Source organism: Sycon ciliatum, chromosome 13 (genome assembly GCF_964019385.1).
Source record: "Sycon ciliatum chromosome 13, ocSycCili1.1, whole genome shotgun sequence".
In the NCBI taxonomy this organism is placed as follows: Eukaryota; Metazoa; Porifera; class Calcarea; order Leucosolenida; family Sycettidae; genus Sycon; species Sycon ciliatum.
The window spans coordinates 15,567,523-15,627,249 of record NC_088655.1 but is presented as its reverse complement, the minus strand read 5'-3'; the positions used below and the strand labels follow the sequence as shown (position 1 = coordinate 15,627,249).

The 59,727-nt window shown below is 45.8% G+C and overlaps 2 protein-coding genes across 5 annotated transcripts; both read left to right on the top strand.

The window, feature by feature from the left end:
- The first annotated feature begins 5,376 nt into the window (after positions 1–5,376).
- Positions 5,377–7,098, top strand: LOC135829208 (uncharacterized). Its single transcript, XM_065341614.1, has one exon. It carries the CDS (start codon positions 5,377–5,379, stop codon positions 7,096–7,098), a length of 1,722 nt encoding a protein of 573 aa, XP_065197686.1.
- An 11,953-nt stretch (positions 7,099–19,051) lies between these two features.
- Positions 19,052–59,419, top strand: LOC135829820 (cortactin-binding protein 2-like). 4 transcript variants are annotated; one of them, XM_065342208.1, is made up of 25 exons: positions 29,194–31,355; positions 32,750–32,797; positions 37,743–38,492; positions 39,927–41,066; positions 42,010–42,109; positions 42,968–43,118; positions 43,573–43,767; positions 44,141–44,207; positions 45,547–45,612; positions 45,993–46,168; positions 46,642–46,878; positions 47,120–47,234; positions 47,825–47,904; positions 48,550–48,636; positions 49,122–49,224; positions 49,743–49,998; positions 51,488–51,640; positions 52,178–52,311; positions 53,193–53,250; positions 54,109–54,278; positions 54,988–55,070; positions 55,620–55,888; positions 56,842–57,001; positions 57,459–57,927; positions 58,680–59,419. In XM_065342208.1, exons 3-25 carry the CDS (start codon positions 37,877–37,879, stop codon positions 58,961–58,963), a joined length of 5,169 nt encoding a protein of 1,722 aa, XP_065198280.1. In that variant the 5' UTR covers positions 29,194–31,355; positions 32,750–32,797; positions 37,743–37,876; the 3' UTR covers positions 58,964–59,419. The 4 variants fall into 4 exon arrangements, with proteins under 4 accessions (XP_065198281.1, XP_065198280.1, XP_065198282.1 ...); XM_065342209.1 differs by lacking the exons at positions 29,194–31,355; positions 32,750–32,797 and adding an exon at positions 19,052–19,751; XM_065342210.1 differs by lacking the exon at positions 32,750–32,797.
- Positions 59,420–59,727: the final 308 nt, after the last annotated feature.

Here is a 59,727-nt window from a genome sequence, read left to right as displayed (position 1 = left end):
GCTCTGCCAGTTTGTCCACGCTGAAAATATACTTCCCGACAACCAGTTCGCCTTCCGTCCTCATCACTCGACGGAGGACGCCATCAGGGGCCCATCGCAGTTGCCGTCGATAGCCTTCTCACTGCCAAAAACCACAGCCAGCATTGTGGCCTTGTCTTAGTGGACATGAGCAAGGCCTTTGACAAGGTTAACCACCAAGCGATGGTGAAGGAGCTCCATGATATTGGTATCGGCTCAGTTGCCCTCGATTGGGTCGTGGACTACCTCAGTGGTAGACACCAGAGAGTAGCCTCAGCCGACGGGGAAGTCTCTGATACGACTAGCTGCACGTGCGATGTTCCACACGGCAGTGTCTTGGGGCCTGTACTCTGCTCCCTTTGCACAAGGAGCGTAGTGCAGTGTGCGTCACCAGCGCTGGTTCTGATGTTTGCTGACGATATCATGATCTACACCAGCAGTTCTGATGTAGCTATTAGCTACCATCAACCGTGTCCTCTCCATTGCAGTGTCCGGAGTTGCAAAATTTCTGGCAGACAAGGGGTTAATCCTCAACGCGCAGACAACCCAGGTTCTTCTGGGCATCTCCGCCCGAAGGCGGAATGGACTAGAGCTTGAAGTTACATGTCGTGGCATTCCTCTGGCTCAAACCAGCACAGCCAAATACCTTGGTATTTGTCTGGACGAGCGCTTGAGCTGGGCAAGTCAAGTGGCTGCTGTAGTGAAGAAGGTGTCCTACAAACTCCGAGTCTTGCGCCACATCAGAGCAGACATCACCCGTGCGCAGTCCCTCCTTTACTACACAGCTCTTATCCTACCTGACCTACTCTACGCCTCGAACGCCTACTTCGCCAGCCTTTCAGCAAGCCTCAAACAGAGCCTCATCAGCCTGGATACGCGCTGCATCCGCTGTATCACAACCCAGCCCTCACGTGCCCACACAATGCAGCTGTATGCCTAACTCGGCATCTGTCCGGCTCTCGAGCGAGTGGATTGCAAGTTGCGGCTTCTCCTACACCATATTCTTCACGGCAAAGTCAGTTCGCTGCTCAAATCCCGCCTGGAATACAGTTCGCTGCCCCGTGCCACCAGAGGTCAGGATGCCTGCAATCTGCCCCTTCCCAATATCCGCAGTACTTCGGGATCTCACAGACCAGCATTTGCTGCTGCTAAGTTGTGGAATTGTTTGCCCTCGTCCTTAAAGTCATGCCCTACCACATGCCGATTCAAGCGTCTATTGATAGTTTACTTTCATGGCTAATGCTAGGATGTTCCCTATCCCGAGAGTTCTCCAGACTCACTGTTTTCTTTACTCCACCTATCCTGGTTATATGTTATCCATTTGGGGATGATTGTCCTTGGATTTGCAATGCATTACATAAAACAAACACAAAATAGATGAAAGGAATTCGGGTGGACACACCCATTCCCGTAGCGCTGCACATCCGAACCAGTTCCGTTATTTTTACAACGTTTCGGCACTTGGCCATCGTCAGGTAATAACAACGAATACCGGGAAAGCCACACAAGAGCAGTATTATACGCAGAGTGTAGCGCCAAAAAAGGCATGTGCACGCGGTCTACTCATTGATTATACTTCGGCAGTTCCCCACCATATCGAATTGGCGGTTGCTTCTTCACAATTCCTAAGAGCTCAGAGGCTCTCATCGAATACCAGAATGCGTGCAGAAAGTGAGGCGAGGGTTCATGAACAAATTTAAAAGATTGAACAATTACCCAGAGAGAATCATTGAAGAGTCACGGACTGCCTCCATGAGGTAGGGCTTGGCGGATAATGCCGGCAGAAAAATTGGCAGAATTCGGTACTTTTTCTGGTAAGTTTCATGCATGTTTGGTATGTGGATAAAGAAATGGAGCAGAACTCGAGGAATTGCCCGCCATAAGGTTTGTATGGTTCTGCCAATTTCGGTGCAAAAAAAGCATAATCTGCCACCTTTTCGAGCATTATCCGCCAAGGCCTACCATGAGGCCAAAGCATCGTCGCCGTGCCAACCCATGCTGCGCATTTCTAAAGCTTCCATATAAGTCAGATAAAGTACATCAAGCAGTGAATAAAGCAATCAGAAAGTATGAAATTCCGGTTAGAGTCGTATATGAGCACACTGGTAGCCTGAGGCGCACATTGTGTCGCTCCGCCTTCGTTCCTCCTCTATGTATCAAGGCTGCAAATCCGCTCCAACCGAAAAAGAGAGGTCGCCCAAAGGGGCCGTGTATCTCTTGAATATCCGGGGGACAGGATGTATGTATGCAGAAGAATGTTGTATATCCGCTGAAGTGCAAAGAATGTCCGGAACAATATGTTGGTGAGACTGGCCGCTTTCTGGAAACTGGCCTGGAAGAACATAATGGTGAGGCAAGACGACAGGAACTCGACAAGCCATGGGGCCAACATTTTCGCACCACTCGCCCTGGATGCAAGCTCAACTATGGGCAAAGTGCATTCTCTGCAGTTGAAGTAATGGGGAGAGAGCCTGATCGAGCCCTTCGCAAACTGCGCGAGGCGATTGAGATTCGTGATGCTAAACCCCATGTCAACATAAGCACCGGATGGGATTTACATTACATTACATTTAGACTTTATTTGAAGGATTCTCCAAAGGTAAATGGATACTTATCGGGGGAGTTTCCTGGAAGGGTGGATGAGACGAAAGGGAAGTGAAAAGGGAGAAGGGAAAATAGTACTTAGCAGAAACACTGCTCAGGGAAAACTACAGGTAAAACCACCAGGGAGAAACAGAATACATGACGAGAGCTACTTCGAAGTAGATACGAAAATCAGGAATTCCAGTGGTGGAAAATTTGTACGTTAAATAATGGTCCTTCAAGAGAAACCGAGCCTTAGCAGAAGATCGCTCCCTGCGTAGGCTCTCAGGAAGCTTGTTCCAGACAACTGATAAACCGAAAAGAGGAGATTTAAAGAAATGAGTTCCAGAACGAGGCAAAACGATAGAGGAAGGGTGGTGGCAGCTGATTTATTGTGAGTTTTCTCAGCTTCCCCTGCTGCTACTCCCTTTTTTTTCAATAACACTGAATTTAACATTACACCAAATTTCCGGGCCTGGCATGATCTGTATTCCAGATGTGGCTCGCAGACACTGTCGGAGCTTGTTGCCAAGCGACGCCTTAGCCTCACTGGCCATGTGCTGAGGATGAGTGAGCAGTCACCCCCTAGCCTTGCGAGGTCCTGCTATTTTCGTTCACGTGGACGAAGGGGCCGTCCCGCAGCTACTCTCCCTACCACCATCATTAAGGACCTGGCAGCGCACGACATCCCTTTGAAGAATGCCAGCGACCTAGAAGGAGCACGAGCATTTGCTGCAGACAAGTCGAACTGGAGATCAGACATTGTTTATGGATGACTTTTTGTTCACTGGAGACAGAAGCGGACTTGGCTTTTAATTTCAGTATATTTTCATGCCTTGTTCTTTGGCCTTTGTACGCGTGCTGTGGTATTATTATTATTATTCCCGTAGCTATGCCGAAGACGTTACTTCAGCAACGTCTGGCGCTAGCCAGGGTCCACACAGCTTTAATTTGGTGTTTGTTTGTGTGTTTTTTGTTTGTGTCACGCCAGGCGCTATCCGTATCTGACGGCAAAAAAGCAAAGGATTTTATATTCTCGCTCCACATATACTGGCATACACAGAGACATAGACAGCAATAGCGACAACACACAAAGTGAAGGGTAGTTGGCCGCAGCCAGATGTGACTGGGTAGTTGGCCGCAGCCAGATGTGAACCGGATAACGAGTGAGGTATGGAAGCAAGCAAGGACTGAGAACAGAGTGTCTCAGAAAGAATAGTCGTGCCAGTAGATAGCAGAAATAGGCCATGATGCAGAACCACTTGGGACCGTCAGATTAATTTTCCTGGACCGAGCCAGCCGGGAAAAAACCCTCGCGCCGACGGACGCATTTGTGAGGGAAAAAACCGGGTGTATATCCCCAATGGCGATTAGGCATCATGTAGGCAAACAGTGATAAAAAGCATTGATAATATGCACAGAAATAAAGGGTGGGAGGGCAGGGACACTGGTGAGACTCAAAACTGACTGAAGAAGTCAGGAAAAGAAGCGACAACAAAGAACACACCAGATGCCATATTTGCAACTGAAAAATATTTCGCGATAAATCATTTCTCGCCTATCTCGCTACGCTCGGCCGGCGAGAAATACAACATTTTTTCAATTCTCCTATTTTTTTTCAGGCATATCCTGGGATTCGAACCCGCACTATCGCCCTACATGCATTCCCCCATACACTTCGCATTCATACCCATTCTTCCAAGTTGCTTCACGTTATTATCTTGGGTCTGCACTGAGACGGTTGAGAGCGGTAGCCTTTTTTGGAGCTCCCGGAAAGTACCCCCTTTTTTTCGTGATTCCCTGGGCCTTTGGCCCTCGGAATACTTTTTGCCTTGTATCCAGTATGGCTGACAAGTCCACTGACAAAGTGGACATTGCGATCCTGATCGACTCAGAGCTGAGGGACCTCATCCGACACCGTGGTCTGGACGTCCCGCGGAAAGCCACGAGGACCGAACTTGTTGCTGCACTGAGGGCATCGCAGGACGCCACCTACAATGGTGTAAGTCTCTCTGGTAGCGATCATGCTGTTTCGAGCCTGTGCTCAGCCCTGTCAGACCTCACAGATGTAGTAAGGGAGTTGAAGGCGGAAATAACCGCCATGAAGGGAATGGAGGACAAATTACACGAGACGAATAGAGAAGTCGTGGATTTGAAAAAGAACGTACGGGAGTTGAGAGTTGATCTTGTTGCCGTACAGACCGAGCTAGCCGTCCTAAAAAGCGGGGAGGCTGCCTTGCATGCTACGGGAGGCACGCACCTCTCAAAAGGTCAAACACATGCACATACGCCACTTGATGAAACGGGGACAAGCACGGGCTATGGTGCGCAATCCTATGCTGCTACCCTGCAATCTTCCGGACCCCCCTCTAGCTCAAGTGTACACCCACGTCGTACAAGCCCTAGCCCAGCCCAGCCAGTCCCACAGAAAACCAGAGTGGTATCATATTACCACAAGCCGCCCAAACAACCTTCTGGCACGTCTGACCGTCTCGTTGCAGGTCGCCGTGTGAAATGCAGTGCAATCCATGTGGGAAACATTGATCCCAGCTGCTCAGCTGACGCTATCGCGAAATGGTGTCAGAAGAAGCAAGTGGAAGTTATCAAGTGCTCCATTTCCGCAACAAAGTACTTCGGACTTTCGTACGCACATCTGGTGGTCCCTGAAACGTACACGGCGAAAGTGTTGGACAAGGAGTTCTGGCCCGAGGATTTCACTGTGCGGAAGTAGTATTGGGAGACTGATCGAGTCGCCCACGGTACCAATCAGTAAACATGTCTCCTCTAAATCCACTCGCACCACCGTTCACCCCCAGATCACATCCTCCACCACCAATATCTCTACCCAGTCATCATACTAATCATAACATCAATATCGGTCATTTAAATGTGCGTAGCCTCAGACATAAACTCCATGAAATTCAATCCCTCATCTCCGACCATTCCCTGGATGTTCTCGCTATTACTGAAACCTGGCTTGACAATACAGTTGCTCACTCAGAACTAGCTATTGACGGGTACACGCTGTTCCGACGCGACCGAGAGTGTCCACGAAGCTGCCCTTGCCTTAGTGGTCTTTCAGTCCCCTGCCGCAAGGCGGGAGGTGTCTGTGTGTACACCAGCACTAGACTTGGCTTTACCTGGCACTTGCTACGAAGCTCAAATAATTTTGAAATGCTCTGGCTTACATCTCGCCGGCGACGCAATGCTGCTCCCTTCCATCTTGGTTGCCTCTACAGACCCCCGAATTCCCCAGCATCGTTTTGGACTTCCCTGGCGCAGGAACTGACAGAACTCCAGGGTAACTCATTGGTGCTCATGGGTGACCTGAACGTGGATTCTCTCCAACCTACATCCCAGCTCTACTTGTCTCTCCTTACCAACTTTCTTTTGCCCTTTAACTTTCTAAACTGTATTCACGACCCAACTCGTGTTTGTCCGAAGTCGTCATGGTCAATTGACTACATTCTAAGTAATACAGATGCTGTCTCAGGCGGTATTGTTCATGACTTTGAGCACTCCGATCACTGTTTGGTATGTGCAACCTTGACAACCCCCGACCCCTACTCTTTCCCGACTGACTGCAACCAGCGCCTGCCCAGTCGGGACTTTTCCAACACCGATATCAAGCAATTGGAGACCCTCTTAGAGTCCGCAAACCTCTGTACTTTCTCTCTCTCTTCCAGCGTGAATAGTATGGTTGACGAATGGACAAGTAAAGTTGACTCAGTGCTGGATTTGGTAGCGCCATATAAACCGTCTAAGCATTACCGACATGCTCCTCGTCGAAAGTGCCCCTTTGTTACGTCAGAGCTACAAGCACTAATTCGGAGGCGTAAAGCGGCCTTTCGCACGTGGCGCAAGGGAGGTTCCACAGACACCAAGCTTTACAACAGCTTTCAGCGCCTTCGCACCCAATGTAACAATCTCTATCGTCGTCTGCGGAACCAGCACTATCAGAGAATTTGTGCCGAATACAGAAAATCTCCGCGTCGCTTATGGGCTACAATCAACTATGTGACAAAGCGTAAACCAAAGTCGTCTCCCATTCTTGCACCTAACCTGAATGACCACTTCCATGCTATAGTCCACGACCCCACAAGCACGTACGACCTGCCGTCTGGACCGGTCCTTGAAGATGCATTGACCTCTTTCGATCGGGTCAGCACTACAGAGGTAGAGCGTGCTCTTCGCTCCCTTATACCGTGCAAGGCACCGGGTCCAGATGGCCTTCTGCCTGGTTTCCTCAAGGCCATGGCGTCCTCCTTGGCGCCTTCTTTGGCACAAATCTTCAGCGCGTCTCTTAGCAGTGGAGTGTTTCCTTCTGCCTTTAAGCGAGCCAACATCACCCCGATCCCAAAAATCCGCTCAGACCGACGTCTACAACGCAACGAGCTACCGCCCAGTTTCGCTGACGTCGATCCTGTCCAAAGTGTTGGAATCCGTGGTAATGTCGCAACTATTCTGTCACCTGGACTCGACTGCATTCCTACATGATCACCAATTTGGGTTCCGCCCAAATCGCTCCGTCCATCAACTGCTCTCTTTGGCAATTAATGACTGGTGTCTTGCTCGGGACCAGAGCCTGACCTCTGCTGTCGCGTTTGTTGACCTTAGTAAAGCGTTCGATCGTGTGCAGCATCAGCAGCTACTCTTGGCTTTGCACGAGATTGGTATCAGCGGATCAGCACTTTCATGGTTTAAATCCTACCTTTCTGGCAGAGCCCAGCGGGTCCTCAGGTGCGGTGAGGTCTCTCCATTTCTACCTGTCACTCGTGGGGTTCCGCAAGGCAGTGTCTTGGGCCCAACTCTGTTTAACATCTATGTTCGCCGCCTTCCTGCAACTGCTGACACATCCGGGACGAAATTGCTCGCTTTTGCGGACGACAAAACGGTGTACGCATCCTGTCCGACGGCAAAGGAGGCTGCAGATTTAGTTTCCCACACGTTATCAGCACTCGCTACTGATCTTCAGCAACTTGGCCTGACTATCAATGATAATAAGACTGTTGTATGTTCATCGCTCCCAAGCGCTCGCCGGTCTGTCCCACGCCCACTATCTGTATCGATGGTAAAGTGCTGACAGAAGTGTCCAGTGCTCGCTGTCTGGGGGTTGTAATTGACAACAAGCTCTCGTTCACACCTCATTGTGATAAGCTTGTTGCCAAGGTGTCACGCAAAATTGGTGCTCTACGGCGTTCTTTTCGTCAACTGTCCCCGTGCGCTTGTCGCCTTTATGTAAGTAAAAAAAAGTAAATTATCGTATCCGTTCCCGAAGGGAACTCACGACGGCCGCTAACACCCGATAAACCCTAGCGGCAGATGCAGCGCCTAACGGTGGGGGTGAGTGGGTAAGTCTCACAACCACTGGCACAAGTGCCGAAAACGACCCCATTAGCTGCATCCATGTACCCCTTGTGCCTGGCCACAAGTTCCCAGTTGACTGTGGGTAGCAGCACGGCTGGAAAAACCGCTCCCAGGCAGGACTTGAACCAGGTACCTCTCGTATCTCAATCGTGGGTTGGTCAAAGACCATGATTGAGATACGCCTTTATGTGCTATGCGTAATTCAATCTGATCTAGAATTTGCATTTCAATCGTTCTTACCCTGCTTATCTGCAAAAGACCGTGGGCGCCTATTTGCTGTTCACCGTCGCGCGATCCGAGCTGCCTGTGGTGCCCATTACTGTGCTGACGTGGACCCCCTTTACCACTCTCTTAAGCTATGTCCTCTGGACCACCGTTTCTTACAGTTGTTCATTAAATTTATCTTTCAGTGTAAAGTAGCTCACCCGGTTGCCAGTTTAGATTCTCTATTTTGTAGGCACAGTACACCTGCTTACACCACTCGCGGCTCTTCTGCAAATAATCTTTCGTTATGCCGATAGAAGACCGCATGCGGGTATCGCTCATTGTCTAGTAGGATTGCTTTACTTTGGAATGCTCTGCCCTTCGAAATGAAGTCTTGCAATACGTCTTCTGCATTTAACGCCCATCTTGCCTGCCTTCTTAATGACGGGCCACAATGTACCCGGCTAAAACAGCTCCTTTTTGAAAATGTTTTCGATGAGTGATGTGTCGCTTTGTTTTGCTCTATGTCGTGCTTTTCTCCAATGTCATGCAGTCGTATTTATTCAGCTTTTATTTCTTGTGTACTTGCATACTGGTATTAGTTTAGTCCCACAATCTGCGATAAAATGATCCGCTGTAGCACCTACTCCACTTTTATGTTTATGTATCTATGTCATTCGGATCTTCCCAAGTTGTACAATGTACTGTTGAGATACCGAATTCAAATAAATCAATACCATACCATACATCTTGCGTTTGAAAGCCCTATTTGAATATTGCGGGCAGCTGTATGTGGCCAGCTGTGTTTGATGGTACGGTACGGTACGGGAGACGGTGTCGTATTACCCTCGATCGTACCTGTCCCGTACCTATCCCCTACCGTACCGTGCCATCAAAGACGGCTGGCCACAATGCATATAGGGCTTTCAAATGCAAGATCACAATGTGAAACAACTTGGAAGAATTAGTATGTATGCGAAGTGTATCGGGGGATGCATGCAGGGCGCGCGATAGTGCGGGTTCGAATCCCAGGTTATGTCTTTTAAAAAAAGGAATTTTTTAAAGAATTTATAACATCCCTATGCTTTTTTTTTGTCTAGGTCATCAAGGCAAAAAAGCATAGCGTAGGGCCCTGAGCTTCCAAGCTCTCTCGTTATTATTATTATTCCCGTAGCTATGCAGAAGACGTTACTTCAGTAACGTCTGGCGCTAGCCAGGGTCCACACAGCTTTAATTTGGTATTTTGTTTGTGTCACGCCTGGCGCTATCCCGTAGTAGTAGTAGTAGTAGTAGTAGTAGTAGTAGTAGTAGTAGTAGTAGTAGTAGTAGTAGTAGTAGTAGTAGTAGTAGTAGTAGTAGTAGTAGTAGTAGTAGTAGTAGTAGTAGTAGTAGTAGTAGTAGTAGTAGTAGTAGTAGTAGTAGTAGTAGTAGTAGTAGTAGTAGTAGTAGTAGTAGTAGTAGTAGTAGTAGTAGTAGTAGTAGTAGTAGTAGTAGTAGTAGTAGTAGTAGTAGTAGTAGTAGTAGTAGTAGTAGTAGTAGTAGTAGTAGTAGTAGTAGTAGTAGTAGTAGTAGTAGTAGTAGTAGTAGTAGTAGTAGTAGTAGTAGTAGTAGTAGTAGTAGTAGTAGTAGTAGTAGTAGTAGTAGTAGTAGTAGTAGTAGTAGTAGTAGTAGTAGTAGTAGTAGTAGTAGTAGTAGTAGTAGTAGTAGTAGTAGTAGTAGTAGTAGTAGTAGTAGTAGTAGTAGTAGTAGTAGTAGTAGTAGTAGTAGTAGTAGTAGTAGTAGTAGTAGTAGTAGTAGTAGTAGTAGTAGTAGTAGTAGTAGTAGTAGTAGTAGTAGTAGTAGTAGTAGTAGTAGTAGTAGTAGTAGTAGTAGTAGTAGTAGTAGTAGTAGTAGTAGTAGTAGTAGTAGTAGTAGTAGTAGTAGTAGTAGTAGTAGTAGTAGTAGTAGTAGTAGTAGTAGTAGTAGTAGTAGTAGTAGTAGTAGTAGTAGTAGTAGTAGTAGTAGTAGTAGTAGTAGTAGTAGTAGTAGTAGTAGTAGTAGTAGTAGTAGTAGTAGTAGTAGTAGTAGTAGTAGTAGTAGTAGTAGTAGTAGTAGTAGTAGTAGTAGTAGTAGTAGTAGTAGTAGTAGTAGTAGTAGTAGTAGTAGTAGTAGTAGTAGTAGTAGTAGTAGTAGTAGTAGTAGTAGTAGTAGTAGTAGTAGTAGTAGTAGTAGTAGTAGTAGTAGTAGTAGTAGTAGTAGTAGTAGTAGTAGTAGTAGTAGTAGTAGTAGTAGTAGTAGTAGTAGTAGTAGTAGTAGTAGTAGTAGTAGTAGTAGTAGTAGTAGTAGTAGTAGTAGTAGTAGTAGTAGTAGTAGTAGTAGTAGTAGTAGTAGTAGTAGTAGTAGTAGTAGTAGTAGTAGTAGTAGTAGTAGTAGTAGTAGTAGTAGTAGTAGTAGTAGTAGTAGTAGTAGTAGTAGTAGTAGTAGTAGTAGTAGTAGTAGTAGTAGTAGTAGTAGTAGTAGTAGTAGTAGTAGTAGTAGTAGTAGTAGTAGTAGTAGTAGTAGTAGTAGTAGTAGTAGTAGTAGTAGTAGTAGTAGTAGTAGTAGTAGTAGTAGTAGTAGTAGTAGTAGTAGTAGTAGTAGTAGTAGTAGTAGTAGTAGTAGTAGTAGTAGTAGTAGTAGTAGTAGTAGTAGTAGTAGTAGTAGTAGTAGTAGTAGTAGTAGTAGTAGTAGTAGTAGTAGTAGTAGTAGTAGTAGTAGTAGTAGTAGTAGTAGTAGTAGTAGTAGTAGTAGTAGTAGTAGTAGTAGTAGTAGTAGTAGTAGTAGTAGTAGTAGTAGTAGTAGTAGTAGTAGTAGTAGTAGTAGTAGTAGTAGTAGTAGTAGTAGTAGTAGTAGTAGTAGTAGTAGTAGTAGTAGTAGTAGTAGTAGTAGTAGTAGTAGTAGTAGTAGTAGTAGTAGTAGTAGTAGTAGTAGTAGTAGTAGTAGTAGTAGTAGTAGTAGTAGTAGTAGTAGTAGTAGTAGTAGTAGTAGTAGTAGTAGTAGTAGTAGTAGTAGTAGTAGTAGTAGTAGTAGTAGTAGTAGTAGTAGTAGTAGTAGTAGTAGTAGTAGTAGTAGTAGTAGTAGTAGTAGTAGTAGTAGTAGTAGTAGTAGTAGTAGTAGTAGTAGTAGTAGTAGTAGTAGTAGTAGTAGTAGTAGTAGTAGTAGTAGTAGTAGTAGTAGTAGTAGTAGTAGTAGTAGTAGTAGTAGTAGTAGTAGTAGTAGTAGTAGTAGTAGTAGTAGTAGTAGTAGTAGTAGTAGTAGTAGTAGTAGTAGTAGTAGTAGTAGTAGTAGTAGTAGTAGTAGTAGTAGTAGTAGTAGTAGTAGTAGTAGTAGTAGTAGTAGTAGTAGTAGTAGTAGTAGTAGTAGTAGTAGTAGTAGTAGTAGTAGTAGTAGTAGTAGTAGTAGTAGTAGTAGTAGTAGTAGTAGTAGTAGTAGTAGTAGTAGTAGTAGTAGTAGTAGTAGTAGTAGTAGTAGTAGTAGTAGTAGTAGTAGTAGTAGTAGTAGTAGTAGTAGTAGTAGTAGTAGTAGTAGTAGTAGTAGTAGTAGTAGTAGTAGTAGTAGTAGTAGTAGTAGTAGTAGTAGTAGTAGTAGTAGTAGTAGTAGTAGTAGTAGTAGTAGTAGTAGTAGTAGTAGTAGTAGTAGTAGTAGTAGTAGTAGTAGTAGTAGTAGTAGTAGTAGTAGTAGTAGTAGTAGTAGTAGTAGTAGTAGTAGTAGTAGTAGTAGTAGTAGTAGTAGTAGTAGTAGTAGTAGTAGTAGTAGTAGTAGTAGTAGTAGTAGTAGTAGTAGTAGTAGTAGTAGTAGTAGTAGTAGTAGTAGTAGTAGTAGTAGTAGTAGTAGTAGTAGTAGTAGTAGTAGTAGTAGTAGTAGTAGTAGTAGTAGTAGTAGTAGTAGTAGTAGTAGTAGTAGTAGTAGTAGTAGTAGTAGTAGTAGTAGTAGTAGTAGTAGTAGTAGTAGTAGTAGTAGTAGTAGTAGTAGTAGTAGTAGTAGTAGTAGTAGTAGTAGTAGTAGTAGTAGTAGTAGTAGTAGTAGTAGTAGTAGTAGTAGTAGTAGTAGTAGTAGTAGTAGTAGTAGTAGTAGTAGTAGTAGTAGTAGTAGTAGTAGTAGTAGTAGTAGTAGTAGTAGTAGTAGTAGTAGTAGTAGTAGTAGTAGTAGTAGTAGTAGTAGTAGTAGTAGTAGTAGTAGTAGTAGTAGTAGTAGTAGTAGTAGTAGTAGTAGTAGTAGTAGTAGTAGTAGTAGTAGTAGTAGTAGTAGTAGTAGTAGTAGTAGTAGTAGTAGTAGTAGTAGTAGTAGTAGTAGTAGTAGTAGTAGTAGTAGTAGTAGTAGTAGTAGTAGTAGTAGTAGTAGTAGTAGTAGTAGTAGTAGTAGTAGTAGTAGTAGTAGTAGTAGTAGTAGTAGTAGTAGTAGTAGTAGTAGTAGTAGTAGTAGTAGTAGTAGTAGTAGTAGTAGTAGTAGTAGTAGTAGTAGTAGTAGTAGTAGTAGTAGTAGTAGTAGTAGTAGTAGTAGTAGTAGTAGTAGTAGTAGTAGTAGTAGTAGTAGTAGTAGTAGTAGTAGTAGTAGTAGTAGTAGTAGTAGTAGTAGTAGTAGTAGTAGTAGTAGTAGTAGTAGTAGTAGTAGTAGTAGTAGTAGTAGTAGTAGTAGTAGTAGTAGTAGTAGTAGTAGTAGTAGTAGTAGTAGTAGTAGTAGTAGTAGTAGTAGTAGTAGTAGTAGTAGTAGTAGTAGTAGTAGTAGTAGTAGTAGTAGTAGTAGTAGTAGTAGTAGTAGTAGTAGTAGTAGTAGTAGTAGTAGTAGTAGTAGTAGTAGTAGTAGTAGTAGTAGTAGTAGTAGTAGTAGTAGTAGTAGTAGTAGTAGTAGTAGTAGTAGTAGTAGTAGTAGTAGTAGTAGTAGTAGTAGTAGTAGTAGTAGTAGTAGTAGTAGTAGTAGTAGTAGTAGTAGTAGTAGTAGTAGTAGTAGTAGTAGTAGTAGTAGTAGTAGTAGTAGTAGTAGTAGTAGTAGTAGTAGTAGTAGTAGTAGTAGTAGTAGTAGTAGTAGTAGTAGTAGTAGTAGTAGTAGTAGTAGTAGTAGTAGTAGTAGTAGTAGTAGTAGTAGTAGTAGTAGTAGTAGTAGTAGTAGTAGTAGTAGTAGTAGTAGTAGTAGTAGTAGTAGTAGTAGTAGTAGTAGTAGTAGTAGTAGTAGTAGTAGTAGTAGTAGTAGTAGTAGTAGTAGTAGTAGTAGTAGTAGTAGTAGTAGTAGTAGTAGTAGTAGTAGTAGTAGTAGTAGTAGTAGTAGTAGTAGTAGTAGTAGTAGTAGTAGTAGTAGTAGTAGTAGTAGTAGTAGTAGTAGTAGTAGTAGTAGTAGTAGTAGTAGTAGTAGTAGTAGTAGTAGTAGTAGTAGTAGTAGTAGTAGTAGTAGTAGTAGTAGTAGTAGTAGTAGTAGTAGTAGTAGTAGTAGTAGTAGTAGTAGTAGTAGTAGTAGTAGTAGTAGTAGTAGTAGTAGTAGTAGTAGTAGTAGTAGTAGTAGTAGTAGTAGTAGTAGTAGTAGTAGTAGTAGTAGTAGTAGTAGTAGTAGTAGTAGTAGTAGTAGTAGTAGTAGTAGTAGTAGTAGTAGTAGTAGTAGTAGTAGTAGTAGTAGTAGTAGTAGTAGTAGTAGTAGTAGTAGTAGTAGTAGTAGTAGTAGTAGTAGTAGTAGTAGTAGTAGTAGTAGTAGTAGTAGTAGTAGTAGTAGTAGTAGTAGTAGTAGTAGTAGTAGTAGTAGTAGTAGTAGTAGTAGTAGTAGTAGTAGTAGTAGTAGTAGTAGTAGTAGTAGTAGTAGTAGTAGTAGTAGTAGTAGTAGTAGTAGTAGTAGTAGTAGTAGTAGTAGTAGTAGTAGTAGTAGTAGTAGTAGTAGTAGTAGTAGTAGTAGTAGTAGTAGTAGTAGTAGTAGTAGTAGTAGTAGTAGTAGTAGTAGTAGTAGTAGTAGTAGTAGTAGTAGTAGTAGTAGTAGTAGTAGTAGTAGTAGTAGTAGTAGTAGTAGTAGTAGTAGTAGTAGTAGTAGTAGTAGTAGTAGTAGTAGTAGTAGTAGTAGTAGTAGTAGTAGTAGTAGTAGTAGTAGTAGTAGTAGTAGTAGTAGTAGTAGTAGTAGTAGTAGTAGTAGTAGTAGTAGTAGTAGTAGTAGTAGTAGTAGTAGTAGTAGTAGTAGTAGTAGTAGTAGTAGTAGTAGTAGTAGTAGTAGTAGTAGTAGTAGTAGTAGTAGTAGTAGTAGTAGTAGTAGTAGTAGTAGTAGTAGTAGTAGTAGTAGTAGTAGTAGTAGTAGTAGTAGTAGTAGTAGTAGTAGTAGTAGTAGTAGTAGTAGTAGTAGTAGTAGTAGTAGTAGTAGTAGTAGTAGTAGTAGTAGTAGTAGTAGTAGTAGTAGTAGTAGTAGTAGTAGTAGTAGTAGTAGTAGTAGTAGTAGTAGTAGTAGTAGTAGTAGTAGTAGTAGTAGTAGTAGTAGTAGTAGTAGTAGTAGTAGTAGTAGTAGTAGTAGTAGTAGTAGTAGTAGTAGTAGTAGTAGTAGTAGTAGTAGTAGTAGTAGTAGTAGTAGTAGTAGTAGTAGTAGTAGTAGTAGTAGTAGTAGTAGTAGTAGTAGTAGTAGTAGTAGTAGTAGTAGTAGTAGTAGTAGTAGTAGTAGTAGTAGTAGTAGTAGTAGTAGTAGTAGTAGTAGTAGTAGTAGTAGTAGTAGTAGTAGTAGTAGTAGTAGTAGTAGTAGTAGTAGTAGTAGTAGTAGTAGTAGTAGTAGTAGTAGTAGTAGTAGTAGTAGTAGTAGTAGTAGTAGTAGTAGTAGTAGTAGTAGTAGTAGTAGTAGTAGTAGTAGTAGTAGTAGTAGTAGTAGTAGTAGTAGTAGTAGTAGTAGTAGTAGTAGTAGTAGTAGTAGTAGTAGTAGTAGTAGTAGTAGTAGTAGTAGTAGTAGTAGTAGTAGTAGTAGTAGTAGTAGTAGTAGTAGTAGAATTTATTATTTTACTAGGGAACTCCCAACAGGCGTTGCCTTTTTACTGGGAACCCTAGGAATGACTTGGTGCTTGTGACAAATGCAGAAAGGGGCTTAGCTTGACGACATCCAGGTGGAAGCATGTTCCATCTGTCTGCTGCCAAAAATGAAATAGCATTCAGGCCGTAACGAGACGTAGCTCTGGGTAGGTTCAGAGCAGCTGAAGCTTGACCGCGGGTAGCAGCATTTGTGCGGCATGATGCAGAGCGGGGGGTAAATATCGTGCTTAAAAGAGGACTGGTGCAACGAGATAGACACCTAAAAACAAACACAAACAGCTTCAAGTTGGTATGGTATGGTATGGTATGGTATTGATTTATTTGAATTCGGTATCTCAACAGTACCAGTTTACACGGCGAGAGAAAGTATACAGGTTATATTTGGTGAGAATGAAATCGATAGAAGTATACTGATCATGGCCAAACACTCGCCTTACAGTCCGTTTCAAAAAGATTTACAATCCTGGCGATCGCCCGCGGAGTTTGGCGTCTTACCGTATGAGCACTCGAGCGCTGCCTGGAAAAACTCACTGTGAACTCGAAGAAATATTCCGCGCGAAAGCAGGAAAAATGACAACTCACTCACGTTGACACAGTCATGTACGTCTGGTTTACAACAAACGAGTTCTTCCTCGTATCGATAATGGAGTCAGAGAGGACATGTCGAAACGAAAGTGTTGTAAATGTTGACGAGCTGCATGGGTCCGTTTTGTGACCAAAATAGTTTCTTTGAGCTGCGATGCAATTTACTCACCGTGTGACGAAAACGACATCGACACGGACTCATTCCCAAGGCCATGACTTGGCAAAGCTATCCGTGTGACTTCGACGACATTTTGAGAAAAGCAGACGCTTGTGAACGCTGATAGAAGACGGCGTTGACTGCTAAATTCAAATAAATTGGCGATCTTGAAATACTAAAATAAATCTCAAAAAGCTACAGCGCGATGACTTCCATTATAATTCACTCACACCATTGCAGTGTTGTGGGTGTGTTCACATGGCGTGAGCCAGTCAAGTGTCAGTCAGTTCGGCAGGAAGCGCGAGCTCCAACAACAAGTCGTTTGGTGCAGCCCTCTTCTTTGTCTTGTACCAGCTTGATCACCAAAACAATGAAAAAAAGTTTGACTTGAGGATAGGTTGGGATTTGAACTCACAACTTCATGGTCAGCAGACAGCATTCATAACCACAAGGCCAAAAAGGAAGGGATAAATCGTGGGTTTTGATAAAAAATCGATACTGGCTTCCTGGGCAAATTGTAAACCATGGGAAAAGGCCGGAAACCTGGCCGAAATTCTAACTCCTAAACGGTTGGTCCAATTGTTCCGAAACCTTCACAGAACAATTTGCCGTGTCCTAACAAGCCATTCTATGTACTTTGTTGTCCAAATTTCCCTTATCTTCATACTTTTTAAGACCCAAACCTGATTGTAAATCTTTTTGAAACAGACTATAGGCACCTATTGCTGGTTGACTCAAGTTTGTCTCTGACGGCAAAAAATCATAGGGATGTTATACATGTATATTTTTCAATTCTCCTAGTGTTTTTTTCAGGCATATCCTGGGATTCGAACCCGCACTATCGCCCTACATGTATTCCCCCATACACTTCGCATTCATACCCATTCTTCCAAGTTGCTTCACGTTATGATCTTGCGTTTGAAAGCCCTATTTGAATATTGCGGGCAGCTGTATGTGGCCAGCTGTGTTTGATGGTACGGTACGGGAGACGGTGTCGTATTACCCTCGATCGTACCTATCCCTACCGTACTGTACCATCAAAGACGGCTTGCCACAATGCATATTCAAATAAATAATAAAATAATTCGCGGGATTCGCGTTGGCATCGCTTGAATGTTCAGAAACACACAAACTAGCCTTCGCTTCCGCAGGCCACCACTATGCCTATGCCTTGCACACCTGAGTGGCGAATGCAGACCTCACAAGTGAGTCAGGGGAGAGTAGGTGAGTCTCTCAACCAATCGGGCGTGTAACGGCCCATAACCCTGTAAACTGCATCCTTGTTACCCTCACTCCGAGCTGTGAGTACCCAGTTGACCGTGGGTGTCGGCGCAGTTCACCACGCGTAAAAAGTCTTTACTCACGTAAAAAGTAGGGCTTTCAAATGCAAGATCATAATGTGAAGCAACTTGGAAGAGTTAGTATGTATGCGAAGTGTATCGGGGGATGCATGCAGGGATTCCGAGACCTCCGGTCGGATGAGCCTCGCCAACCACATCGGCACATCGCCCCTACTCCCCTTTGTCTTGTTGTCCAGCGTCATTTCAGTTGTCCTCTTCCCCTGATTATTACCAATGATCAAGTCAAAGGAAAAAGAAGTTAAGAGAAGTGCAAAGCAGAGCTGGAGTGCAGCCGCCCGATAGCGGACTGAAAACTACTAGTAGTAGGATGAAAAGAGCACAGACGAAGCAAATACAGACAAAACCAGAAGCAAATGGTATCAAATGCGAATGCCCGCCTCAGCAACCGCCAAGGTGGGAGGAGATTATTAGTAGGGCTGTGTTTTTTAGTAAAAAAAAAAAAAAAAAAAAAAAAAAAGGGCGCGATAGTGCGGGTTCGAATCCCGGGTTATGTCTTAAAAAAAGGAATTTTTTAAAGACCGGGGGATGCATGCAGGGCGCGATAGTGCGGGTTCGAATCCCAGGTTATGTCTTTAAAAAAAAGAATTTTTTTAAAGAATTTATAACATCCCTATGCTTTTTTTTGTCTAGGTCATCAAGGCAAAAAAGCATAGCGTAGGGCCCTGAGCTTCCAAGCTCTCTCGTTGTTACTATTATTATTATTATTCGGGCCTGACACATCATCAAGGCACTAGAGACCGTTGTTTTTGGAGTTGAGAAGTTTAAACGGGTAATATCGTTATAGCAATAATTGTTCTACATGTAGAGGTAAGGCATTGTATACAAAGGTCGATGAGTGATTTAGTTTGACAGAAACATATCGTTATACGGGTAATAATATTATCGTTATAGGGGGTTACACCTTCGTACACACATTTCCTGCGCTTTATCTGCTGAGCTGTTGCATACCCACTGAGTGACTCTTTCAGCGCAATTCTCCTTGTCGGTTGTACATGCAATTTCAGACACTCATTTGCATACGGCCGGGGGGTGTTTTTTACATACGCTCTCGCTTGCTTTCGCTATACAATGTAAAAGGCCAGGTTCGCTCCTTGTAAATTGTTCTGACGATGGGTGACTGGCCCGAAACGTCAATAATAATTGTTCGACGTCAAAAAAAAGACTTTGCATCTAAAGAGTGAATAGCAACTAAATAGAGCGGTTGTCAGTTGACAAACCCCTTTTTATTTGCAATGCAGTTGCGTGATGTCTACCACTTTCTGAACGATAGGGGGTTATAAGGGTAATAATATTATCGTTATAAAAGTGTAGTCTGTAGACCGACTGTAGTATGATGTACATGACTGTATACTCATTGTGATCGACTGGCACAGTGGCAGTGGGCAAACCGCGCCGTGACACTCGCTCGGGTTATCTGTCCTGATGAGTGACACATGAACTGTCCACGATCGATCGACCTGGCCTGGCCGAACAGGCGCCCAGGCCGCGAGTAATGAATGAAAGGAAAGCGAAAACACTGTTTCCAGCAGCTAGAGAGCTAGATATAGAGTCCGTGATAAGTCCCTGCAATGACATCACGCATTGAATATACTGCGGAACAGACGTAGACCGAGTGAGGCACCGACCATCCATTCATTACACCAAGTAAGTTAGTTCAGGCTAGGCATGTGCTGCTGAGGTGCGTTCTCCAGCCATATCATAGCTGTAGGGATGTCGGGTGCGAATATATCGCAGTGTCGCGACGTCGGACGGCGAGAGCTCTGCTACTACCGGTGGCATGTGCTGCAACAGAATCTGATTCTCTAGTCCTGCCTCGCGCCACTCACTCGAGTTGCAAGTGATTGTACAATGACTGTGGAGGGAATACAGTACACAGGCGTGGTCTACCACCTACGCCTACGGCTACGTTGCCGCACACGAGGCTGTACTCAATGATAGTCTGACACTTTGCCAGGAGAGATTAATTTTCTTCCTCTTTACGGTTGAGAGCAGACAGGTCCAACAGCGCTCCTCTGAGTCTTACCGGGTATGTGACGGGTTTTATTCACACAACTAACGTGTTACTTGCCAATTTTGTGAAGCTGTTCGCTGACTTGTTTTAGCGGCGCTGGTGACGGAATGACGGTTACCTGGCTCTTGTGAACTGTAGTGTTACTGTAGAGTAAGAAGCACTCAGGATTGACCTCTGAAGTAAAAAAAAAGTTAGTCGGTAAATGTGAGGTTGCAACTGTTTTGTGTGAAGAGCACACTTCAGCACTCGCAAGCACTATATCCTGGCTCAACAACTGCAAAGGCCAGCGCCAGACGTTCCAGAGGAGTGCCCTGCTGTCACTTGCAGTGCGTGCACAGCTGTAGGCCAACGAATACTTATAACAATTGTGATTGTTGGCTTAGCCCCTACTACACCAAGTACTGGAAGTAGTCAGAACTATATTTAGCTGTTGACGGTTGGAGAGGACATTGTCGCAGAACGCCATTCCAAGGGTAAGACATTTTTTAAAAGGGGGGGGGGGGTCTTCACTAGGTATATATATTATGCGGATAATGCCGGCAGAAAAATTGGCAGAATTCGGTACTTTTTCTGGTAAGTTTCATGCATGTTTGGTATGTGGATAAAGGAATGGAGCAGAATTCGAGGACTTGCCCGCCATAAGGTTTGTATGGTTCTGTCAATTTCACTGCTTTTCGAGCAGAATCTGCCACCTTTTCGAGCATTATCCGCCAATGCCTATTCTTCACTGCCTCCTGGAGGCTTTCAACCATGCCACTATTCCAAAGCAGGGCACCTAACCGGTATGAAAATAATGGTTTAATGGTACAAATGGGTTACCCATGTCACACACATACAATTTTTGGGGTCGAACGTAGCACTGTCCTGCTCAAAGCAGGGCGAGTGCACAGCCTGCGGCGCTGTTGGGACAGTACACATGTCGACCTGCTACTCAGAGTGCGCCACTGACTACAATTTACAAAGTAGAATACCAGTCACAAGTATTTTGTAAATTCTATCAATTTTGTTAATCTTGCGCGATGAAATCTGGCCAGCTAATGAGTTTGATTTTTGATCCTTCCTTCCAACCAAGCAAATATTTTGATTTTGATTTTGATAAGAAAGGTCATTTTAGAATAACTTCCACCGAGATAGGAAACTACTTAGTGCAAGAAATGTCACAAATTGTATACTCTCGACCACCATCATCACCATGTAGCCTGCCATTGGGTCTTTGCAGTTTGTTTCTCTTCTTTTTGGATTGTATTGCTTTATTTGAATTCGGTATCTCAACTGTACAATGTACATGACATTGTACAACTTGGGAAGATCCGAATGACAGTACGCATAAACATAAAGGTGGTATATGAATGTACTATTACAGTTTGTAGGTGCTACAGCTAATCATTTTATCGCAAGTTGTGCGACTAGACTACTTGCAAGTACTAGTAAGCTAATATGCAAGTGCACAAGAAATAAAAGCTGAATAAATACGACTTTGGATTTCTTTGTGTTCTATAGATTTTCTTTATCGTCATCTTTTCCTCTAGCCCTCTCGCTTACGATGAGCTTTCTTTTTTATGGCAGCTTAAGCTAAGGCTATATACCTGCTTTATGCAGGTTGATGCCAGCGCGAACAAGCAAAATAATGATAATAATAAATACTTCCAAGTACGACTGCATGACATTGGAGAATAGCACCAATTAAAGCAAAAATGAAGCGACACATCACTCATTGAACACATTTTGACGCATTACAACACTTCATTTCAAAGAGGAGAGCATTCCAAAGTAAAGCAATCCTACCAGACAATGAACGATACCCATACGCAGTATTATATCGGGATAACAAAAGATTAATTACAGAAGCACCGCCAGTGGTGTAAGCAGGTGTACTGTGCCTACGAAATAGAGAATCTAAACTGACAACCTGGTGAGATACTTTACATGGAAAGGATCCAGAGGAGATAGCTTAAGAGAGTGGTAAAGGGGGTCCACGTCTGCACAGTAATTCTGTTTCATTAACCCCTCTTGTCTCACTTCTTTCTCTCTTGTCTCACTTCTTTCTTCTTCAAAGATCTTTATCACACTGATACAGTACACATAGCAGAAGACGCAAGAGCATCAGCCTTTATCAGGTATCCTGGGGCGAACTAGAAAGTGACGGGTAGTCCGCAAAACTCCCCGTACAAGTAGATCTACATTATGTATGTTACGAAATCATGACCTCTGGATTTAGCAGACGTGACTGTGCAGGCTATGGATATTGCTCTAATGGTTTAAAAATGAGGTGTAGTTGATGTTCGGTCATGATGGAAGGAGCATTTGATTGTGGTAATTATCATAATTGTTGATAGGAGCTAACGAGGATGATAGTATGCCTATGGGTTGATTGTAGTGCAAATATTGTAGACTGGTGCTGATGAATTCTACGCCATCAGCATACGCTGTTTCATTAGGCAATTGAAGCTGAATATCCAATGCTGGTCGCGGTGAGAGTTGCTCTCGAATCAACCTCAATGCAGCCTCGACGTAGACAGTAAACAGGACTGGCGATAGAGAATCACCTTGTGGGGTTCCATATGTGTGACTAACGGTTGGCTGAGAATGCTATTCAGTTTTACGTTTATTGTGGTGTCTGTCAGAAGGCATCGGATGATGTGCAGCTCATCATGATCAATGACTGATGTCAGTATATCGATCAGCCTGACCCTTTAGGCCTTGATATAGTGTCAAATATCTTTGACACATCAATGCCTAAGATTGAGATCTCCGACGCAACCCTTTGGCATCTTGCTGATAACCACCGATAGCTATATACCACGTCTCCAGTACTTCTCCCTGACCGGAACCCGCTCTGGTTCAGTGACAAGTACCCGTTGATAGCTGGCTTGATCCGCGTCAGGATGAACAATGAAAGAAGTTCACGCAGGGAGTTCAACAGGGTAACTGGCCATACATTTCCAGGAGGACCTTTTTTTCTTTTCCGGCTTTGGTATCGGGATCAGTAGCCCATCGCCTAGTTTGGGTGATTTGTCTTTGGCATAATTGTTGAATGTAGTGGCAATGTTTGAGAACAGTGCTGGTGTTCCATATTTGATAAGTTTAGCAGGTATCCCATCTGGTCCCGAAGCTCGACCATTGTTCAAGCGCTTGGCTGCGGCATTCACCTCTGTCTGCTTTATAGGGTTTTTAAGGTCTTCCTCTGTCCGTAAGAGCCTAGATGACTCCAGGGAAGGATCACAGAAAATATAGCACGGAAGTGTTGCCTTAATGCTTCGACTGATTCACTAGGTTGTGCAATGAGTTTGCCATCAGAGTCCTCAACCACAACTGGTGACTGCTGCTGTCGGCGCAGTAGTCGTGTTGCTTTGAACATTTTCGCGTCGTCTTTCATTTGGTCTATTTCAGCTACACGTTCGTCCAGTCGAGTCGATGCTAACTTGAGGCATTCCGGGCGAATTTGGTGTGCCAGCCTGTTGCGTCTTGTTTTCATTTCTTTTACCTTCGTTCCATCTCTGCACACCGTAATGTCGAGACGCAGTTTGCGTTTCTCTGCTGCTAGCTTTTCAATTTCCCCGCCGCTGAAGCCATTTCTATGCGTCTTGTTTGTTTTAGGGACGCCGCCCACCGATGTGTTTGCTGCCTCACTCATAGCGTTCACAATACTACTTCAGTACTATAAATTTAGTAAATTTAGAGATCACTGGAATTATATATTTTGGTTAGCGACATGATAATTATGCTAACGATTTCTGTCCGTCAAAACCGGCAAATGACTGTGCAGTCATGCACATAACATACTGTTTTGCACATAAAGACTTCACAAATATTATCGAATTTTTCAATTCGTTAAAATTGTTAACATAATTATACGAAGTCTGAAGAAAATGTTGAACAGTCTCTGCTGGGATGACGACTACACCATAGCTCAGTGGTTAGAGTATCGCTAGCTACAAGCGAGGGTCCTGGTTCGAGTCCTGATGGTGACAGTCAATTTTTTCTTCAGACTTTTCCCGTTTGTGTCTTTCCCTCAAACTAGTGAAGATAATTATAATAATAGGTAGTTTATATCTGCGAAAGTGTATCAGTTCCCACTTTGCTGGCTCGTACAGGATGTCATCTATCCGAGTATAATGAGGATCCAAACCGCAGTCAGACCCCATTATTATTGCATTATGGTTCAAATGGTCGTCAAGACCAGGGCTCTGTCAGCTGATGATGGTTGTAGACAGTTTTTTTCAACACAGTCGTCAGTATGTCCACCGCCTCGTGTTACTAGTACATGTAGTCGTATTAGACTTGCTGTCAACCAAAATCACCACGCTACAGTATCTACATCAGTACATGTGCAGTACAATCCTGCATCAAACAAAGCTATAAGTACCATAGAAAAATAGATACATGATTGTACCTGGCATTATATAACCTAATACTACATTTAGTTCAAAACTAGTATTAGATAAACCTTGTTATAGTTCACACATATTGTTAGATTGACAGCATGAAACAAGGTGGAGGACACTGTGTTCGGGAACAGTGACCTTACTACAACCTTCCGCGGTTGGCAGAGCCCTGGTCTGGAACACCCCACCCCGGCTACACGTTGGTCACCTCAAAGGGAACTAGTTGACGTGACCAACGTGTAGCCGGGGTGTTCCGACGTGGTGAAGGCCTACCCATGGCGGCGTCGGGACATCACCAACCCCGTCTACAGAGAGCACCTTCTCGCGCAGCTCGCGGCAGTGTCATGGTGGTGGCAGTAACTGACTGTTGACAGCTGACGGGCTGAGAGAAGGACGCCATGGGCAGAAGTTGGAAGAAAAGAAGATTTCAGAAAATCAATTCAGGTTTAAGTAGCTACATGACTACCTGGACGACATCCAGGAGCGATCAGAGAATACACGACGGACGTAAGGAGAAGTCCAAAACTCCCCTAGCATAATGAGGGTCAGAACCGGGTTCAACACACATATGGTTCAAATGGTCCGAAGGGACTGGGGCTCTGCCAACCGCGGAAGGTTGTAGTAAGGTCACTGCTTCCGAACACAGTGTCCTCCACCTTGTTTCATGCTGCCAATCTAACAATAAATGAGTGTACCAACCGGTATACGTTTTGAGTTTGACAGCATACTACAAGGCTTTTTTCTTTTCTTTTTATGCTCGAAGAGAATTGGTGAGCAAACATGCTCATTCCCTGGGCACTGCAAATTCACAACTCATTTCATTTTACAGAATCAGGGAATGAGCATGTTTGCTCACCAATTCTCTTCGAGTTATGAAGCTGCAGGATGCCTCACCGCTACTTCGTTCTTTTTATGCTGTCAAGCTAAAAAGGTGTTTCTACAATACAAGGTTTATCCACAACAGAACAACAAGGACAATCAAGGCTTGTTTGCTGCTACTTTAAGTTTCATGCTCACGCAATCATCAGACAACTGTTGAGCACTGCCAGCACTCTGGGTACGTCCTTCGGCACAAGGTTTATCCAATAGGGAGGTTTAGTTCCCACGTAACGGAAACGCGTACGTGGGTGATCCACGTAAAGTGGATGAAGGGCACCCACGTTGCAATGTTGTGTTTAGTCACACGGAACAAACAAAAGCATGAAACTAAAGGCCAAAACCTGGTCAAAGACGAAGCTACCCCGGCCTAAGAAGCTCATCCAATATTTTGATTTCGTGCTTCGGAAACTTCTTCAGCTGAGCACCCTCACAGCTCGCACAATGCGCTCCATTCTGATTTTCACCCACGTTCTGGCGGAACGTGGGTGAGCCTCCATACACGGTATGTCGTGAATCAGAAAACGTCTGTACGTGGGTCACTGAGTATCACGTGGTACACCCACGTAAAGTACCCACGGATTACGTGGGACTAAACCTCCCTAATAGAGAGGTTCCGCACTACGTAAAGTTGAGCAACTTTACGTTAGTGGGCGGGGAAAACCCGTGAATTCGCGAGTTTGCACTCCACTTACGGAAAGTTGTCTACGTAGAGTACGTAGATAGGGCTCTGATAACGTAGCTGGTCCGTAAGTGGATTGGGGTACAAATTTATGACTCTCTCCCCAGGTCGATCTGGTCGTACACTGCCGGGTTCGGAGTTGCCAAGGGCAGCTACGTGATTTGAAAACTCCGTATGGCGGAACACAGATGCGCATGCAGTTTACGTAAGACTTTCCGTAGATCGGCTACGTTTTTTACTAACGTAATTACGTTATGCGGAACCTCTCTAATATGTACCTATACGTACACAAAGGCAGACAAGAGGAGAGAACGTACCTATACGTATCTATACATACACATACAAGGCTTTCGTGTCAGATTATCCTTATAATCCTCCCCTTTCTTTCTACATGTATATTAATTATAGTGTCTTCATTTTCGTTTCTGCTCTTTAGTAGTACTGAGCACGGTCGAGTTACCGAAGTACATGTAGAATAAATTAAACATACTATGGCATACTAGTCAGGTACTTGAAGTCATTGAACAGCGACGCTCTTTTACTGATCTTTCGTGCTGTCGACCTTCGGCTGCGTGGATCTCGCCGACGACTCATTGGTTTGTCCCTCCACGATGCAGCGGGCAACGGACTTGGGCACTGATTGGGATACTGCATGACTGTCACTCAATGAATGGTTTCAACTCATCTTTTCAGGCAATTTTTCTTTACAGTACAACCGTCACGGTTCGCTCTTTTGTAAAACATATTAATTTTTTAGTTTTGACATAGTTTTGACATCCATGTGTACATGATTGTGCAACATGATCTGATGGATAGTACAAACTTGTACGGGCATATGAACCCAGTTCCTAATCGAGTTGGGCTATTTTGGCACTACGCTAAACATCGTCCTTTAGTCGAGAGGAACCCGCATACTCGAGTACCTTCTACAGTGAATGGTGCACGTTACCATGCTCACTCAGGCTTAGGCCCATGAAGAGTAGCTACGTGTATGGTCTGCGGACTGTGCGTACGGTCTATTGTTTGAATAATCAGCTGGTTTCGGAGGTGGTGATGTTGTGAACAATGTTTGTATTTATAATTATGTATATCTTGACTAGTTTGAGGGAAAGACACAAACGAATATGTAATATTATGGTCACATTAGGATGAAACATCGTTGTGCTCAATCGGTTCCACTTGTACTTGAAGGAATGATCGGATCCACTAAATGGATTGATTGATAGATAGCCACGTACCAGGTGTGGCAAGACTGAATCAAGCAATAGTACGAGCACATTATAATACGTTTTCAAGTACATGACATTACACTGACAGTGGCGTGAGAGATTGGACAGCGTCAGCCCCGGCCCCGTGCACGAGTACCTCACGGTGTCAGTTGAAAATTCACCTTCTATGTGATATCCTAGTCCGATTATTGTAATACTGTCGACATGTTCACGGTGAATAGCTTCTGTACACTCGTACTGTTGATATCCTAGTCCAAGGAAGACCTAAAGTGCACGAGCCAGACTGCCAGACTGCCTGGCTTGTCCTCTACATCCTCAAATAGGCGTCAGGTCTGGTGGCAGAAACTGAGAGCTGACACAGGCACGCATCTTTGTTCAAAGCCAATCTAAGGATTAATGCCTCAGCCTGCACTAGAAGGCCCTGGTATTATAAAATTTGGACTTAAGCCACGTACCCAGCTACATATACATGTACATGGATCACTACCGATCGCCTTTGTACCGAGTTTGTGGAGTGGAACTTATGCACCGTTTTTGACGTTTTTTCTGCATTTCTAGTCATTCTTGTTTTTTGCTTTTTCCCTTTAGTTTTTTTGTTCACGAGAAGGCGGAGAGCTGGAGCGCGGACGTTTTTTTTAAATTGTATTTCACGGGGAGGGCGGAGAGCCCGAACGTGCGCATTTTTTCTTTTAACTTAATTTCACGGAGAAGGGGGGAACGTAAACACATTATGCACCGTGAGAATCTCTGTTGTGTGTACTGTACTGGTCCTGTGACTGGAAGCTGGCCTACTCGGATGAGGATGACAACACACAATTGTGAGATATTCTATGTTTAGAATGTACAGTGAAACCTGTCTAAGACGACCGCTCAAGGGACTTTCAAAGTGTGGTCTCTGTAACCAGGTGGTCTTCTTATCCTGTGCCATTTGACTGGAAATAGCATCCCTTACGGCCCTTGGTCCTACATGTAGCTGCAGTGGTCTTCTGTGACAGGTGGTCGCCTTATCAGAGTGGTCGCCTTGACAGGTTTTACTGTACATGCGCAGTGTAGTTGAGTTACGAAGGAGTTAGCGGAGTGCGGTTTGGGGTAAAACGCTGACACGGTGCTTCCAATACTAGCTCGTACACCTTGAATTGTCTCCCCTACTGCAATATCCTGACGTACAGGCTGCCTGTTCGTGTTGCGACTTTACGAACGCACAAAAAAGAAGGCTGTGGCAAAATATTAGAAAATGTCTAATAGAAATAGAATATTAGGTGTAGAACGTCAGTACCGTTGGTCTGTGTCGTGCAGTGTTATCGCATGAGCTGATTGTACAGTTACTGAGTAACTGGTGGTGTTAGTGGATATTATAGCGTAACTTGTAGCTCATTGGTCCTCTTTTCTTCTAATAAATTAATCCTTGGCTCTCCACACGAGTCTTATGTAGCAAATAATCACAGACTTACTTAGTGTTTCCCATCGGACGTACATTTTTTGTCTAACTCAGTGTTCATGTGAACATTGACTTTCATGTAGGTTTTTGTGAGAGTGGAGTCTGTCCAGAGCAGAGTCTCAGACTGTCTGTCACGCAGCAGACAGGTAACCTGGTTAACGAACTCGCGCGATTAGAGCCCTCTCTTGAATAGTGCCCTACATGTATCTCTAATAGTCTGTAAGAGATAGTGAAAAAACGAAGCTCTCTCTTGAATAGTGCCCCCCCCCCCCCGCTCCCTCCCTTGTAACCAAGCGCATGTGCAAGTTTGGTCTTCTTTTGCTAATTTCCTTGTCCATGTGATTGCACTGGTCGTTAAAGGATCGAAATCTCAGTTCTTGTTGCCGTTTCTGTTGAGTCGTGATAGTTTGCAGTAGACTTTAGGCTCTGTTTTGCTTTGTTTTATGCTGGACAACGCACATTACCAGCACTGAAAAACATAGTGCCCTCTCTTGAATAGTGCCCCATCCGTGATGGACATTTAAAAAAATGGTGCCCCAGGGTCACTAATCGCGCGAGAATGGTATGTGTCATCACCATGCATCCGTTCTCTCTTCCGTGACAGAAAGCAGAATAGGCTCGTGGGCGTGTGGGTACTGCCTCTTTGCGCAGTAATGCGATTTGACATGCATGCACGGACGGCAGCTTCCAGTTCCAGGGCATCTCGTTATCATAAAGCAAAGAATGTCAGAACGCGGACGTGGCAAAAGGGCTTCCTCAGCAGTATCATCCGCTCCTCTTCCTTGCCCATCTTGTGTTCTTCTTTCATCTCAGTTACTGTGGGAGCACCACCTGAAAACTAACTTTCTGAGATGATCACATCAGGGAGTAGTGCAACTGCAAGCATTATCGTTACTTGTACAGACAGTGTACCACGTCATGTACCTGAACAGGCGCAGTCAGTGTAAGCTTAGTTGGTGTTGAAGAGACCACAGTGCAGTGTCAGAGCGTACGGTGCCAATGCTACTACTTGTACATGTACATGTACATGCAATTGTCATCTCACCCATCAGATAGTGTGCCTGGGCATTGATGTCCGACGATCGTCCAGTGCATGAAAACTAGCTTGAAACTCCAGAAAGCAGCCTCCCATACTGCCCCATAGTGGTCATACCCTGCATGTATTTTGTGTGTTGGTCGAGGACATCACGGCACCATCCATAATTTAATAAATAAATTTATTAAATTTATTTATGTACATGCAATTGTCATCTCACCCATCAGATAGTGTGTCTGGGCATTGATGTCCGACGATCGTCCAGTGCATGAAAACTAGCTTGAAACTCCAGAAAGCAGCCTCCCATACTGCCCCATAGTGGTCATACCCTGCATGTATTTTGTGTGTTGGTCGAGGACATCACGGCACCATCCATACTGTGGCTGGCTGTGGCAGTGTGGGCTGCTTTCACTTTCAGCCATCAAGTACGGGGTACACATGGCAGGTTGACGGGACACGTAGCGCTGCCGTTAAATTAACATACGGTTAGTCACTTGGCAACTTACCAGCAGTGTGCCAGTTCCTCGATAAGGCCGGCAGTACTAAAGCGATGTGTTCCGCTCTCTCGCGGCCTGTGCTGACTAGTCGACTGCTGACCGACCTCGGCACTGACAACAGTCATTACTCTTGTAGGCCAGTCATCAGGGTTGGGCCTGTACAATGTGTGTGTGTGTGTGTGTGTGTGTGCGTGCGTGTGTGTGTGTGTGCGTGTGTGTGTGTGAGAGAGAGAGGTGCGCGTGTGTGTGTGACTGCGAGATGTTGTCCATGGCATGTACCGGTGTACCCACACTGAATGTCCTGATGCCATGGGGGATGAGCGTGATTCAAATTATTTAATGTGTACATGGCTGTACTGTGCAACGCTGTGGAGTACATGTAGATGCTGTGAGTATGATTATGGTGGTGAAGGCAATGGCCGTCCGAAGTACAATCGATATACGTCTACTGTGAGACTGATATTACAGTTCAGATGAACGTAACCGTTGCCCACCCCGATGGTCTGCCCATCGCTACACAAATCCCAAGACATGTACACTTGCATTCGTGTACGTGTACTCAGTTCCATTCTTCAAATTTATTCTGCTCAATGTAGCACGCCTATGCCTATGCCTATGCCTATGCCTATGCCTATGCCTATGCCTATGCCTATGCCTATGCCTATGCCTATGCCTATGCCTATGAACGGTGCGTACATCTACAGTACTGGCAAGTGAAATCCGACCCCCTGAGCGGTGGGTTCACATTCTAGAAGTCTCTGTCATGTAGTTTCACCATCCCGCGTTGGGTCTTTGCAATGTGAGCGCACTGCTCAGGGGTCGGATTTCAGTTTCCAGCACTGTACGTCCATGGCAAGTAGAGTGTACTCCCAGTTTAACTATCCAGTAGAACGCATCCGTTGCGTGTCCATGTTCGTAGTTAAATTAAACGCAACCACATGTGCATTATAGTCTACATCACAATAGTCATTGTATTACCTACACTACAGAATGTAGTACTGGGTAGCATGTTTGTACACGCATGTCTGTGTGGTCGGTACATGTACATGTACTTCGAGTACACGTAAGTTACATCCTACAGATGTACTTGTGTGTCTGTGTGGCTGTATTTCTGTAGTCCTACTTACTACCCCATGCCCTGATGTTCGTCACCTACCAACGCATCATACTCGTACCGGCCTCCTGAGCAAGCCTACACCTATATGTACATATTCATCATCATACTACAGACTCAGCACGACAGCTGTGTAGCTTGTGAAGTCCTGAGTGGCTACTAGCATTCAGGTCTTCAAGGTCTTTTTCTTCATTTCTTGTAAGTGCCAGTGTAACACGACACGTCTTTAACTAAGGTGGCGTTCAGCCTCTCTCCAATCCTTGTCATTGAGTCGTGGAGCCACATTGATGACAGGCTAGCTAGAGACCAGAACAAGACAAGAGTTGAGTGTAATGTGATACAATGTCATGTGTCTGTAACTTTGTAAGGAAGATTGCACGACTAAGTGCTGCAGACGCTTGCAGTAACACATGATCTGCTGGAAAGGAGAGTGCACTGAGATGCTTGTTTGACTTCTGACTGTCGGGCTTGTCGGCGCTGACGGCGTGAGAGGCGATTGCTCTACGCTCCCGACGTCGACATACGCCGAGCGTCTTCACAAGCAACACGCTCTCTGGCCACTACATACACGTAGACGTGCAACACGTCTTCAGGGCGAGACCAGGCGAGAGACGGCGCTCATCGGCCACGGAGCTTCCCTTGTGGACGCCTCTCTTCCCGCGCTGTTGGTGGTGTCTGTGGCGTTTAAGGCCCGCAGGAAGCGCCGCGCGTTGCTGCCATTTGATCGTGAGGTGGAAGGGTGGAGAGGCGACATTGGAGAAGGAAGCAGTATCTGGGAGGAAAGTGGCGTTAGTGGATTTCCGCAGGCTGCATTATCTAGGTAAGACTTGATCTGACTGATCTACTGCATGAGTGTTTCTGCGCGCTTTCAAGCCCAAACCAAGTCTTTAGATTTGGCGTGTTCCGTATCAATGATACCATAATAATTATTATAATCAGCGTTATTGGGTTTTGCGTGTTTCACCTGGTGGTTCAGACATGATCGTATATCCCCGTGCGATGTTCATCGGTGGTTATCATGTCCTCCCTTGATCTTAATGAACTTCCCTTCAAGCAGAAACACGAATCTTTTAGCACGCAGGTGACGACAACTGGCGAAAAGGCGAAAACTGTTGCGAATCTTGCAGGTGATTAGAGGCGGCTTTCGCATTTGCAATGAAACAGCCTGTAATGTCATGTTAGCAAATGTTTTGCCTGACATAGGCTTCATTATGCGGCGCCCCGCAGCGAGGAAGGAAATATGTTTTCAGGGGGAAATTAAACCCTTCCTCACTTCAATTGCCAGGGCATTCGTTGTACTTATGCCTCTAGACCATTTATGATGAACGACATCGGTAGGCTTCGACGCTGATATTGTCAATCCGCTTTGTCTTCCATTGTACCTTTTCCGTATTGGGTCTGTCGCCAATGGTTCCACCTAGCACCGCAATGGACGCCGTCGTGTTCGCCGAGATTGCTAACTACCTAAAACGTCCAATTCTTCATAGGCGCGCACAATGGGTTGAGCATAACGAAATTACGGTTTGACGGCTGTACTGGGCAATGTCACTGGTCGCGATACAAGCAGTCGAGACAATGACTGTGTTTGCTCGTCCCCTCAGGACAACGCGCAAACTACTAGCGCACGTTACTCGTTAGACGTCTATCCCAGGCAACATTACTTTTTTTCAGTTTGGCACTAGCAAACTGACAATGCCTGTGCGGGGTTAGACCGGCAGAGCGCAGGGTACAGATCTCCTAGTGTTTATATTATGAATGTGATGTGAGGGTTTGTCAGCATTGCCCAGGAATGCTCCTAGGTGCTGGGTGGCTACGGCTCATTAATATCTGAACTTGTGAAAGGAGGTCATATAGGATGACATTGTGCGGGAGCACCGCACCATGGGTATTGCGTTCCTTCTGTCAAGCATATTGATAGGACGCAGTGTGCTAACTTGTTCTTGAGATAGGATATAGCCTATTTCGCGAAGGTGTTCACACATCTGAGTCCGAAAGATTATCTACTCAGTCCTTTGCAATCTTTGAATTCCTCTCCGAGCCCAATTAATTGCACATCATCCCATGCTTATCCGAGGCAGTCATCAGTTGCTGACGTTTCATGCCTTTTGAAGAGGAGAGTTTGTGTGTGTGCGTATGTGTGTGTGTGTGTGTGTGTGTGTGTGTGTGTGTGTGTGTGTGTGTGTGTGCATGTGTGAAATGATTGTGCCCGTATAGTGCGCCAGGGGTCTAAAGCAGCTACAGAACGCTGATCAGGACATAGCGGTGAGGAAAATACTTTGATTTGTGTTCACTGAGTCTCATAGATCAGCGCTATGATATCCTTTGTCACACATACAGAGAGAGAAAGAGAGGGAAAGGGAGAGGGGGGTGGAGGGAGAGAAGGGGAGGGAGAGAGAGAGAGAGAGAGAGAGAGAGAGAGAGAGAGAGAGAGAGAGAGAGAGAGAGAGAGAGAGAGAGAGAGAGAGAGAGAGAGAGAGAGAGAGAGAGAGAGAGAGAGAGAGACAGACAGACAGACAGACAGACAGACAGAGAGAGATCTTACGTCCGAACAAACCTTACAGTTTTCGTGAGGCATGTCCCCTACATGTAGCAGACCACGTTAGCATTCCATCGCACACACACATACACATGCGATCATGTTGTTGGTTTGACAGCATCAAACAAGGTGGTGGACAATGTGTTCGGAAACTATAACAAGGTTTATCTAATGCTGCTGCTGTACTAGTATTGGATTATCTAATACGTGTATGTCTGCTGCTGGTGCTGTACTACTAGTATTATTGGATTATCTAATAACATACAATCATGTACAATACTACGTATGAATGTGCGATACACTGTACTAGTCTGTAGTGAGCATACCTCCCCTTGCTTTTGGTATTGGTAATGTTGGCGGTGTAGCAGTTGCCGCTCCTCATCGATGTGCAATGCTGGAATGGAGAGATGATCAGAGAAGAGACAGAACAACGTGCCAGTTCATGTAGTCGTGTTAGCGGGAGTACTATCTCAGATTCCAGTCGTATTTGAGCGATGGATTAGAATGAGTGCTACATTATTGGACTCGCTCATCACTCAGTGCAACGCAATGGTGCGTATCAACTACTTGAGGCAATGTGGGGAACTGGGGATGCCGTTCTTGATCATCAGCACCATGCTATTAAATAGGTGGTAGCGCGTAGAAGATCACACGCACAGTGATACTAATAACTAATTCATGAGATATTCGAATCGAGGGTGGATTGGGTGCATGGTGTGGCTTCGATTACACGCGCACATACGCGTACACATAATGACACGCAGACGTACCATGCAGCATTTGATCGTGCGTCATTTCAGTGTGTGTACCTACCAGACAGCAGATGCCAGTTGGAATGGTTCACGTCATCACTTGTCCATACTCCAGGGCTGATTGTGTATGATGACCGGTCTAGCTAGCTAGCTACTCGGAGCCGGGAGTAGATGCGCAGAAGAGGTTACCTCAGTTCTCACACCTTTGCCCGAGCCGCCGTCCCGACCGATACGTTACTTGAAATTCTGTCATCACCTTTCTCGCAAGGTACCATCAATCACCCGAATAATGCCATGGTAAGGTATTGACAACTAGCTAGGATAAACCTACGGATGAGTCAACGCCCTCGAGCCACAGCTCCAACGGTAGCATGGTAAATAATAATTATTATGATTATGAGGTCGAGACGCCAGGTAACCTTGCGACCTTGTGTTGTAAAGTACTGGACACGCATTTTTGCAGTACCGCTGTTCTGGGCATTCTTGCCCTCAGCAACATTCAGTGTTTGTGCTCACATCAACATTCCTGTACATGACGTGTTACACAGCAAGCCTCTCGGTGCCATTTGGAGAGAGAGAGAGAGAGAGAGAGAGAGAGAGAGAGAGAGAGAGAGAGAGAGAGAGAGAGAGAGAGAGAGAGAGAGAGAGAGAGAGAGAGAAGAGAGAGAGAGAGTGTGTGAGAGAGATAGATAGATAGATAGAGAGAGAGAGAGAGAGAGAGAGAGAGAGAGAGAGAGAGAGAGAGAGAGAGAGAGAGAGAGAGAGAGAGAGAGAGAGAGAGAGAGAGAGTGAGAGAGAGAGACAAAAAGAGATGGAGAGAGAAGCGAGCAGTGATCGATGTAGTTGTTTGCCAGTGAAAGCGTAACTCCAGGTGGTACATGACATGTACTGTGAGAATTGTCAGCGATGAGAGACCTCTTGATGCATGAGTTCGTTTACCAAACCAGGAATCCGTTGTGTATAGGGATGCGAGTAACAGAGGTTTTCAGGTCATGTTGAGGTGAACCTCGAGTGAATGCTGGACGACTGGTAGGTATGGGACGACTATGCTTTGTGCGTGTACGCCGTATTGGAGGTGTTCTGCCCCCTTGATGATCCATGACAACACAAGACTGTGGCGGATTGTTTGCCTAGGTAGGACAGGCGGCGTATGTGTCACCACCTCCTTAACCTCTGTGTGACCCAATCTGGTGATCTTGGTCTGCTGCCCTCGAGTTGCGGCATCCGTTCCATCATCAGAAGTTTGAGCACAGTGTACCATGGTGTACAGATAGGGAGTGACGAACAGCACATCGGAGAAGTGAAATCAACGATCCCAGCGCCAAACCTAATTATTTTATCAGTTCACTGTAACACAGACGCAGCACGGCCAGTAGACAATACCACAGCAGATGTGAAGCTGTAGCAGACCAGCACGCTGCCAGTAAACGAAACAGCCGTATCCGGTTACAGAGCGATATTAAGTTCAATTTCAGACATCACAAGACTGCGAAAAACTTGTCTTTGCCCCGATCGAGAGATGAGTCGAATGATGATTCAGATACAGCTTTGCACCATGTAGGCATTGCTGTACACTGCTGTTGATATCGACCGCGTACCGTTCTTGTGTATCTCCGAAATCTAAGCATTAGCCATTATTGGACACACAAGGCATTATACATGTACACCGTTTCGAAGGTTCACTGTAATGGAGAATGCAGATGGTCAAACCTACTACTTCATCTGGTCAACTCACAAGATTCCGGTGGCATTGGCATGACCAGGGCCGCCGCAGCTGTACCTCTTCCATGGTCCTCTCTATGCCATGCCGTTTGTAACGTGCTCGGGACGCTGACCATAAAACAACAACCATCTCTCAGTTCGCATGGGAATGCTCTCTTCACATCTCTTGTCACCCGGGCACCGACGGCGTAGGTACGGGGGTTTTTTCAGACGGAGGAAACAATCAGCTACGATTGCTCAGTGAACTCGGGTTCCTTGGTGAATCACTATGCTATCGGGGTACGAGGTATGAAGCAATTGCGTGAGTTAGACTTCGAGGGAACAATGCCTTGTCCAACTGCAAAGAATGCAGTGACGTAATACAAGTGATTGGAATACTACTGACGTTAGAATGATCTTGATACATGTACAGTCATACTCCATACTATGCAGTGCTACAGTACCCAAGTCCCAATGCAGCCTGCTACTGCTAGTCATACATGTATCATCAAACAAATTATTATAATAATTCAATAAACTACTTTGAAATGCAAAGATCAATTTAAATGCTAGTAAACCAATTGAAACACAAAAAAGAAAAAAAGAAAAATAGAAGTAGGCTGCATTCTGGTACATGTATCATCATGGTGGTGATGTATGCCCCCGCCCCCCTCCCCCCCCCCCCCCCTCCGGCCCTCACGGATTGGATAACACATACATGTACATGTAGGGTGTGAAATAAATCACCGGTAGATCTACATTAATTTTTTCCCAACAATTTTTTTATCGATTGCACTTACCGTATTTTCCTCATTAAACGTACACGTCTCCAATACTAGAACGTCTCCAATTGTAGTACAATTTGAGTGTGGATCAAAAATATAAAAGGACACGTCTCTAATAAGAGTACATGCCGGAATGATGTGATGGGTATTACTGGGGTACAGGTACCAAGGGTCCACATTACTTCGTTCTTCTTACCCATTCATCATCTTTGTGTCTTTGTACACTGATTCTTACCATGGCTGGATGTACTTAGAGCCTTACAGCATCATTATCACGAGTTGTTTGCCACCCAACCCAGGCAATCAATCTTTCCAGAAACAATAAAAGTACACGTCTCCAATACTAGTACAGTCTCCTATAGTAGTACAGGTCTGACCACCTTTGAAAAAATAAAGGTACTGTACATTTAATGGGGAAAATACGGTAGTCTTTGTGGGAGACACTCTGCCTAAAAAACGCGACTTGAAGTTCAGAGGTTCTTCAACGACTACGTGTGTCTCTGGACAGAAACCTGGGATTCGAAACACAATCATGTTGTCCTGACGAACGTCTACAGTTATGGTTTTGAGGGTGAGCATGATCTTACTCAAGAGACGTCTACGGTCTAGAGTCTAGACGTTGATGTAGATCTACCGTACAAATAATGAAAAAGTCTCTAAAAAGTAAAGTCTTAGGTAGGTCAGGTCATACCTAGTACCTTTGGCTTTGCCTTAGTTTGAGTCTGACGTTCTGGACCCAGTAGTTCATAGCAGGGAGTAGTAAATAAATTAATTGTATTTTACTACTCCCTGGTTCATTAGTGATCAAGAAAACTACAGTCATGTGCAAAGGACGTGTGACTGGGGTCCAGATCGGCACGCTTTCAGCGCGTTTCGTTGAAATGCGGTCCAGCTGAGCATCATGGTTGCTTTGTTTTGTTCCCGAAGGCTGCATAATATGACATGGCAAAGGAAGGTCTCGTTACGAAAATGTAGCAACACTGAGCCACCAGAGGCAGAGGCCCAGTCGAAGTTACTTGAGCGCTCATTTCCTTTTCTTGTTCTCGGGTCGTTTAGCTGTGAGCTGTGTACATGAGTGTGGCTCCCTGAGCAGCGATGCGGAGTCCTGCAGCTTTATCGTTTACAATTTAGATACTTCAGTGGAGCTGCCTGTAAAAAAATGTGGGCTAGCTTCGTTGCGCACTGCTGTGCTCGAGAGCCCAGCAGGAATGATGCGGAGGGCTACAAGGCTGCCCTTTTCTGGTACTTCAAGTACAAGAGAGGACAGCTATGTTCCTTGGAAAGCTAACGTAAGCTCTGCACTGTTGCATGCAAAGCCACTTCCGTGCTAGCACTGGCTACGTTTGGAAGTGTTTTCCATTCTCGTTCCGTAAATCCTCACCATGCAAGAAAGCAGTTTTGTGTGTTTTCGCTTTGCTGTACTGAATATCCAGGCCGGCAGTGGAGCGGCGACGGGGTCGACAACAAGAAAGAGAAAGGGGTGAGGTGAGGAGTTCTGTCAAGGGTGTATCGAGTTGCGACCGCTCTTTCCTCGACAGCCTCCCAACGCATGATCGTGTAACGGCGAATGGATCCTGACCGCACTGTTTATGGCCAGCTAATATCACCAGAAGCAGTGGTAGCGGAGCAGTCGGGTAGTATGGCACACTCACTTACAACAAAAGATGATCTGTCGGCCCAAGCAGCACTCTCATCTCGCGGTGCGACGCCACAGCGCACGGAGCTGGTCACCTCCGCAGTCGTCACTCAAGCAAGTCTTCATCCGGCCCAGCAGGCGGCACAGCGACACGCAACTGCCTCTGCTGGCTGTGTGGTATCTGCAGTTGGAAGCGCAGCAGTGCAAGCTTCATCGGCAATCTCTACGACCGCCATCGGTGACAGGAGCTGTCCTGCCGTAGTTCTAACTGACGAGCAGCGCAAAGAGGCTGTTCGCCTGCAGAAATTGGAGCAACAACTCCGAGACGCTCACGACCTCATCGCCCTTTTGCGGCAACAACAGGAGCAACAACAGAAAGCGTCAGAACCCGATGATACAGCGCAGGTGTCAACAGAAGCATCTGCTCAGGAGCGATTGGTGACTCTTGTCGAAGCGCAGCAAGCACTTGGACGACACCGTGAAAGAATCCCTCAAGAGGGTACTCGAGCAGGCGATTCATCATCTCCACTTCCAGCGAGATCTGCAGGTAAAACATGGATTGTCGTGTGTTTCCTTTTCGTGGTCCATATTTGAGCAGGGTGTTACTCCGTGCCCTCCTTTGGCTTTCCAACTGTGCGTGTCGACTACTGACTTGCGATGCATCGTTGGATGTATAAAAAAAATAGTGAAAATGGGAGTTTTGTAACGGGCTGACGCTCAGGTATTCAAGTCTGACTGTCTTCCACTGTTCTAGTGTTTACACTGTGAACTGTGGAAAGTTAGATTGAGCTGTTTGAGATACCTTAGCGAGTCCAGCACCTGTCGTCGAAGTTGTGGCTGCCAGGGAGTCGGAGATAGCAAACATATTTCAGTAGACTGACTAACTCATCATGTAGAGCAATTCTCAAGTCTGCAGCTGCACGTAAAAAATCTTGTACAAGGTGGTGCCAGTGAGTCCTCCAGGCATTGAACTTATCAGACAAGCTGTCCATAAGTACTAAACTGTGCAGTGAATGAGCCAGCTCCTCAGTCAGTGTTTCGGCTGTAGTTTGAGCCACAATGGTACTCCGCTCAGGTTTGAAATAGCGTTACGTAGCAATAAACCAAAACAGTGATATACATGTAGCAGGTGATACTGCCATGCACACAGATTCACTCTCAGCAGTTACAAGCTGCCTGATCTAAGGCCAAGGCATTGCGCTGGTCTCTCTCCCTCTCTAGTGGCAGCGAAAGACTCTGCTACAGTCCTGCTCAATGAACGCGCGCGTCGCTCAAGTTTGCGCCTTGCGCCTTGCACCGTTTCGCTGTCCAGTGTTCGCAGGTCTAGAGCTGCGCAACGCCCGGCGCGTACTTGAGTGTTCGCCTGGATTTCATTGAGCATCACGGTCCAGTCATGTGAAGCCCTCTGTAATGCATTCACACACAAAACGTCCTCAGTGAAACAGAGCCTGCTACAGGAAAACAATGGCCGACGGTAACACTGGAACCACTGTCCACTGTTCCTCTAAACCAAGCCCTGTGACTAATGAATAGCAAATTGTCAGAGTACACTGTGGAAATACATCAGGTAGTTCATTTTCATTAATGAGCTGTTCCACGGACCAAATCGAGCAGCCGGCAAATTCACAAACACACCAACAAGGACAACAATCACCACGAAGCAATGCAATGCCATCGTAATACATGCCACAATGACAGTATTCCGTATCCTAACGCTTAGTGCCTTGCATAGTATCAAAGTACCAATAATAGTTCTGTCATTTCTGTGTATACCGCCGAGTGTTTGTACCTGGTTTGTTACTTTATTGCCAAATAGAGAAAGCAGTAAATCACCCATGTAAATGGGATACCAAGATTTACAATTAGACACGAGTTTGAGCAGTAAAGTTGATGTTAAGTGTGTGGGTGGGTGTGTACGTATGTGGGTATGTGTATGTGTACATATGTGTGTGGGGGAATCGTGTGTGATTGTTTTTCCCAGATTCACCTGAACTTGCGAATCGAAACACTCCGTCACCCTCCGGTGGTCCACCACCACCACCAGTAGCCAGAAAACCAGCAAACTTCAAGCTCAAGAAGCCCGGCCAGGCATCCGAAGACGGAGCCAGTACTCTAGCTACATCGCCGTCAGCAACTGTTGTCACGCCGACATCACCAGGCCGTCGTGACCATCTAGGCAGGAAGCTGAGCTTGACCGACCGACCGCAGTCACCTGCAGGTAATCGTCCCCTGCCCCCGCCGCGTCGTGGCTCGGTCCTCACGCCCATGCAAGAACTGAGCAGTGCCAGTGCCAGTGGTGGTGGCAACAGCAGCAGTGCCAGTCCTACCAGTACTCAGCTGCAGCGTGTGGCTTTGTCCACACCCAACCTACAGACACTGGACAAGCCTCAATCACACGCACCATCTCTGCAATCGCCATCCGCCACTGACACAGCTGTGGACGTGTTTGCGGAGAACGACGTTTTCCCTGCACCCGATCACAATCAATCAGCCAAATCAAGAGTCAGCCAGGAATTCAGCGCCAGCACGGTGTTGACGGTGACGGTCGACGATCCCGGTGTCGCTCGCGTTCGCACACCATCCAGGAGTTCAACATCCAGTGCAGAGCGAGCTACCGAGCGCTACTCGGGAGCAATGGAGCTGGCAGAGCTAGAGCTACTGTGTGATGACACTGTGAAATCCGGTCGCAAAACACCGCCCTGCGACAACATGCCGGCGGAGCAGGATGGTGCACCAGTGGAAGAAACTCGCAGTGCAGCTACGCCGCCTCCAGTGGCACCACGCGTACGCTCATCTCAGCCCACAGCTGAGCCCAACGGTGCCGTGGCAACGAGCTCACTGCCCGCGTCTTCAAGCTCGCATCCCAGCACACCGCGATCACCTGGCATGAGACCGCAGCTGAGCTCACATGCATCGGTACCGGTACTACAGTCACCGCTTGTCAGGAACTCATCCCAGCTTCTCAGGCAGAATGCGATAGCTAGATCTGATAGAGATCTCCCCGCTGCTATTGGCTCACTCTCGGCAACCAACTCCAATGTGCACGCCTGTTTCCGAGCCAGCAGCCCTGCCAGCTCCATAGAGTCAGCGCTCAGGCTAGCCGCTGAGGATGGCAAGCTGGGTAAGTTCAGGGATATGGGCATTTCTATATTTATAGAGACTCTTTAGATTACATCATACCGTGTGATTTTTATTGAAAGGCAAACCGGGGATTACATCATAGTGTTTGTGTAATGCAAGGCAAACCTGTGGTGACAGCGTATGCTTTGTGTTGAAGAGCAAACCAGTGCTGGTGATGCTACTCCATGGAACTTGAAACGATGGTGTGATTGCAAGACCTCTCTACACGCCGTATTTTTCGGAGTGCAAACCGCACTGTAAACACTAGTAATTCACGCAATGAAGTCGGTGCTGAGGCTAACACTACGCGGGTCAAATTGATGTTGGTAAACAGAGTAGATGTTTGTATTTCCTGGCAACAAATCTAGGTCTGGATTATACTTCTGAAAAGACGGTAAATGAATGTGAGCACAATCCAAAGAAATACGGAACAGGCATTTACAATACATGATGATTTTGTTCCTAACTTTGGAAACCACTGCTGTATATCCACTAAACAAAGTGGGGGACGCTAACTCCGATGGCCACGCTGCTACAATCGTTCTAGAGATGCTGCTCATGTTTAGTTTCCAGTAAGCAAGCAGACACAGTAAAACCTGTCAAGGTGACCACCTGTCGTAGAGGTCCACTACAACCAGGACAAAGGGATGTTATTCCAGTCAAATGATCCTGGATAAGAAAATCACCTGTACACAGAGACCACATTTTAGCGGTCAGTCGCCTAAGGCAGGTTCCACTGTATGTATACGTGATGCATGCTCACAGGGGCCGCCACATGCTCACAGGGGCCGCCACATGCTCACAGTGGCCGCCATACTTTTCATCTCTATTGATGTCTTGGGACTGAAGGGTGCATGAGTTGTACTGAAGGGTGCATGAGTTGGACTGAAGGATGCAGGAGTTAGATCTGCTCTCTCTGGCTGCCATCCATGTTGTGTGCACAGCGTGCGTGAAGTTGTTGCTCTCGCAAGGCGCAGACTGTAATGCTGTCAGCACAGGCAACTCCTCTGCACTGCATCTGGCCTCTGCTAACGGCCATAAGGTGTAAGTAGTCCCATATCACCACGTGCATCACCTGCCACACTAGCTAATGGGACATCACAACCACACATACACGGAAGTACTTGGTAATTTTTATGTATTTTTTATTTCACCTTCTCGTGGAATAGAGGCCAATATGGAGAGAGCGGCGATAGCCAGCCGTGGCCGTGGGTTAAAATAATAGCCACCCTACACAATCGGAACTGGGGTTTATGTGAAGCAATCTGCACTCGAGCTCCTCTAGTATTGGCCAAAATCTGCCTTGCTATGTGAGATAGGGTATTCCGGGTATTCCATTTTCTTTTCTGTTTTTGAAATGTCAGTTTTATACTAAAACCGTGCTGCAAATAATGGTGGTATATGTGGCAGAATCATAGGTGACGTGCAACGTAACCAGAGGTTACCCCTCACCCTTGGTCCACTGCACCCAGACCACTGACAGTGCTGCAGTAAGGCTGCACAATGACCAGTGCTAGCTAGTTCACTTTGCCATGATACGCCAATTCTTTCTTTAAACTTTCTTTGCCCCTTCAATTCTCTTTTTTTACGCGAATAAATGCGCCAGAAATCCATAGTCAGAATGCATTGCAATATGAGAATGCAAACGCAAACTGGAACGTGATATTTACCTTCAAGGGCGAGTGCTGCTTGTACGCTCATCTAAGTTACTTCGAAGTACGTACCGCTGCAATACAAAGACCCAGCTAAAGAGCATGCTGCTTCACTGAATACGGGTTCCATGTCTATTTGAAAAATGAACAAGGTCCGATTTCATCAAAAACCACCATTTCATTTCAGACCATTATGTCTGTTCATACGTAACTTAGCGTGTTGTGCATTGTGTGTATCGCTCTGATGCAGATGTGTGCAGGAGCTATTGAGTCACGGTGCGCAGCCATGGATGCTTGACACCCAGGGTCTCAGTGCTGTGCAGCTATCGGCTAAGAATGGACATGCACCGTGTGTGGAAACCATACTACAGAACACTGCAGACACAGCTGAGAGACAGCAGGTAAGTGTACTGCTGATAACTGCTGTGAAACTCTGATTATACGTACTCACAGGAGAAACAGAAACGTTTACTTAGTACGGAGGTATTTGTTTTCCGAGCAGTCATCAATTATTGGGCAATACAGTCATGGATACCGCAGACACTGGCTGTAGTAAGCAAGTGTTCATCTCAGCAGAATACGTACTGGATACGTTTCACTGTGTGTGAGTGAGATATTGTGATAATGGTCACACTTCGGTGAAAGCATTGGAAATTTTCTCCGAAGGCCCCTTGATAAGGGTGATGCTGCACTTTACTACACTACTTTTCTACTCAAAAGCGTGTATACATAGAAAGTGTGTTCGTGTGTGTGTGTGTGTGTTTGTGTGTGTGTTTGCGTGTGCGGGTGCGTGGATGTGTTTGTGTCTGTGCGTGAGTGTAACATTTGTTTTGCTTGTATTGCTTGCTGGTCCAGGCCTTGAAGAAAGCATTGCTACTCGCGTGTCTGGGAAGTCATAAGCGTTGTATTGAGATTCTGCAACGTGTAGTGAACGGCGACACTAGTCTGGAGAAGCTGAGACATTCCAAGACAACAGAGACAGATTCTGCCAGTGACCTGACATTAGCACAGAAATCCACCGTCATTGTCTCGCCAAGTAGCACAGACTCTGTGAGTTTTCTACTCATGCAACTGTCCTCATTCTAGCCTCCTCATATCAAGACTGTGGTCAGCCATTTTAAGATGATTTGGATCAGCCTTATATATCAAATGACGTCTCATCTGAATGACTTCTGCCTGATTAACTGCAATAACATATTGAATTCTTCAGGCTAGTTTGGAAGCTTGTAGAAAGCAATGGATGTGAAAATTTGCCTGATTCCCACTGAAGCGTTGCTGATTCTACCCATGAACTGTCATGCAGCATGATGATACTCCTCACGCGTGAAAAGCTTCTGGTCTTTAGATTGCGTGTTGTCATGTCTTTTGGCTTGTCCGGCATTATTGATCCTCTTCGTTGGTCATGTTCGCTACGTGATTGCAGGCACTGGGAGCTGAAGATTACAGTACTGGCATATCGCCAGCTCATGATCGGCGTCAAGAGAGCATAGGTAACTGGTGTACAATGTGCAGAGTGTGGCATGCGGTGTGTGCAGTGTGCTGTGTGGCATGTGCTGTGTGGCATGTGGTGTGTGCAGTGTGCTGTGTGGCATGTGGTGTGTGGCATGCGGTGTGTGCAGTGTGCTGTGTGGCATGTGCTGTGTGGCATGTGGTGTGTGCAGTGTGCTGTGTGGCATGTGCTGTGTGGCATGTGGTGTGTGCAGTGTGCTGTGTGGCATGTGGTGTGTGGCATGCGGTGTGTGCAGTGTGCTGTGTGGCATGTGCTGTGTGGCATGTGGTGTGTGCAGTGTGCTGTGTGGCATGTGGTGTGTGGCATGCGGTGTGTGCAGTGTGCTGTGTGGCATGTGGTGTGTGGCATGCGGTGTGTGCAGTGTGCTGTGTGGCATGTGGTGTGTGGCATGCGGTGTGTGCAGTGTGCTGTGTGGCATGTGGTGTGTGGCATGCGGTGTGTGCAGTGTGCTGTGTGGCATGTGCTGTGTGGCATGCGGTGTGTGCAGTGTGCTGTGTGGCATGCGGTGTGTGGCATGCGGTGTGTGCAGTGTGCTGTGTGGCATGTGGTGTGTGGCATGCGGTGTGTGCAGTGTGCTGTGTGGCATGTGGTGTGTGGCATGTGGTATGTGGGGTGCGACCTTGCATCTACTGTAAAATTTAATACACAGTGAAACCTGTCTAAGACGACCGCTCGTGGGACCTTCAAAACCTGGTCTCTGTTACCAGGTGGTCTCCTTATCCAGGGTCAATTGACTGGAAATAGCATCCCTTGGTCCTGGTTTCAGTGGTCTTCGTGGACAGGTGGTCGCCTTATCCGAGTGGTCGCCTTGACAGCTTTTACTGTACCACCGTTATTTATTTTTGGCACGAGGTATAGGGTCAGTTCCACAACGAGACTTGTGAAACATTTCATCGGCGTTGTAATTTGGGCGTTTTGGGTCAGTGCCGAATATAGCCGAAATTGAAAAGCTGCTGAAATTTTGTATATTTACATTTAATAATTATATCAAGAATAACCACATTTCAATATCCTTTTTGAGGTTGCCCTACCGGCAAGGTGAGCTCAGTGACGATTGACGTGTCCAATTTTCTCCTTAGCATTTGTATCCCCGCAAAGATATTTGAGGAATAAAGTTGCACTCCTTGTAAAAATTTTCCCTGACAGAGTATAATGATGTTGTGATTTTCACCCCATCCTCTATCCTCATTTCTAATGATTTTGTACTTGCTTTCAGGTCTTGTGTCTTGATATTCCTGTCGCAATCCGCTGTGTAATGAATGGTGGTATTGAGGGCATGTTTTGCTCCTGCACTTTGTCTTTGCTTTCTCACTGCATAGATGAGTGTGCGTGCGAGCTAGACGTCGTCTTACAATTTCCCTATCTCAACAGTGGACAGGGATATGGTAAGTCTCGGGTAGTTCTTTAGCCTGTATCTGATGTTGGGTGTCATTGAAAGCATAGCAGGAATATTTGAGATACCATCTGGTGTCCAAATGCTCCCCAGTTATTCATGGTCAAGCAACAGGCGAGATTGACAGACAGACGGACAGACAGTCAGAAAATAAGCCAGTCCTTTTACAGCATACGCCAGACTCTATGTGTGACATCATTTAGCTGCACCGGCGGGCATGCCTAGGTTGTTTGTTCCACACCATCCACGGGTCCGCTTTAGAAGCTGCGTAGGCGCATTGATCCCACGGGATGATGGCTTTCCTATGGATGCGGAAACCTCTGTGTGACCGAGTGTCATGCGAACTGTAATCTTTATCATTTCTTTCCGCAGGTGTGCAAGGAGACACAAGCATCAATCTTGGAACGGTCACAATCACCAGAAGAACAAGCTGGTCTAGGCTGGAGACGGATGTGTGGAAGACACTTGATAGGCACTTGTCAGCTATATGCAAGTCTGTTTCGCAACCTCTGCCCACGGAATGTCTGCAGCATCGAGCCATACCACCAGTAAGCAAACTTTGTGTGCTGTAGGATTATCTGACGCTATTGGCTTTCCTTTGATGGCAGACAGTGAATTTCATCAAACCTGGGATAGGCCTTTTTTTAGACAGACCTGTGTGTCCTTGGTACATCTGCAAGGCTAAGCACAACAGCAAGGAACACCCTTTAGTTGGAAAAACTGCACTACTAGTACACTGCTGATGAACCTGGTCAACAGACCAGCTGGCTCAAGCAACCGCCCGGTTTTAGCAACCACCTGGTTTCAGCAGCCACCTGGTTTCAGCAGCCACCTTGGCTGAAGGACCACTATGTTCTTCCACTGAATATGGGAAATGTGGAAGGGTCAACCTGGTTTCAGAGACCACGTGTTGAAACACCACGATAGGCCAGTGTTGTGAGTTGTCATGGAAACCAGGTTTCAACTGAAGTAAGTAGAGTGACATCATCATCCTACTCGGCTCCCTTGTTTTGTTCTGCAGGCCAGCCACCTAGCCGTTGGTACACATGACCCGGTGGTGAAAACTGCCACACTAAAGTCCATAACATCATGGAGTAGTTCAATCACGGCTAACAGCGCTGGAAGCTGTTGTAACACCAGCAGTGGCAGTAATGTTGTACTACCGACAGCTGGCCAGCTGAAGGCATCGACTGTGTATGCCAGCGACATTGGCCTAGGCGTGGACTCAGTCAGAATGTACTCAGCTGGACAGGATAAGGTATGAACTGTAGGTTCTTTCAAAAAATTATGTTTTAATCACCTCCCTCTCCTTCTCCCCTCCCCCTCCCCCTCTCCACTACCCTCCCCCTCGCCACTCCCCTCCCCTCTTCCTCAGAAAGATGTGAATGAATTCCCATGACAGGCTATGATGTCATCCGAAGTACAATATCCTGGCTGTATGTCATCATTATGAGTGATATATCATACTGCTACTTGTGTTTGCTTGTGTTCTTTCGTAGAAGTGGAGACCGGATGCCCAGACTCTACCCAGTGATGAAGGAATCAACGATGCCGCGGGCACATCACCATACCAGCTCTTTGGAGAGGAGAAGAGCATCACTGTGTCCCTAAAGGGTATGTTAGATCTGTGTACACATACATGTAGCCCCATGGAGTCTAATGTATGCTCTAGAGGTTATGCGATTGCCATATTTTCCGGAGTATAAGCCGCACCCAGACTTCCTGTCACGAACGACAGACCTCTACCTCAATACCACCGATAATTTGACCTTCGTAGTTTAAACCGCGCCGACTTTCTTTGTATGGACTGCAATTTGAATACTCCCTATGTACCTCTCCCACCCCTTTGGGAGCTGCATCTGCGCCTTGATCCTTGAAGGGTGGTGGCATTCCTACGGATGCGGAAAACTCAGCCTCTAGCAGAGTCTCACTCGAACAATGACATTTTCGTTTTATATACCTCTGTCTAGCCTGTGCAGACAAGCTAGGCAAGTACTGATGTTTAGGGCGAGAGGAAACAGCACAGACATACCCAGCAATGTGAAAAAAAACATTGTTTTCAGCTAAGTAGAGTGTGTAGTGTCTATAAATAGCCGTTCCGTAGACTTCTCTGGCGTCTGGGCCGTTGCCCGATGCCATTTTTTGCAACACATTCCTGAACGCTGTTCCTGCTGGTGTCATTCTCTGTTATTCTCTGTCTGCAGGCATCGGTGAAGGTCGTCTTGATCAGCTCAGCTACCAGACACTAATACCAATGAACACCCTCCGGTCCTATCTTGACAAGGTATTATTAGCTACTGTTGTGGATATTAAAATCCGTTGAGAAGTCAAGCGGGCACGGGCCGCTGGCCTTGTAGCCGAGAGCACTGTTGGTGCATTTTTGCAGTGTGTACGTGAACTACAATGCATATATGTGCTAAGGCTGTAGGGACGCCGGCCCCAGTTATCCCATAGGATCTCAATGTCCACAGCAGTATAACTATGTACTGTAATTTCACAAATTTTCGGTGTACTTTTATTTTCGGTGCTTTCGGTGCGTCTGTTATATACCTAAAATTTCAATACACCGAACAAACACTAAGACACATAATCCAATAGGGAACTGCTTCTTGTACCTAAAATGTCTGTTCACCTAACCTGGCCTGTTGCTCTCATACCGAAAATATTGAGCACCGAACGTTTCTGAAATTAGAGTATTCTTCCAGGATTGACTAAGGCATGGGAAGTTAAATGTTACATACAGTGTCAGAAAGGGGCATGGTTATCTTTCTTGGTCAACGGTGGGTCCTGGTCTAACCTTCCCTATACTGCTGGAGTGCATTTAGTCAAGTCATGTATGAACTCGCTCATAAGAACACTCTCCCAATAACCTCTCTGCCATTGAAATGCTGACACTAACATTTCTATTGTGTTGTTTGGCGTATTGCAGTTTCGTCTACAAGGCAAGGTACTGTTCAGTGGCCCGCCTGCATGCGGCAAATCCGAGATTGCCACAAGCCTTGCCCGGTGCCTTTTGGTAAGTACTTGTGACCATGTGTACTCTCCTTAGCTGACAAGGGTAAATGTTGACATTGATGAGATGAGCAACCCGTACGATTTATCTTAACTGATAGCAACACAGCACAGTCCAAAAATTTGGAATGAGACTTTGCCTGCACTTTCACGGCAAGTCGGAGAGATGTAGCGTGCAACTGTGCACAAAATTTAATGTACACATCAAGGGACTTCCACATACCAGTTCAATCAATGATTGTTTCACTCTTACCTGACAAATGGCAATATTTTCGAAACGGTACGGTAAGAATTGGGTCGGTCTTGTGCAGCGCTTGGGGAATGGGTGTGTCCACCCAACTACTTTCTACAGATGAAGCTGCTCGAAATTGCTTCTCACTAACCTGATGTGTATGTGAATTATGTAACTGGCTCCACTTCTGTGAATGACTATGTGAACTTGTGTGGATGTTGACTTGTTCCCATGCGTAATATCTGTATGACTTGCAGAGTGCACTGAAGGCAGAAAAGGTGAAGGTGGACATGCTGGGTTGCTCTTTGCGAGGACAGCACGGTGAACAGGATAGGATACTAAAAATGCTGCACAGAACAGGTAAGTCGTAAGTCCAACTAAAGATGAGAGAACTCTGTTCGGCAGAGAGTCTTTGCTTTATATCACAATATACGATTATGGTGGTGTAAGAAGTCAAAGTTAGTGTTAGTGTCTTTTGGTGGTTCATCGACGTTCATGATCATGGTATTCTGCTAGTAGACATCACTCTCTTTTGTACAGTAAACCTGTAACTAAAGACCACCGTAGCTAGCAACCAGCCTGGTACTACAGACCACTTCACCAGGCGCGGACGGTCTCACATTCCTATAATCATGGTTGTGCGGTGCAAACCTCTAACTAAGGACCACCTGCCACTAAAGACCGTTTTCTCTGGCCCCAAGGGGTGTTCGTTAGTCACAGGTTTTATTGTATGGTTGTGCGGTGCAAACCTCTAACTAAGGACCACCTGCCAGTAAAGACCGCTTTCTCTGGCCCCAAGGGGTGGTCGTTAGTCACAGGTTTTATTGTACGTGTGTGTTCACATGTGTGCATGTGAATGTGTGTGCTGGTGTGCACAGGTATGCTGGTTGAGGAAGACTACGAGACATGTGGTGATCGCTCCGCCACTTCAAGTTCACGGCAATCACCGCCGCCTCGTCACTGCATACTGGTTGTCGAGAGCAGCTCAGCACAGTCCATACAGAATGGTTTGGGCGAACTGCTCAGCTGTCTCCACGGCGATCAGACTCTGTGGCTGAACGAGGGCGCACTGCCAGGCGGTCTGTACCGCCTTGTCGGGGTGTTGCACCTCATGGTTACCTTGGATACGACTGGGTAAGCCTGTCCGAATAAACATGTTTGGCGTACTTGCAAGTGTATGCTTAGATCTTGGTCACAACTCTGCAGTTGTGTCCTACTGTTGTGTACATTGGAATCTGGTGGAATGACCAGGGCCTTTAGCGCGTACACGCACTGTAGCTCACCGTCAGGCGAAATAGCACGTCATAGTACATTTGAGATCAGCGGGAAGAAGATGACGACGTCCACTAATTTCGTATCTGTGCACACGAATCTGCTGTGTGTGTGACTCTGTGTGTCAGCTATGATATCATCTTCTGTGGTTCCATGCCTAGCATGTACGTCTGAACCATCCTGCAAAGTTTTAATGATGTAGGTTGAGCGATCGCTCCGCGAAACATACTTTTTGAAATTCTCTTCATAGTATATCTTCCACCATTGAAATTTCGAATTTCTTCAAAAAAAGTGCTGAGAGGGGTGGCTTGCAACCTCGATATGGCTTGTTCCAGACATGCTTTGGAGCCATCTTCTGTTGAAGTAGTGGCGGTGATCTGCCCTGCAACTGCTACAACAAAATATGATTCGATCTGAGAAAGGGTGAGACCGCGAATCTCGGTTGAATATTGAGTATTTCAAGCCTTTTCACGACGAAGATGGAGTTCTTTTTGGAGATGGACGTCGCGGCAAAGGACATGGTGTCCGACTTCTGGCGCCTTGTGAAGCCAGGGATCATTTGTCCAGTCAGGTCGGCAGCCTAACCGTCGGTAAGCTTGTGTTTGGATCCCGTTCTGCTCGATGTGGTAGATCACAAACAATTTGATATCGCACAAATTGATCTCAGCATCGTGCGTACGGTATTTTATATTCAGAAAATCCCAAAGTGTCTCTGTGTGGCCGTCCTATGCCACGAGAAACTCCACTCAGGCTCCTATGTCCTCTGCCTTCATGATTGAGTGTCCACTTCGTTTGAATAACGAACACAACAATCGAGGACGGCTTTGCAATGAAAAATACAGCTATACTGGAGCTGAAAAAAGAAAGAAAAAAACGTGCTCAGGATGAGACTCGAGTACACGCGCACTCTCCCAGCAGGTGAAACGCAATTTTTTGTGAAAAATGCGTGTCGCCGACTGACCAGTAATTTCGCCTGACGGTATACACTGTAAAAACGGACCAGCAGTACTCACGGCTGCAAGGCCAGCGCCACGTGCCCGATTGACTTCTCAACGGACGTCGAGGTCCACAACAGTATCTCACCTAGCAAACATGTTCTGTGGTTCCATGGCTCTTGGCAGTTGTTTAGTACCACGGCTTTGCCCCTGGCCAGTGAAAGCATCAAGACTTAGCAATTCAAGTATGCAATCATGCATGTGAATGCCAACCTCGGGTATAACAACAACTCGTGAATAACGACACTTTTATCATGCATGACCGATCATCGCTATTCGCAAGCTTGACTGTATTGAGTTTGTGTATGAAACTAACCACTGGGTGTTTGTGTGTCCCCTGTGTTACTTGCAAACAGCCCTATCGGTCTGGACCCACGCAGCTGGCACCGGTTTTTCCACATCCGATGGCGCTGGGACGTTGAGCCGCTCGGCGGGCAGCTTCAGCGGCATCTACAGCGCCAACTTGTCATTGCCAGAGCAGCCGATGTTCACGCACACACCTGCAGCAGGTCGGTAGTGCATGGCCTGCATGTAGTGATTTCTGCTTCACGTATCCTAGGAGAGCCCTTGATTTAGGCTAGGAGGGAAGCATGGATGCAGCGATTGGGTTTTTCTATCTTTGACCACTTGGCGGTGGACCTGATCTACTCACTTCTCGTCGATTTAGGAGATGCATCTGCGCCTTGATCCTTGAGGATGGTGACGTTCCTCCGGATGCGGAATACTTGGCCTCTAGCCGAGTTTCACACGAAAACGAAATCACAATAATGAATGCTGAGAGAAGCCCACGATGTGGTCCAGAGATAACGGTAGCAAAGTTGAAAGTAAAGGCGCCCTTTAGTTAATTCTGACCCTGTGTAGGCCCTATCAATGAGTTTGACATCATTTTTACCTGCTTTCTTTCATTGTCTTTGCCTTACCAATGTAGCGCCAACCCCAAGTCATACATCCCCCCCCCCTCCCCCCCCAAGCCAGAGATGATACTTGGCAATCAAACCGGCAATAGATATTCATCCATTCTGCTATATTGCTATTGTGTATGTCAGTGATGTAGCAATGATAACCGGATCAGGAGCAGAGCTGCCGTCTGGTCAAGAACAGTGCATTGCCTGGATCAATGATGTATGGCAGAGGATCAACAAGCTATTCACTTTCCTTGGCTATAGTCAGCTAGTGCTAGGTGAGACACCATGTGTTCATTTTTTTTGCCGGGGTTTCCTATAAATGTATTCGAAAAGTTCAAGAGCCTGAAGTGTGTCCTTCTTCTTGGCATAAAAACCTATATTCCGCTGCTGTATCCGAGAAGTAACAGCGTAGATAAATTGTAACAGCATGGAAAGAAGAGCCTGTATTCACAGTCTTTATACTGTGTGCAGTGATGGCTTTATACTGTGTGCAGTGATGGCTTTATACTGTGTGCAGTGATGGCTTTATACTGTGTTCAGTGATGGCTTTATACTGTGTGCAGTGATGGCTTTATACTGTGTGCAGTGATGGCTTTATACTGTGTGCAGTGATGGCTTTATACTGTGTGCAGTGATGGCTTTATACTGTGTGCAGTGATGGCTTTATACTGTGTGCAGTGATGGCTTTATACTGTGTGCAGTGATGGCTTTATACTGTGTGCAGTGATGGCTTTATACTGTGTGCAGTGATGGCTTTATACTGTGTGCAGTGATGGCTTTATACTGTGTGCAGTGATGGCTTTATACTGTGTGCAGTGATGGCTTTATACTGTGTGCAGTGATGGCTTTATACTGTGTGCAGTGATGGCTTTATACTGTGTGCAGTGATGGCTTTATGCTGTGTGCAGTGATGGCTTTATGCCGTGTGCAGTGATGGCTTTATGCCGTGTGCAGTGATGGCTTTATGCCGTGTGCAGTGATTTCGCGTTTCCCTCTAGCGTGTACACACACAGCTTCCCTTCAGACCTTCGATTGGAATCCCAAATCCATTCATCACACTGAAGCCTCACTTGGCTTCTCAAGATTCATGTCACGTTAGCTGTACTAGTAGCTGATTTCAGCAGAGATGTTGTGCGTATCTGGTTGTTACCTGCAGGACCAAACGTCTTCTTTTCCTGCCCGATTCAGTCATCCGACCCGGCAGCAGTAGCAAGGTATGGTATTGTGATCATTGACACAGTCAACTTCGCTAATAACGACTGCGGATATAACGACAATTCGCGAATAACAACAGAATTTCCATGCACAGAGCAAAGTCCCATCCCACTGTAATACATAATATAATGAGACATTGGGCATGAGGACACTTTGCGAAAAAGGACACTTTTCTGATGCCCCGCCGAGTGTTGTAATACGCAAAGTTGATTGTATACGCGGAGCTTAATGGGCCCCACCACCACACTCCAACATTCACCCCAGTGTCTGGAGAAATGTGGATTTTGTAAAAAAAAAAAAAATACATCTCTACATTCCCAGAGTCCGCTTCGGTATGCTAGCTGTGTTTTCTGCTGCACCTGTGTGCACGCAAACAATCTGCTTCTCTTTGCTTGCGTTGCTGTCTGATGGAATGCATGCTGATCCCTAATTCGTGGATCCCTATATTGCATAGGCCATGCGTACTCGTCCAGCAGATATGTGTGAATATGATTGATAGTTAGTTACTGTATCTCCACCTCGGTATTTGTGGCATACTGCCTCTCTAACCAGTTGGCACCATGTCCTGTAATCATCCAACCCTGTAAACTCTCTTTAGGGTATAAGAATTTCACACCGCCCTTCTTGTTCTAGTCATGTTGCTTCTGTTGTCTCATTGTGTTAGTCAGTGTGTTGATGTGTGCTTCTCTGCATGTGTATGTCTGTCTGTGTGTCTGTCTGTGTGCCTGTCTGTGTGTCTGTGTATATGTTTTTCTGTCTGTGTGTGTGTGCGTGTGTGTGTGTGTGTATGTGTGTGTCTGTATCTGTGTGTGTGTGTATGTGTCTGTCTTGTGGCATGCATATGTTTGTGCCTATAGTTGGCTGGCAGAGTTGTGGAACAATCAACTAGCACCATGCATTGAAGAAGCCGGTGGTAGCCATGACCAGCCAAGCCCTAGTCGTCAGCGTTGTCAGCTAACAAGTGTCAAACTGCTGCTTGTCACTATTCGCCTAGCTCTTCTTCCAACCTGTCCATTGCAGGGCAACGGTAAGAAGGAAGTGAACTCAAATGTGTAGTTCTATTCCCCTGTTCTGTCCTATCAAACAAGGCATTTCTGTTTGCATCTTGCATGCGATATGTGTATGGGAGACGCGAATGTGTGTGCATGGTTGTTTGTGTATGTGCGTGCGTGCGTGTGTGTGCCTTCCACTAAGGCTGAGCCATGTTGTCTGTTTCTCTCTTTTAAATGATGTTGCTGACAGTGTGCTGCTGTGCTTTAAACTTACCGTATTGCACGTGTTGCTGCCAAAAGTACAGTGGTGGCAACTGAAATCCGACCCCCTGAGCGGTGCGCTCACATCGAAACACTACGAAATAGAGGCCGCTAGAAAGTGAACGCACCGCCCAGGGGGTCGGATTTCAGTTGCCAGCACTGTAGGAACACTCACAAGCAGGCAGCTTGCTCTTCATCTCACTACGTAGCCAGGAGGCAATGGGCCTCACAGAGCGCCCATAGCCCAGAGAGTTGCACACTCTTGGCGTTATCGACTCTTTCTTGTGTCCGTAGCACTGGTCAGCACTGAGTGAGACTCAAAACACGCCATGCTGCAAAACGAATGGAGTGGATTGTACAAACAGAGCTCAGTGGCAAATAGTTTATTGGTTACCACTCCACTTGATTCCCCATCCCAAACCCACCCCTACCTCCTCGTATCAACCAAGGAGATTAACTTCAATACTTCCTCTGCTTACTCAGATCTAGCCCAGTGGCTGGAGTCACTGCACTGCGGCATGGACAATGATGAGATCAATGAAATGGTGCATGAGATCCGTGATAATGTGAGTAATCATGTATGACCACAAGACGTATCACGTGTATAATGTGTGTGCCTGTGTTTGCTTGTGTGTGTGTGTGGGTGGGTGGGGGGGGGGGGGGTGCGTGCGGGTGGGGGGGGAGGGAGTATGGGTGTGTGTGTGTGGTGGTGTGTCTGTGGCGGTGGGTGGGTGGGTGAGCGGGTGTGTTTGTGTCGGTGGGAGGAGGGGGTGGGGTGGGGGGGGGGGGGGTGCATGCGTGCGTGCGTGTGGTAGAAGTGGGTGTATGGGACTGTTTGTCTGCCTGTCTGTCCGTCTATCTGTCTGTAACTGTGTGGGTGTTGATGAGAGTTTCAGTGTAAATATATGGGTGTGAAATTTGCACATTACATAAAATTGGCATACACTCTCCTAAGTCAGACAGGAGTAGGGAAGGCAGAATGCATCTGTGTCTGAAATATGGCGATTTGTGAGACACATACCTTCTTTACTTCTATCACAAGTCATGTATGTAAGAATGCCTGGGAATATTTTTAAACTCAATCCAATTGTTTATGTCACCTAACGTTCACGCAGGTCATTTCTACGTCATCCGATGCACTCTCGGTGGAGTTTGATGAAGATATGACTGCACCTAGTACCCCTCAGGGTAGGTCCATGCTACCTGCTCAGCAGCACTCGTCCAGGACACAGAGGGAGCTGCACTCCACAGTGCGCGAGGTCCAGGCAGACACCATCAGCGAGGACATAGAGCTGGCCAAGATCGAGGCGAACCGCGAACAGGGAACACCGACCAAGGACAACAACCGACCACTCACGCCCAGCATCTTCAAGCGGTTTCAAACGTGCGTGATCTTGAAGCACTGCATTCACTGGCCAATGCGGATAGTCTATGTCCATGGTTTTTGAATGTATTCTAAATAATTATTTCACTCACAGTGCTAGCAGTTACCCTGTAGAGGTGATGCAAGTGAATCATCCGTTGAGATGTTTTCTATGGATTTGCAAAGCCACGGCACAGCGACGATGTACTGTAAAACATGTAATTTTCGGTGTAACTTTACTTTCGGTGATTTCGGTAGAGAAAACAGGCACCTAAAATTAAATTACACCTAAAAGGCACTAGAGCATGCACTGTATGTGAAGGGAACGCTGGTCACCTAATTCTACATTACACCTGAAACCTGGCAGGTCCCTGACACCGAAATTTTAATGCACCTAAATTACATGTTTTACAGTACTAGCTTAGGCGAAACCACTTCTTGTGCTGCATACTGAGCTCCGGTAAGTGAATCTCCGGACTCGCAACCCCTGACTAGCCCTCTTTACTTAGCACACATAAGTTAATCTGCCAACCCAACATGTATGCTTTGCGGCCATAGTGGAGTCGGCTTGCTGGGCATGGGTGGGAACCATGGCATAATGTGCACAACCCGTATAATAGGATCATAGAACGATATACAGTAAAACCTTTAACTTAAGACCACCGTGACTAGAGACCAGCCTGGTACTAAAGACCACCGTGACTAGAGACCAGCCTGGTACTAAAGACCACCGTGACTAGAGACCAGCCTGGTACTAAAGACCACTTCACCAGGCACGAACGGTTTCACATTCATATCATAATTATTTGTGCAGTGCAAACCTCTTACTAAGGACCACCTGCCACTAAAGACCGCTTACTCCGGCCCCAAGGGGTGGTCAGGAAGTACAGTGTACACAGAAAGTGACTAGGGCCGACCTTTCCGTCCAAATCTGAGCTTGACAATCTCTCTGTTTGTGTCATCATCCCTGCCAGGCTAAGGAACTCAGCACGCCTAAGCAAGCGGAATAGTGTGGCACCAGAGACACCGACACTGCAGAGACCCGTCAAGGCGAAATCAGAGGACAAGGAATTCTTCGCCATGATCACGAAGATGCAAGGCGATCGCATCGATGACCAGAGAGTGACAGCACCGGTAAGCCAGTTGCTATGGTTACACAGTCCGAACTGTGCAATTCCCTTGATAGACATCAGCACCGTTACGGAGTGAAGCTGCATGCACGTGTACGCGCGGCATGTTTATCTCTGAACAGCTTCATGAAGCTGCTTCAACAATCTTTCATCTGATCAGCAGAGCGCACAGCGACCAGCCTCCCCACAGCGACCAGCCTCGCAATGAAGCCAAGTGAACAAGAAGTCCCACCTGTACATGGATCATTCAGTCATTCCTATGTTTATTAGTAGCACGTGTATCTCAACACCTTTGTTCTAGGATTTCATTACCACCACAGTTGATGTCCAACACATACATGTACATGTATGTGTTGCATAGAGTTGCAAACTAAAAATGAGAGTGTTAGAATAACTGATATTCACCTCCAGTATTGAATGTGCCTATGAGTAGTTATTCTGCTCCCTGTTGTTCCGTATAGGCATGCATGTTTATGCAGAAGCCACGACATGAGCTAGACCTAGCCGTGGGCAGCAGCACTTCAACTAAGAAGACATCCGGTAGCACTGGCAGCAGCAGCAAAGCTGCTAAGAAATCAAACAAGAAAAGTGCCGCCAACCGACAGAACAACTTTGAGAATATTTTCACCCTCGGCCGTCATGGCAGCAAGGATCGCAAGCAGAATGACTATGAGAATATTTTGGAACACGGTCGGCAAATCCAGGAACCGGCAAGTCGCTCGGCAAGTGCTGACTTTCTCAATACGGCCGACAGCGAGGACAACGTATTCTGTTCCTCCACATCCGCCTCACCCGACATGACGGCTTTACACCTACCACACGGCAGCAATGCCGTCGGACCGGCAGCTGCAGGTAGAGGTGGCTCGTTGAGAAGTAGCTACGTACGTCGGCGCAGCATGAGCGAGCTGATGAAGCTTGGAAGTAACAAAGGTGAGAATGAAAAAGCTGGTGTTCGTCCCACCCTGTGTGAGACATGGGAAGGGTAGGTGGACTGCCTGCAACAAAAGCTTCGATAATACCGTGACATATGCTCTATCTATCGCTGTCTGACAGTCTCCCCCTGTCACTCTTCATCTCTCTCTCCCTCTCTCTCTCTATCTCTCTCTCTGTCTCTCTCTTTCTCTTTCTCTCTCTCTCTCTCTCTCTCTCTCTCTCTCTCTCTCTTCTCTCTCTCTCTCTCTCCCTCTCTCTCTGTCTCTCTCTCTCTCTCTCTCTCTCTCTCTCTCTCTCTCTCTCTTTCTATCCATCCATCATTATACTCTCTCAGTCTCTGTCTCTCTATCTCTCTCCCCTCTGTCTCTCTCTCTCCCTGTCTCTCTCTCCCTCTCTATCTCTCGATCTATCTCTTGCCTTCTGTGCCTCTCTTTGTCTCTTATGCCTATATACGAAACCTACAAGGTTTGTTTGGACATAATATCATATCTCTCTCACACAAACACACACTCTCTCTCTCTCTTTCCCTCTCTCTCTCTCTTTCTCTCCCTCTGGCTCACTCTTTCTTTTCTTCATGCTGCTAGTGTTGATGCTGCAGAAATATGCACTTCTAGTTGTTGTACAATATTCACTTCCTGTCACTGTGGTTCTGCATAAGATTGACTATGCCAGTCCTAGTCGAGAGATAGTTTCCGGTTGTCTAACAACTTGTCTTTCTGTGGGTATCTCTGTTTGCTTAATTCCTTCAGCTTCCGATGTGGATAAGGCTGAGAGCTCCAGTCAACACAAAGCGCTGGGCAAGATGAAGTCCACGCAGAGTGTTGGTCGCAGCAGTGGAGGGTCTGCTGGAGAGAAACGTCACCACCGCAGCGCTAGCAATGTATTCAGCCTCTCCACTACCGGGTCAACGACAAGAGAAGAGGGAATCGGGCTGCCAAAGAGAGTTATCACTCGACAATCGCCACGGAAAACGCTGTCGGCGAATGCCATCAAACCGGTCGAACCTACCCCAGGCCAAATTACATATATGTAAACCTCGTTGTTGAAACACTAGAAACACTCACGTGCAGAGAGATTCCTAAATACAGAACTTGTGTTTTCCTTGTGTCGCCTTAACTCTGCATTCGACTTTCTGATTTGAAATCGATTTCCGCTAGCACCACCTTGAGTTGTATTGCGCTAATGTTGTCACATGTTTTTTTAATTTGTCTAAGAACTGCAGGGTTCCCACTAGTTCCGATTTTTGTAAACGCTGAAAAACTGACTGCAAAGCTTCTTCATTGTTTTCCTTGGATTGTTCACAAAAGTGCCTGTATCTGTGTTTTTTTCCTGACCCTTGAAATCCTAAGAAATTAATATGCTTTTGCTTCTAAAGGGACGCTACAGATGTCTGCCAATGGGAAAGTTGTAGTGTTGTATGAAACTGGTTGATTACTTTAATTTTTTCAAGTTCCTCGGCATACAGTCAGGCATACATTTGTTGGCTTTACACGGCTCTCCTAACCAGTGAGATTTTTCATTCTTGCTTCATGGGTAATTTAAACTATTTTTAATCTCGAATCTCACAATGGCAATCTGTGCGAATGGCAAAAACTGATCTGATCATGAAAGTCGCTATCTGCAGTGGGAGGTTAACGCAATATGGCGGCTGAAGAAGCAGATATCCTCTCGGCAACAAGAGTGCGCATTCTGCATCCAGAATAAATCACTTCTAAGTCAAATTATGCCATTGGGGATACCTCCCGCAAGAGATCAGGCTTGAAACTGTACTGTTGCTGGTTCAGAATTGATGACCTT

What these genes read in the sequence shown, in the direction of transcription:
- LOC135829208 (XM_065341614.1), top strand. Translation starts at nt 5,377, where the DNA reads ATGTCTCCTCTAAATCCACTCGCACCACCGTTCACCCCCAGATCACAT.
- LOC135829820 (XM_065342209.1), top strand. Translation starts at nt 37,877, where the DNA reads ATGGATCCTGACCGCACTGTTTATGGCCAGCTAATATCACCAGAAGCA. An exon ending in AAAAATGCTGCACAGAACAG is followed by an intron (nt 49,225 to 49,742) that starts GTAAGTCGTAAG and finishes TGGTGTGCACAG; the next exon opens with GTATGCTGGTTGAGGAAGAC. An exon ending in TGCATGAGATCCGTGATAAT is followed by an intron (nt 55,071 to 55,619) that starts GTGAGTAATCAT and finishes ACGTTCACGCAG; the next exon opens with GTCATTTCTACGTCATCCGA.